Below are 72,089 nucleotides of genomic sequence, written 5' to 3' on the forward strand. Positions count from 1 at the left end.
CTCTCCAATTGGCCGACAGATCTCTGGTCCATCCAGAAGGTAAGGTGAATGATGTGATTATAACAATTGTCAAATTTACCTGCCAGTTGACTTCATCATTTTCGACTATGAGGCCGACAAAGATGTGCCTATCATTTTGTGGCGACCTTTCCTATCAACGAGTCGTGCTCAAATTGATATCTATAAAGGAGAAATCACTTTGAGTATCAACGGACAGAAGCTCAAATTTAATATAATTCGTGCCATGAAGTTTCCAGATGAAGAAGACCTGCATGATTCTGATGATGACCTGAATTTGATTGAAGAAGAAAAGTCTGATGAAGAGTATGAAGAAGAGGATGCCAGTGCATCCGTTGTTGCCTGCAATGCGATCGCAACAAAAACAAACAAGGAAGAAGAAATGATCGCAAAGCAAGAAGTAGAGCCGACAGATCAAAGAAAAACAATGCAACCTTCCTTAGTGGAGCCACCAACACTTGAATTGAAGACCCTACCAACCCATCTGAAGTACGCATTTTTGGGGCAGAATGAGAAGTTACCAGTGATCATTTCCTCTGCGCTCAACAAAGATCAAGAGAATGCGTTGATGAGCATTCTTAAGAAACATGTGCGAGCAATTGGCTGGACGCTCGCTGACATCAGAGGAATTAGCCCCGCGTACTGCATGAACCACATTCGTCTTAAAGACGACCACAAAGAAACAATTAAACATCAATGCATACTCAACCCTGCAATGAAAGAGGTCGTCAAGAAGGAGATTATCAAATGGCTAGATGCGGGCATTATCTATCCTATAGAAGATAGCACGTGGGTCAATCCCGTGCAATGTGTGCTGAAGAAGGGCGGAATGAAGGTAGTCCCAAATGAGAACAACGAATTAATACCACAAAGGACCATCACTGGATGGCGCATATGTATGGACTACTGCAAGTTGAATGCGGCCACAAAGAAAGATCATTTCCCTTTGCCATTCATCGATCAAATGCTAGATAGACTAGCAGGGAATGATTTTTACTGCTTCCTGGATGGGTATGCTGGATACAATCAAATCATGATAGCTCCTAAAGATCAAGACAAGACCACATTCACCTACCCATACGGGACATACGCTTTTCGCCCCATGCCATTTGGCCTCTGCAATGCGCCAAGCACGTTCCAAAGGTGCATGATGGCAATCTTTTTAGATTATCTCGAGAATTCAGTGGAAATATTTATGGATGACTTGTCCGTTTATGGGAACACTTATGAAGTCTGCCTAGCCAACTTAGAGAAAATTCTGAAGAGATGTGAAGAGACGAATTTGGTGCTCAACTGGGAAAAATGTCATTTCATGGTCAAGAAGGGTATAGTGTTGAGACATAAAGTCTCCTGGGATGGCTTGGAGGTAGACAAAGCAAAGATCGACACAATTGAAAAGCTTCCACCTCCAACCAGCGTGAAGATTGTGCGAAGCTTCTTGGGGCATGCTGGATTCTATAGACGATTTGTCAAGGACTTTTCTAAGATAGCACGACCACTAAGTGTGTTGATAGAGGCTGATAGAAAATTTGAGTTCGACAATAATTGCCTCAACACATTTAGAGTTTTAAAAGATGCGTTGATTATTGCACCCGTACTGATTGCGTCGGACTGGACATTGCCATTTGAAATCATATGCGATGCAAGCGGGTATGCGATGGGGGCAGCTTTAGTGAAAAAGAGAAAAAGAATTTTGCATCACATCGCATATGTGAGTAAAACTTTAAACCCTGCTTAAACAAATTATACCACAACAGAGAAAGAACTCCTGGCTGTGATTTTTACGTTGGAGAAATTCTGTGCATATCTGTTGGGAACCAAGGTACTCATCCACACCGATCACTCGGCAATCAAATACTTAATGACAAAGAAGGACGCAAAGCCGAGGTTGATCAAATGGGTTCTTCTCCTTCAAGAATTTGATATCAAAATAATTGACTGGAAGGGGACAGAGAATCAGGTTGCGGATCATTTGTCTAGACTAGAAAATCCTCAAGTTGACTGCAATGAGACTGAGGTGAGTGTCGTGTTCCCGGATGAGCAGTTATTCCACATAGAAGAATTGCCCCAGTATGCAGACATCGCTAATTATTTGGTTTGTGAGCAATTTCCTGAAGATTACACCTATCACCAATAGAAGAAGCTCAAGCACGAATGAAAACATTATTATTGGGATGAGCCAAATCAGTATAAGAGAGGTGCAGACCAAATTATTCGCTTATGCGTACCCAATACTGCTCAACAACGCATATTGTCATAATGCCACGACTCACCATATGGTGGGCACTTTGGAGGGCAGTGCACTGCAGCCAAAATTTTGCAAAGTGGATTCTTTTGGCCCACATTATTCAAGGATGCTGCTGACTACGCAATGAAGTGTGATCGGTGTCAACGCACAGACAACATTTCATGGAAAAACGCAATGCCAATGAAAACTATCTTAGAGCTGGAATTATTCAACATATGGGAGATTGATTTCATGGGACCATTCCCTCCTTTGCATGGGAAGTGTTACATTTTATTGGCTATCGATTATGTCTCCGGGTGGATAGAGGCAATAGCATGCGCCGCAAGTGATGCGGCAGTAGTCTTCCAGTTCCTGAAGAAAAATATTTTCACTCGTTTTGGCACTCCTCGTGCCATCATAAGTGATGAAGAATCCCACTTTGTCAATCATAATATCAAAAAGCTGATGCGTAAGTACAACATCCTCCACAAAGTGGCCACCGCATACCATCCATAAACGAATGGTCAGGCTGAAGTGTCCAATCGTGAAATTAAGTTGATACTTGAGAAGGTAGTAAAGCCTTCACGGAAAGATTGGGCAACGAAACTTGACGATGCGTTGTGGGCATACCAGACCGCATTTAAAACACCAATAGGTATGTCCCCCTATGCGTTGGTATTTGGCAAGGCGTGTCATTTGCCTTTGCAGTTAGAGTATAAGGCACTGTGGGCGGTCAAGAAGCTGAATTTTGATTTGAAGAAAGCAGGAGATGCACGAAAAATGCAGCTGGTCGAGCTAGAAGAATGGAGGATCAACGCATATGAGAACGTGAAGATTTATAAGGAGCACACCAAGCACTGGCATGACAAATGCATATGCAGTAAGAACTTCATCATTAAAGAAATATTTCCACATGGTGTGGTGGAGCTGATCACTGAAGATGGCAGCCGGACATTTAAGGTTATTGGACAACGAGTTAAAGCATATTGCGGAGGTGATTTTCAGCTAGAAAAAGTCTCCGTGAAGCTGAAAGACCCGGACTACCACCCTAGATGATTCTTGAACTCTTACTTCTTCGTCTCTTTTACTAGTATTTAGCTATCTAAATCTTACTAAATTTTACTTCTTTCTCAAAAAAAAAAAAAAATTAGTTTTGTTTTAAATCATTTGACCCTCTCTTTGTCTGTTTATAATGATTAAGGCACAAGATTACGGAGATGTTTCAAGAAGAAGCAAATGATCTCACTCCATCACTGCAATCCACAGAAGAGAGATCGCCGCAAAGATGGATGCGTCAATATAATGCGGGCGACAGTGCAAAATTTGGGGGTGTACTCTTCCTTATCTTTATTTCAAATTTTGCGCCATCACATCGCATGTTAGTTTTACAAGTTTTATCACCGCATCCTCTTTAATCACCACAATCATTTGACATAGATAAATTTAGTAGTTTACCACTTTCTTTTCTTTGCCAAGTATGATTTTAATGATGAAAAATATGCTTCTATTTCTTTCGTATTCATTACAGTGAACTTAGTCTTAAGATAGTCATCTCATGAAATATTTCTAGAAGTTAGAGGTTTGCTAGTTTTCTTTCAAACTTTCTTTACAATGCATTCTAGAACATCTTATGACTTATTTTAATCTTTTGGCAATAAGGACATTGCCACATTTTAAATTTAGGGGTGGGGTATTTGTTTCGACCTTGCTATTTATTTTAAAAAAAAAATTGAGAATAACAACTCCACTGTCAACGCAATGGGAAACCCATGTTGATAAGAGTTAAGTTGTGAAAGGCAATTACCCGTAGTTGGATGTCCGCATGACACACGTGGGGGCAAGCCAAAACGAAGGCAAAGCACTCAGAATATATATATATCAATATATCAATGAAGAAAATTTTTTATGCAAGGATAAAATCATTTGACAACTCGATAGAATTTTTTTTCCTTGAAATAAATCATGTGATGTTCCGGAATTTAGTAAAATCCTTTTGAAAGTTAAACTTGCAGTCCCTAGGTCTTAGAAATATTTTAAGAAGAGACTTGAATAAGGCTTAAGGAAATTCTGGTATATAGGATTTGAATGAGGTATCCTTGAGAAGTCCAGGAAAAGAACTTTGCGGTTGACTTGCTAAAGGAATCTTTATCTTAGGCTTGATGACAAGCATTGTTTAAATTTGGGGGTGAGATAACGGGCAGAAATGCACGTTATCATAGTGCTAAGTTCTTAAACAATGTTGGATTGCGTTGATGAAATATGTTACTTTGCGTCCATTAAGCATCAATTTCGTAATATTGTAGTCGCATGCGTTCAACGCGTTAGAACTATTGATTTTTGTATTTTTATGCAGAATATGCGTTAATGCAATGCAAAGATTGCGATCATAGGAATTCATTGATCGAGCGCAACTTCACCGCAAGGCTTTGCATTGATCGTGCTCGCAAACATTTGCCCAAGAAGAAGCACCGCAACTTGGTCAGCGCAACATGGTGGGCGCATCTGGGTGAAAGGCCAATTAAGAGCGATGGGACAGAAAACTGATGACAGTCGAATCTAAATTAAGTTGACAGCCGATAACGGTCACAAAGTACATTCAGCTTTATTGATGATAATTATTCGGCGCGTCAATCAGGAATTAAAGTTGTCCCATATGTACAACCGGGAGAGAGAAGCCGCCTTTCACCATGGATGCTCTATAAATACCAAGTGCATTCTTCAGAAAAGGGGTTCACCGTTTTTACAACAAGTTGTACAGTTCGCTCGTCTTTGTTCTTAGTTTTCTTTCAATTTAAGGCGGATGCAAGGGAGAAAGTTGTGCTGGTAGATTGTTCCAGTAAGCTTGGAAGAGCGCCAGAAGCTCCAAAGATAGAGAGAGGGTCGACACCTGCAGAAGCGGGAACATCTTTAGATCAAAATAGAGATTTCAGTGTAAAAAGCCTCGGTCAGCAAGGAATTGCTACCAGGCTCTCTACCTTTAACTTCCATTGGCATTTTGTACTCAACTCATTTATAAGAATGGAATTTCTTTCTCTATATCTGTTCACTCTCTGTGATTCACGCATGAGTAGCTAAATCAGTTGAATGGGTTGAGAAGCATTTAGCTAGCACTACTAGGGAATCTTCATTATTTACGATTATCTTGTTTATGTATGCTTCATTCGTCCATTAGAGATACTCGGGAGGGTATTCTAAGGACAGGATCTAGGCTTGGGAAGGTCAGGTTAGAATCTAGGCTCGGGAGAGTCAGATTAGAACGTATAATACAAGAAATAGGCACTTAGAAATGAGCACTATTTGTTATCAACGCATCGCATGCATCCTAGAGATAGGATATGATTGTATGCGGCCACCTTGCTTTCATGCATTTTGCATCATCGCATTGGACAAGAGTAGAGACTTAGGGATGAGCTCTATGGACATTTTGCATTCAACACATGCGTCCTAGATTTAAGAGCATCGCATTTACATTGGAAAATGACTTGCTGTGCATGGTAGTAACATGATCGCATAGTCTGACGCATTCCTGAGTAACGCTAGCTAAAGATCTTCTCAACCCGTTCATCGCATACTCATTGCATCTATCAATGCAACTGTCGTTTCTCAAATCCGTCGCATTTATTTTTTCTTTTTCATCAACGCAAACAACAAACAAAACACTTTATTTATTTACCCGGTTACCGCAAAATTTTCATCAAAATTACCAATGTAATCTATTTTCATAAGTCCCTGTGTTCGACCCTTGACTTACCAGGAAACTCAGAGGAATTTACATTTGAATTCCGCTGGGGAAACTTGAGTGCACAACGCAATTCCATCAATGCATATCATCCATATTTTCACTTCATAAATTCGAGCATCAAGTTTTTGGCGAAGCCCGATCGTCTACGATCACTTAACAAGTGCTTAAGTAAACGATTTACTTCGCGATCATGTAGCCAGTAACTAAGCAACGAAGCTTGTTGAGCTACACGATCGTCTAGTGTGTGTGCGTTAACCAGCTCTTGAGTATCCGATACTCTATGATCATCTACCCCATCATTTACACGACCTGACCAACACTTGGTCGTTTTCATCCTCAAAGAACAGCAACCCTTGCCTTGAAGAAGAACGACTCACTGACTCAAACTCTTTGAAATTACAGACTCGATAACAGTTAATATGCCCAAAAACGTAGGGGCCCTTACAATTAACTCCAAATGTAAAAGAATATTAAACAATCTGGAGGCTTTATCCCAAAAACTCCATTAATCTCACATCCATAAACTATTTAATGCTTAAACTGAGAGTCGACATGCTTTTACCCACCGAGAAAGTAAATGCAATTCGTTACATCACTGGATTTGGAATATCAGAACCTGGCTCTGGTACCAATTGAAGGAACTTTTATTAAAGAGTACCTCTGAGCGGAAACGGATCGTTCCAAACTTATTGTGACAGAATTTCCACATTTGCAATGTAACTGACAAGTTATGCAATAAACAACGAATTACAGGCATGCTTTTAATAATTAAACAATAAGAGAACGAATACATACCAGTTGAAGACTCTTCTTCACCAAAACTTGTTCTCCTCTAAGGAATTGCTCCTCTCGCTCTTGCTGGAACTTCCAAGCAATCGTCCACCAAAAACCTGGTCGTCTACCCACAAATGACATCCACATGAACACAACAATAGGGATCACACCACCACTTAGAACCCTCGGTATTCTCGGTGTGAAAATCCAAGAGGTGTGGGCTCTGTTGGATTTGGTAGAAGGAAAAAGTAAGAAAGATCGTATACAACGACCAAGCAAGTGGGAGAAGGTAGGGTCTACCGTATAAACGATACTTGATTGTTTAGAAGAAGGTACACGATCGTTTAGTAATCGCTTGGGCGCGCAATTGTTTAGGAAAGAGCTAGACGATCGTTTAGCAAATCCTATGCAATCGTTTAGAAAGATGCGCGCATGTATACGATCGTGTAGAAACTTTGAGCTACCGTGTAGGCTCTCGGTTTGCTATGTGATAGGAAATATACACTTAACGTGAGTGAATGACCGATCTCTTTTTCAAAATGAAAACGATCTTCATTTTATTCTTCAGTTACGAAAACTGAAAGAAACCTCTCACTATCACACGGTTACGGAGAAACCGTCTGCACAACTATCCTATAATTGTCCAATTAAAAATAATAAATATAATCATATTATATTCATTAACCTATGGTTTAATATCACATATAAACCATAGTGTTTTCTCCTCCACTAAATATAAATCATATTTATATCCATTTTCCTCCAAATAATGTATCTCATTCATAATGACAATCATATCATATATAATTAACCAGTACAATCATATCATATATAATCAAACTCCCTCTTGTCAATTTGAACACTTCAAACTGACCCAAAAACTGATTCTCAACTTGAATCCATTGAGCTACCAAGGGGACCTTATGAACCTATGGCTCGAAGCTCCAACGGTACATGAATAGCTGACTAAACTCTTTAGGCATCAGATCCACCATCCGTTAACTGCCAGGCATTTCATTAAAGATCGATAGCTGCACACTTCTCACCAGAGATATATTTCTGTGTCCATCGAATATAACCAATCAACAGTACAAAAACCCTTCACATATGCTCATAAGTACAGCTAGGCCAATTTACTGTTTTGCCCCTGTAGTTACATCTAACTCCTTAAATACCACTGATCCCTCTAATGAACAATATAACATAGTCCTAGTATGTGTGGACACCTCTCGGGCCATGAGAAGATGTGTGGCACCACATCATTCAAACCCCGAGATTAGCCCTTAAGGAAATAATTTATCTACTTACCCCTACATCGGGGATGGAGTGAATTCCATCTTGTGTAGCTGAGTTCCCAGCTCCCAAATCAGATGAATCCCCAAAGTGGTAGGTTTGAGTGGCGATCTGGCCACTCGCACCCATGCAAATCAAAGGACCGCCCTCAAAGGTAGGAGTTTCTAACTCACTCAGGATTAAGGTCATGACCTATGGTCATCCTAGTGAAGTGAAGTCTCTGTTATGAACGACGTTATATAACAAGACTATAACACTTCATGGTTTGGTCTTATACAAACTCCTTTGTATAGGATGCTCCCGGTCAGATCATCTATAGCAAGTCATAACATTTGTAACTATTCTACAAAACAGGCTGCATTCGTAGCGTTACCAAGATAAGGTTTCCCTCCTATATCCATATGCTACAGACTATTTTTGTTATCACTTAAGACGTGATCCACCTGTATTTGCTACGGCTATGTCGGCTGCCATTTGAGCTGATCCACGAAGTCAATGAAGTTAAGGAAATACTAGACCACATTGCCAAACATAATATTTGAATGAGTAGATGATACTTATGAAGCAAGAGCATATAGGAGGAGACGCTCTCAGAATGTAAACTTTGTTGATTCTAACGCATTAGCCACGCTTTCTGCATAAGTGGCTACCATGACAAACCTTTTGAAAAATATATCACTGGGGAACGCATCAAACACAAAAAAGGTAAATCAGCTGGACACATTCGTATAGCCCATGATTAGCTGTGTGGGCTGTGGAGAGCCTCATTCCTACACTGACTCCCCACAGGATCCGTAGTCAGTCTGCTTTATTAAAAACAACTCGTTCTCGAACACTTATAATCTCGGATGGAGGGACCATCCAAATTTTTCTTGGGAATGTCACCAACAGAAGCAACATCAGCTAAGGGTAAACCAGCAGCAGAAGTAGGACCGCCTCTTAGATTCTAGCCATCAGAGCAGCCTCACCAACAATCCTTCAATAGAAGAGGTCATGTGTCGAGTTCAGCTTCTCCACTTGAAAATCTCTTAAAGGAATATATCGCCCAGAATGACGCATTGTTAAAAAGCCAAGCATCATCCATTAAAAATCTGGAGATACAAGTGGGGAAAATCGCTAGTGAGCTGAAGAATCGGCCGTCAGGAGTCCTATCTAGCAATAAAAAACCCCCGGGAAATAATAACAAAAAAGAGCAATGTCACGTGGTGACATTGCGAAGTGACAGACCTCTTGTGGAAAGAATAGTGAACTCAAGAAACAACAATCCTTCAACTGAGAACACAACACACCCAAAGGCATTTAAAGATCAAGAAGAACGAACACCTGAATCTACAAGTCATTCCAACACGAGCACATCTAATGCAAGAGCACATGTGGTGCAACTGAAAGCACCATTTCCCAGATGCTTGATGAACAAGAATGATGAGCAGCAGTTCAAGCGTTTTCTTGAACTTCTAAGGCAACTGCACATTAACATCCCACTTATAGAAGCCTTGGAACAAATGTCAAGTATGTAAAATTTCTGAAGGATATTCTGACGAGGAAGAGGAGAGTTAGTGAGACAGAAGTAATTACTCTAACGTAGGAGTGTAATGCGTTAGTTAGCAACAACTTACCCAAGAAGCAGAAGGATCCGAAAAGCTTCACAGTCTCATGCTCAATCGGAGGGTTAGATGTGAGACATGCATTATGTGATCTGAAAGCCAGCATCAATCTCATGCCCCTCTCATTTTTCAAGAAATTAAGAATTGGTGAAGCATAACCCACTTCTGTAACGCTTCAACTCGTTAATAGAACAATCACATATCTGGAAGGAAAGATTGAAGATGTTCTGGTGAAAGTTGATAAATTCATATTCCCAGCAGATTTCATTATCCTTGATTATGAAGCATATAGAGATGTGCCAATCATTCTTGGACGCCCCTTTCTTTGCACTAGGAAAGTGCTCATAGACGTGCATAAGGGAGAACTAACCATGCGTATAGATAACCAGGAAATGAAATTTAATGTGTTAAGCGCATTAAAATTTTCAAATGAGGAACAATGTCAACTTAGCAACTCAATAGAATTGCCTGAAGAGGAAGAAGCAGACCAAGTTTGCGAGGTCCTTGTGTTGGGAGAAACCATGAAGAAATTTGAGCCGCTAAGTCTGAGTGAGTAGCAGACTAAGCCAACGCGTCCATCATTAGAGGAACCACCAGAACTGGAATTGAAACCTTTACCTGACCATCTTAAATATGTTTTTCTTGGATTAAATAACACTTTACCTGTAATTATTTTAGCTAATCTTTCTGAGCCTAATGAATGTTCTCTTTTGTAGATGTTACAAAGACACATACGAGCAATAGGATGGATACTGTCTGACATCCGTGGCATCAGCCCATCATATTGCATGTATAAGATTAGGCTAGAAGAGGGGAAAACTGGATCGATTGAGCCTTAACGCAGGCTAAATCCCATAATTAAAGAAGTAGTGAAGAAAGAGATTATTAAGTGGCTGGACGCAAGAGTAATATATCCTATCTCCAATAGCAACTGGGTGAGCCTAGTTCAACGTGTCCCTGAAAAAGAAGGCACTACAGTGGTAGTTAACAGCAATAACGAACTTATTCCTTCAAGAACTGTCACAGGCTAGCCTATTTGTGTGGATTATAGGAAGCTCAATGCGGCAACCAAGAAGGACCACTTCCTTCTCCCCTTCATCGACCAGATGCTTGATCGATTAGCCGGAAAGGACTTCTACTATTTTCTAGACAGATACTCTGGATACAATAAAATTCTCATCGACCCTAAAGATTAAGAGAAAACGACGTTCACATGCCCATTTGGAACATTTATGTTCAGATGCATGCCTTTCGGATTGTGCAACGCACCAAGGACATTCCAAAGATGCATTATGGCAATTTTTTCAGACTTCCTTGAACAGACCATTGAAGTTTTCATGGATGACTTCTCAATTTTTGGAGACTTTCAATCTTGCTTAGAAAACTTAGAGGTTCTCCTTGCACAATGCAACGAAACAAATCTTGTGCTAAATTTGGAAAAATTTCACTTCATGGTGACTAAAGGTGTTGTTTTCAGTCACAAGGTGTCTAAGGCCAGACTGGAAGTTGATGAAGCCAAAATTGATGTCATAGCCAAACTTCCCCTGCCTACAAATGTTAAAGCATTACGAAGTTTTTTAAGCCATGCAGGCTTCTATAGAAGGTTCGTAAAAGGATTTTATCAGATTGTAAGTCCTCTAAGTGCACTATTAGAAGTGAACCGACCCTACGTATTTAATAATGACTGCCTCGACGCATTTGAAACATTGAAGTATGCGTTAACTATAGCTTCGATATTAATAGCACCAGACTGGATGCAACTCTTCATTCTGATGTGCGATCCGAGGGATATTGCAGTTGGAACCATATTGGGGTAAAAGCCCTATCTCTTATGCATCAAAGACTCTAAAAGACTCTAGGAATATTACACAACTATTGAAAAGGAGATGTTGGCAGTAGTGTTTGGAATTGAGAAATTCAGATCTTATCTAGTTGGTGAGTTAGTAACCATTTACACATACCACTCTACCATTAAATTCCTGATGAGCAAGAACGACGCAAAACCTAAGTTAATTAGATGGGTGCTGCTCTTGCAAGAATTTGACATTGACATCAAAGACAGAAAAAGGACCGAAAATCAGGTGGCTGATCACCTATCGAGGTTAAAAACACAAGAGATACAGGACAAAGAAGCTTAAATCAGGGATGCGTTCCCTGATGAATGTTTATTCAAAGTTGAAGATAGGGAACCATGTGAAGGATCTCTTAACGAAGAGTTCCATATGCATGTTCGGATCGCTCCGATCTCACCTTGACCAAAATACACATTATACATTCAAAATATACAGTTATGTAAACAAACACTAATTATCAGCATGCTATGAACAACAAAATAACAAGGGAAATAGTGCCTTACCAGTTGAAGACGTTCTTTAAATTTCAGCACACAAAGCAGTGGAACCCTCAAAGCGATCTACCAACACCCAACAGCAGCGTCAACAAAAACAACATGAACAATCGCACGAACACGAACGTCGCGGGGACGACACCACCAGAAAAGAGCCCCAGATATTCTCGGAGTGAAAACCCAAAGCATGGTCTTTGGTGAATTTGGTAGAGGAAGAAGGAAACACGAATCGTGTAGGCAATAAGCAAGTGGGAGGAAAAAAGCGCTATCGCATAGCAGAATGCTTATCGTTTAGGAGAAGCTACACGATCGTGTAGGTTTTACTGAACGATTGTTTAGAAAATGGTATACGATCGTTTAACAAAATCAACACACTATACGATTGTTTAGAGAAGCTATGCGATCGTGTAGGAAATAGTGTGCGATTGTTTAGGCGTGAGGTGGACGATTGTTTAGGTGGAGAGGACTATCGTATAGGCTCTTGAAATTCTTAAGCGATCGTTTTCTATTTCAACAATGCACTCTTCCGAATTCTTTTGAACGATTGATCAAAATGAAAACTATTTTCATTTTAATTCATTGGTTATAATAACCGACACTGCCCCACTAACCCACATCCGAACATGAATTTTTGGATTAATTATCATATAATTAATCAACTAATTAATAATAAAAATAATTATATTGTATTTTTAACCTATAATTTGATATCACATATCTACTATAGTATTTTCTCCTCTACTTGATATAAATCATATTTATATCTAATTTCCTCCAAAATAATGTATCTCATACATTTAGCCAATTATATCATATATAATTAACCAATCCAATTATATCATATATAATCGAACTTCCTCGTGTCAATTTGAACATTTCAAATTAACCCAAACACTGGTTCTCGACTTTATCCAAGCTACCCAGGGGACCTAATGGACCTGTGGTTCAAAGCTCCAACGGTCCGTGAATAGCTGACTAAACTCTTTAGCCACGAGATCCACCATCCGTTAACTGTCAGGCATTCTACTAAAGGCCAACAGCTAAACTCTTCTTACTACAAATATATTTCTGTGTCCATCAGATATAACCAATCATGAGTACGATGACCCTTCACAGATGCTCGTAAGTATAGCTAAGCCAAATTACCGTTTTGCCCCTGTAGTTACATCTCACTCCTTAAGTACCACTGATTCCTCTAATGAATAATACAACATAGTCCAACTATGTGTAAACACCTCTCGGGCCAAGAGAAGGTATGTGACGCCACATCGTTCAAGCCCCAAAATCAGCCCATAAGGGAGCTATCTATCTACTTACCCCTGCCTCGTGGAACGAGTGAATTCCATCTTGTGTAGCTGAGTTCCAGCTCCCAAATCAGACGAGTCCCCAAAATGGTAAGTTTGAATCGACGATCTGGCCATTTTCACCCATACAAATCAAAAGACCGCCTTCAATGGCAGGAGTTCCTAACTCACTTAAGATTGAGGTCATGTTACCTATGGTCATCCTAGTGAAGTAAAGTCTCTGTCATGAACGGTGTTATATAACGAGACGTTAACACTTCGTGGTCAAGTCTTATACAAACTCTTTGTATAAGACGCCCCTGCTCGCATGTCCCCAACACGAATGATCAGGATCAGACCATCTATGACAAGTCACAACACTTGTGACCATTTCACAAAGTGGGCCGCATTCGTAGTGTTACCAGGATAAGGTTTCCTTCATATATTCATATACTACAGACCATTTTGGATATCACTCAAGACATGATCCACTTGTATGTGACTACATACATGTTTGAGTCACATATATATAACCAAGGATTTTATGTTTATTGGTTTGTGGTAAAGCAAATAAAACAAGTAACTGAGCAAAAATACAAGATGTGAAATAAATATCATATATTGTGTTCATACAAACTGTTTACAAACTACAGGACACTAGACTTTAGGACATCCACCCTAACAATCCTCCACTTGTCCTAAAGCGAAGTGGGGTGTACAATAAACTAGTACAAAACAATAAACTAGGGCATAAAAGCCTAGTACAATAAAATCTCCCACTTGCCATAGTTCAACTGTGGGCGGTCCTGTAGACCCATGCTCTATAGGTGACCCTCAAACACTGTATCCATTAGAGCCTTTGTAAACGGGTCAGCAACATTGTGCTTCGAAGCGATCTTCATGATGATCACGTCCCCTCGATGTATTATCTAGCAGATCAGATGATATTTCTGCTCTACGTGTTTACCGCATCTGTGACTGCTCGGCTTCTTGGAATTCATCACTGCCCCACTATTATCACAATAGAGGGTAATGGTCCTAGACATATTTGGAACAACTTCTAGGTCTTTCAAGAACTTCCTGAGCCAGACGGCCTCCTTAGCAGCTTCGCAAGTAGCTACGTACTCCGCCTTCATAGTGGAGTCGGCAATGCACCCCTGCGTTGTGCTTGGCTACACTACACCTCCTCCATTAAGAGTAAAGACTGACGCTAATGTGGACTTATGAGAGTCCTTATCAGTCTGAAAGTCAGAATCCGTGTATCCTATAAGGATCAAATCCCTAGAACCATACACGAGCATGTAGTCCCTCATTCTCCGAAGATACTTGAGGATGTTCTTCACTGTGGTCCAGTGACCCTGGCCTAGGTTAGACTGATACCTACTGACTATGCCCACAATGTAGCAGATGTCTGGACAAGTACAGAGCATCGCGCACATCAAACTGCCATTGGCAGATGCATATGGGACCCGTCTCATCTCCCCTACCTCTTAAGGCTTCTTAGGACACATGTTCTTAGACAAAGTGACTCCATGCCTGAACAGCAGTAGGCCCCTCTTGGAGTCCTGCATCGAGTACTTGAGCAACATCTTGTCAATGTACGATGCCTGAGACAATACTAGCACTTTGTTCTTACAATCCCGAAAGATCTGTATACCTAAACAAACTAAGCCTCTCCCAAATCTTTCATTTGGAATTGGGTCACTAGCTAGTTCTTAACTCTAGTCAGTAGACCTATATCATTCCCAATGAGTAGGATATCGTCTACTACAACACTAAAAAGACTACTGAAGCGTTGATGATCTTCTTGTAAACACAAGGTTCATCAACGTTTTGGTCAAAGCTATATGACTTGATCGCATTATCAAACCGTATGTTCCAAGATCAAGACGCCTGTTTCAGTCCATAAATGGACCGATTTAGTTTGCAAACCTTTTTCTCTTGACCTTGGGCTATGAATCCCTCAGGTTGCACCATGTAAATGGTCTCCTCAAGATTGCCATTTAGAAAGGTCGTCTTGACGTCCATTTGCCAGATCTCATAATTATAATAAGCTGCAATGGACAGGAGGATGCAGACCGAATTTACATGGCAATAGGCGAGAAAGTTGCCTCATAGTCGACTCCCTCTACCTGGGTATAATCCTTTGCCACAAGTGAGCCTTAAAGGTCTGTACCTTTCCATCAATACCCCGTTTGCGCTTGTAGATCCATTTACAACCTATAGAGCAAACCCCATCAGGCTGATCTACAAGATCCCATACTGAGTTGAAGTACATCGACTCCATCTCGAGATCCATGGCCTTGACCCATTTATCTTGGTCAACATCCTCCATTGCCTTCTTATAAGACATCGGATCCTCAACGTCGCCATCTGCTACCATAGGAAGGATTTTCATGAAACCCAGATAGCAAACGGGTGGGTTTGCAATCCTCCTACTACGTCGAGGTTCCCTCAACTCTTGAGGTGAAACTGACCTACTGGATGAACTCCCATCAACAACCCTTGCTAATGTAGCAGGCTCTTCAACAACTCTTGTTAAAGTTTTAGTAGTTTCATTGAAAAGCTCATGCAACACGAGTTTGCTTCGTGCACTGTGCTTCCTTATATGATCCTCCTCCAGGAAAGTAGCATTTGTTGAAACAAACACCCTATTTTCCGTTGGATCATAAAAGTAACCCCCTCGTGTACCTTTGAGGTAGCCTATAAAGAGGCATAACCTTGACCGTGGTTCCAACTTCTTGGGATTACTGATTAGCCTTAAGCATATGTGCAGGGCAACCCTAAATGCGAAAGTGACGTAAACTACCTTTACACCCATTCCACAACTCTAGAGGTGTTCTTACAACACTCTTGGAGGGAATGCAGTTGAGTATATATACCGCAGTTTCCACTGTGAAACCCCAAAACGAGTCTGGTAAGGAAGCGTAACTTATCATCGAGCGAACCATGTCTAACAAGGTCCTATTTCTCCTCTCCGCTACACCATTTTGCTGAGGTGTACCCAGCGCTGAGAGTTGGGAAACGATTCCATGTTCTATCAAATAGTTCTGGAATATCGAGTCCAAAAAATCTCCACCTCAATTCGATCAAACTGTTTTAATCCGTCTATCTAATGCGTTTTCAACTTCAGCCTTGTACTCTTTGAACATTTCAAAGGATTCAGAATTCTGTTGCATAAGATAAACATACCCATATCTTGAGTAATCATCAGTAAAATTGATAAAATACTCATAGCCACCTTAGGCTCGCACATTCATAGGACCACAAAGGTCAAAATGTACTAACTCAAAAGGCTCCTTGGCTCTATAACCTTTTCCAGTAAAAGGTCGTTTAGGTATCTTACCTTCAAGGCAAGATTCGCACACTGGTAAAGAATTTTCTTCTAACTCACTTAGAAGTCCATTCTTCACCAATCTCTCAATCCTATTGAGATTGATGTGCCCTAAACGTAGATGCCAAAGTTGGGCATTTTCTTTTGCAGAAATGTGTCAACGTTTTTGTCGCACCCCCTCCCTAGCCTTAGCCCCCAAGACTTGGAAGGGAGCGTGAGGGTACACCAGTTGTATTCCAAGACAACATTTAAATTTAACATTTCTCCCTCCCTTATCTATTAAAAATTTCAATATGACACTCTATCTAACTTTCACACACATAGTTCAATTTCCTATATTCTTTATTACATGATCCGAGTCGTGCCTTGAGAATTTACCAAGTCCTGGTGTGTTGGTGGTTAGTAGACTCCTTCCTTAATGCTTCGCTTTGCTACCTGGGGGGGGGATATAAGAAAATATTTGGAAGAGTGTGAGCTACTAAGCCCAGTGAGTGGTGCTTTTAAAATAATAATCACTTTGCAAAACATATTTTTGGGAAGTCAATCACATAACCACAATTCCAATATAATTTATGCATGATCATGTGTACATTCATTCAATCATCATCTTCCAGTTCCATGCTATACGTGGCATGCTTATATCATGGACACATTATCAATCATAACAACTTTTTATGGAAACTTTCCTATAACCCACTTTTATCCTTAACGCATAGCAACCATTGGCATTTTCCCTTGAATTTTTCTATCAATTAGCCTTACCTTTTATCCTTAACGCATAGCAACTCACCTTTCCTTCTTTAAAGTCCCACTTAGCCATCGCATGAGTCGGCCATCACCAATGCATAGGGTGGCCGCTCACCCTCGACACATGGCTTGCTAGGTGTGCTTGCTCAGTCTGCTAAGCATAGACGCACGACGCTGACCATCGACACATAGGCGTGCTGTCTAGGCGCTTGTGCGCTTGGCCGCATAAGCATGCTCGGCTGCGTGGGCGTGCCTCGCCGCATGGGGGTGCTTCGCCGCATGGGCATGCCTCGCCGCGTGGGCGTGCGCTTGGCATAGCGCATTGACGCATGGCTGCTTGGCAGACTCGACAGCGCTTCGACACATAAAATGGCTTGCCCGCTTGCCCATTCGACGCATAGGCAGGGCGCTCGGCATACACTATCGACGCATGGGCTACGCGCTTGACGTATGGCTTGTGCGCTTGTTCGCGACGCATGGACTACACGCCTAGCATGCTCACTCGACGCATGCTTCCTGCCCATGTCCACACGACTCATGTATGCCTTTGCGTTGGTTGTATGCAACCCTTAGCTATTTTTCATGTCTTCTTGCTTCCATCCTCCATGCATTCTTGCGTCTCACATGTTTTACGCTCTTCATAGGCATTTGGACCTTTGGTCACCTTTTTGGATAATTTTAATGTTTTCCACTCTTTGTTCCAATATCCTTCTTAGGATTTTTCTTCTCTATTTAACCTCCCACTTTAGATTTAGTGTTAGGGTCTTACAGTTTTGATTGAGTTACGACAGTTTTGAACAATTTAGTATTATGGAGGGAATTAATGGCTAACGGCCTTAGCACATATAAATTCGATTCCAAATTTGCTGTGCAAATAAAAACACCATCTTTATGAATAAACGCTTTATCCACATTAAACGAGATCGTATATTTATATTGCAATAAACACTTTACAGAAATTAGGTTCCTCTTTAGTTTGGGAACACTATATACATCATTTGAAAAAAGAAACCTATTTTGTAAGACTAACTAGAGTCCTCTCACTGCCACAGCTAAGACGACATGCCTAGTGCCTACTCGCATCGTCATCTCACCAGCCTCTAGCTGTCACCAAGATCTATCCCCTATAAAGAAGAACAAACATGGTTAGTGGCACCCGAATTAATTATCCAGGCAGAATCATCATTCTCTACTAAACAAGTTTCAAGCACAAGTAAATCACATTTACCTTTATCGGCCTTGGCTGCTTTCTTCTCTTTCAGATACCAAGGATAGTTCCTCTTCCAATATCCATCTTGGTTGCAGTGGAAACACTTTCCTTTAACGACCTGTGGACACCTCCTTGGGATAACAGGCGGTGGGTTAGCAGGTGCCTTCCCTTTTCCCTTACCACCCTTATTCTTCTTCCCCTTTGCAGAGTTAGAAGTAGAAGATGCAGACTTCATTCCTGAGGTCGAACCTCTATGGAACGTCTTGGAGGATGAAGCAACATTTGCCTCACCCTCCTTCCTCTCCTTACTTTTCAGTAAAGATTGGTATGTCTACAACTCGTCGAGGAGAGTTGTAAGGTTATATTTCACTTTGTTAAGAATCACATTACTAACAAAGTGCAGGAAGCTCTCCGGCAAAGAATGCAGGATTATGCTAACTTGGCTACCCTCATCGATGGTAGACCCATTTAACTCCACACATTAAAGTGGACCATCATGTTTAGAACATGTTCACAAACAGAGGTGTCTTCTTCCATTTTGGAGTTGAATATGTATTAAGAGCCTCATGCATAAGCTGTTCAGACGATTGTCCAAACATCCCCCACAGGGACTCCATGATCTCACGCGTTGAGACCATAGGGTCATGTTTCTTGGCCAAGACTTCAGAAATACTTGTCAAGATGTAGGCTCGGGCCTTCTCATTCACCCTTGTCCAACGCTCGTATGCCTCCCGAACATTTCGAGCGGCATTCGAAGCTAGAATAGGAGGACAAGCCACCGTGAGAGCGAACATGAGTCCTCGATGATTAGGATCGTCGTGATCATGTGTTTCCATGTTGCGAAATTATTGCAAATAAGTTTTTCGGCGCTTAGCAATGCTAACGTACCTATTGCCATTTTAAAAAAGTTGCTGAAAATACGAACAAGACTTTATTAGATTTTGCTAAACCACTTTTAAATCAATTAGTTTTGCAAAACAGTTTCAAGTACCCTAAGTTATAGACTTCTATTTTGCAATGATGCCCCAGTGAGGCAAGACAAATGCCACCGGTGGGGTGATTAGTTGCCCCTTCACTGGGATGAGACATTCCCAACCATTAGGCAGAACCAACTCTTAGAACTGAACCTAACAACCACCATTTTTGGGTCCAGAATCGTTAACCTTTAACTATTTCGCGTAAGTGTAACCCCTCGCTTTCGGTGCCAGATTCCCGCCCTAATGAGCCCACCATAGGGAAGAAGCAGATTAGGACAAGAGATTAAGTTACCTTATCCTCTTACAGGAGATCAAATAAAGTAACGCGCAAAATTGCCATCCTTTAGGGGGACATTCCCAGGATGCCTCGAGGTGATGTGCAGTAACTTTATTCAACCTAACGAGGGAGACCGAGGGATATGCTGTCGCACTTATCTCAAGTTTAGTTTGGTGAGAACTTTCTTTGCAATTCAAACTCTCATCTAGCCTTAACATTACGACCACAGTGGTTTGAATGTACAAGTTCTAAGTGTTCTTTTGCCTTGGGACCTTTTCCAGTAAAAGATCTTTTAGTCATTTTGCCTTCAAGGCATGACTCACACACATGTAAAGAATTTTTTTTTAACTCACTTAGAAATCCATTCTTGACTAGTCTTTCAATCCTATTGAGATTTATGTATCCTAATCTTAGGTACCAAATATGAGCATTTTCCTTAGGGGAAATTTTAAGTCTTTTATATGAGTTACTGCAGTTTTAAATAGTTCAGTATTTATGAGGGCTTTAGTTGCTAACGGTCTTAGCACATAAAGATTATCTTTCAGCTTAGCAGAACAAAGTTTTATACTATTCTTATAATAAGCGCTTTATTCACAGAATATTTTTGTTCAATTAAACACTCTATAGAAATTAAGTTCCTCTTTAAATCAGAAACAATAAACACATTTTCTAATAAAATATATCTATTCTGTAAAGTAAGTCGGAGTCTTCCCATTTCCATAACTGAGATGACGTGCCTAGTTCCAACTCACATTGTCATCTCCCCAATCTCTAGTTGCTTCCATGAACTAATTCCTTGAAATGAAGAAAAAACATGGTTAGTGGCGCTTGAATCTATTATCCAGGTTGAATAATCATTCCCCACTAAATAAGTCTCCAAAACAAGTAAATCATATTTATCTTGCTTGGCCTTCTTCTTTTTTGCCAAGTATTTGGGCCAATTCCTCTTCTAGTGTCCCTCATGGTTGCAATAGAAATAGATTTTCTTTGTAGCCTTGGTCTTTTTCCCCTTCTGGGCAGCAACTGGTGGTTAGCTTTCCCTTTTCCACTTTCTTATTCTTCTACTTTTTGGTGCTAGAAGACGAAGATACAGACTTGAGGTCAGACCTTTGTAGAACTTTTTAGAGGATGAAGCTGATGGAAAAATCGATATGCGCAGCGGAAATGAGAATCGATTTTACTCTAATTGCCCAAATTAAACATGCAACCCTAAATGAATTAATTAGGGTTATTTTGAAATAATACATTTGAAGTTCCCGAATCTCCTTTATCGCCACTTGAACACGAACCAGACAACCACTAGAGCTGACCTACTATCCTCTAAACTCAGAACCGAGTCGTGGGACCCAATGGATGAAGAACCCGAGAGAGAGAAAAAGAGATGGAAATAGAGATGGAAATAGAAGAGTGAAATTTGGGTTGGGTTTGGATTTTTTTTAGCCCTATTTTAGAAAACTATTTTGGCAAAAAGTCCAAAAGTCTTTAATCCAAAAACACAAGCTCATATTTATAGAAAAGAGTCATGCAAAATTGCATGAAAAAACTTCACAAAATCCCAACACCTAGAATCCACTATCTAAGTGGACTTAATGTCTCCACTATAAGCCAACACCTAGCCACTATTTTGTTAGTGGAATTATCCAACAAAAGTTTGGATTTTCCCACTAACTTTAATCAAAGGGCAAAATAGTCATTTGGTCAAAGTCAAACTTTGACTAAAAAATCAATATTTTGACTTTTTATGATTTTTTCCGTGTTGACTAATTTTGATCTCCCGAGCATGAATCCGTGTTCATTTTTCTCAAAATTCAAATCACATTTGAATATAAGGTCGGTCAAAATTTGACTTTTCAAAGTCAAAAATCAACTCTTTTACTTTTTACATCTTTGACCATTTTCATTATGTCCGAGCTTCTGAATATGAATGTATTTATATTTTTGATATTTAAATCACATTTAAATATTAAAGTTGTATCTCTAAATTAAAAAACCGACCACTATATCACATATACTTATTGGTTTCTCTCTCTTCACCTAATTTGAACAATTCGAATTATTCTATCATACTATTCTAAGTTTATTCCATATGAGCTAGTAGGGGAACCTAATGGACCTATAGATCATGGGCTCCAATGATCTGAGATTAGCTAGCTAAACTCTTTAGACGAAGCTAATCAACATTCGTTAACTAATGGGTCATTTCACTATAGTCTCGTAGTTGCACTCCCCTCACTATAGATATATTTGTGTCCATTTGATATAACCATGATTAGTAAGTTAATCCTTCATAGGTTGTTCGTAATCTCAGTTGGGTCATAAAAACCATTTTACCCTTGAGACTACATCTTATTCCTTAAGTTCTACTGATCCTCTAATGAACAATTGGTTTAAGGTCCAACCTATAAACTGAACCCCTCTCGGGCCAATGAGAGGGTGGGGCCCCTTGTTTAAGACTTGGATTCAGTACTAAAGGGAACAACCTATCTACTATTCCTATAACGGGTAGGAGTGAATTCCATCTTGCATCCTATGTTCCCAGCTATCCACCTGATCTTACCCCGAAATGGGAGGCTTATTGGGCCAGTGATAATGAACTGCCCTCACTTATGCAGATCTAAGGATAATTTCGAGTGAACAGGTAGAGTTTTCATATAATAACAGCTATCAGGCTACTATATGCATGTCGCCATTTGAAGCTTCGTATGGTAAGGGTTGCAGGTCCTCTATTTGCTGGGGTGAGGTTGGTGATCAAAAGTTGGTGGGAACTAGATGGTGCAGATGAAAAATGAAATCATGTAGAAGATTAAGGCCCGAATGCTAACAACGCAGAGTAGGCAGAAAAGTTACACCGATGTTAGGCGTAAAGATCTTGAGTTCGAGGTGAGGGATAAAGTGTTTCTGAAGGTAGCACCTATGAAAGGTGTCCTGAAATTTGGAAGGAATGGGAAGCTCAGTCCGCGTTTTGTGGGGCCATTCAAGGTTTTCGTGCGAATTGGCCCTATGGCTTATCCGATTGATACTACCACCGTCTCTCTCTGCAATACATAATGTATTCCACGTGTCAATATTGAGGAAGTACATAATGGATCCATCTCATGTGGTGGACTTTGAGCCCTTGTAGTTGAACGGGAACATAAGTTATGCATAGAAGCCTGTACAGATTATTCCAAGGAAAGTGAAGGTTTTATGCAACAAGGAGGTAGTACTAGTGAAGGTTTTATGGCAGAATCAACCGTTCGAGGAGGCATCATGGAAACAGATGAGGAAATGAAAAAAGCTTAGTACTCAGAGCTCTTTCAAGATTAGAACTTTCGAGAACGAAAGTTTCTTGAGGGTAGAGTGTGTGAAAATCGAAATTCAAGGAAATTGCATTTATTTATCTTAAAGTATTCAGGCTTATATTTCGAATTTTGGAGACTTGGAATATGTTGTTTTAGTTAAATCAATTTAAATTAATCTTGATAAAAGATTTGGATTGAATTCAAGTATTGAGAATTGAATTTAATTTTGGTTTTGGGAATGGGTGGATTCTATTTGGGTTTTAATTGGAGTATCGGTGGAAATTTAAAATTCTTTGGAAATTTTATTTGTTGGGATTGAAGTGGAAAATTTTATTTACGTATGTTTTTGGGGAAAAGAACTTTTTTATGTTTATATTTTGGTTTAGGGACAAATGGGGGAAATTAGGGTTTTAAAGATATTTTATTTATATATTAAGATTGCCTCGATTTACATATAAAATAAAGAAAAAAGAAGAAAAATAAAGAAGGAAAATTTTTTTTCTTTCTTCTTCGTTGAGTTACACGACCTACCCATTTGGAGAGTCGTTTCATAGGGCTCCGAACAACGCAAACCCCAGAAATAGAAAGCATCTTTTAGGTCCATCAACATTGTCTTTTCCTCAATAGCTTATTGTTATCAAAGATGTCGTTACTAATTGACTCTAAATGACAACAGTAATAGTAAGACCATATTGTTCATTCGATTACAGTGGTAAAATAAACAACCTCAATCGTAATTAGATTACGTTTGCAAAATGTTCAAGTAAATGTGATCAAGAATAATTTAATCACATTTACAATTTAAAACCACTATGATCGATCCATCAATGAAATTCTATTATAACAACACCAATTTTGATTACGAATTAGTAAAACAACCTAATTAATGGGTACATGCAAATGTTTCTCAACTCGCCTAAAATCTTTTGCTTCTGAAATTTTAAAAAAGGTTCTCTAGAATTAAGTTATACTACCTTTTTTTGTCAATACGTGCCCATTTTTATGCTTGAAACCTAAGGCTTCTTAATACTAGGAAAATAAAATCCCTCCAAACATCGGGGACGGTTGTTCTCTCTTCCTCCAGAAATTATGCCAATGACCAATTTTGATAATGCAATTTCAAGAAAACCAAATCAAATCCGCCGTTTCGTTTAAGAAACATATCATTCAGCTTTATTCACCATATTGGAAATGAATATTTATATGGAGGGTAGATAACTGTCTATTGGAAAGAATTACAACCAAAACTCCAAGGAACCTAAACTATAAACACTGCGCTTTTCGACAAATCATTGCCAACGTCTGGTTCTATACATGATCTAACAATGCTACTCAATCCATCCTCTTCTGCAGACTGCTATTATTCCGGGCTCCGGGCACTTAGTCTCCTCAATGAAAAGGCAGCATTTCCCAGGAGTACTATAAACCTTCGGCCGACCTCAAGCACTGCAACATCCTTTCTATGCTCAGCTCACGTCGCCCCAGACCATTCCACGTTCCATTTGAACCACTTCTGTCCAGTATTTCCAGCTCCTTTATCTCCTTATGCAATGCCTCCAAGTCCACAAGAGGGACCGTCGTTGGTCGTCCATGGGCACACTGCACATATAACATCTCACACTTGTCAGTACTAGTCATTTCCTCCTCCCACACCCTAAAGAGGGGGAAAAGGGAGAAAAAAAGATATTAAATTTTGTCACTGAAAACAGATCAAAAATTATTCACTCACTTGGAAACACAGAGAAGTCTGCTTCAGTTCCTCAACAATGAGGGAGCACTCTGAAGGTAACAAAGAGTCTCCGAACATAATTGCACCTGATCAAACAATTATCAGAGAAAAAGTTTTCAGCGAAAGATCCACATGAAAATGAAAATATACACATGGCACTAGCACGCACTTCAACTAAACTCATATTTGAGTGCCAAAGATTAATTGCAATTTACACAGCATTCCAAATTTCTTCAATATTCTCCAAGGCTTAATTGCAAGGTGGAATCCTTGCCTTTTCTTTATCTTGGTTTACCGCTTAGGGGTTATCCCAAACGTGTTGCTTTCTGGCAGCCTTTGATTGACAAATTTCAGAAGAAAATTGAACGACTAAAAGATATACCCTTTCAAGGGGAGGTCACTGTAAGACCTGGTTATTATAGAAATGTTAGTATGATTAGTAGTAAGGGATATTCTAGTAATTAAACATCAAGTTTGTTAGATTTTTTGGGTTATAATTAATAGGTGAGAGTGAGATTAGAGGGGTGAAGAATTTTGTCGTATTTTCTTTGTGAAATTTAGGGAGAGACTAACCCTCTCAAAATTAGGGAGAGACTAACCCTCTCAAAAGGTTAGGTACCTTGTTACTTTTCTTATGATAGTATAAAGTATAGCATATTTTCATATTTCCATATTTATGTGTTCTGGAGTTTTGTGTCCTTGAGTGTGTTCTTGTTAGGAAGTATCCTAAAAATCGCTTCACTTTGTGCAAGCTTGGATTTGACCAATATTCCTACTTACTGCATGTCAATTTTTTTTATGCCTTCTGTTAGTATGGAGCTTGAAAGGTTGATACGGAATTTTTTCTGGGAAGAAATGAAGTAAGATCAATCACCTGGTTATCTGGGATTTGGTGTCAAAAGCTAAAACTCATGGAGGGTATTGGAGCTTTTCATCTCAGGAACCAAGCCCTTCTCGCCAAATAGGGTTGGAGTATTTTTTTTTTTTTTTTAAGAAACAATTCAATTCATAAGTTTGGTATCCAAAATTTAGAAGCTTAGGAGAAATTTGTACTATCCAAGCAGTTCAAAGATCAAACAAAAATAAGCCAACCAAAACAAGATAAGTTCAAAGAGAAGAAAATTCTAATAGCTACCCTTGAGACATTAACGACATCGTATTTAAAAGAACATAATGCACTTTGGAGGTGAGTAATTATTAGCATTCATGGCTCCAGTGAGTTTGTTTGGCATACAAAAAGCAATAGGATGTCTAGCCTTCAGAGGCCATGGGTTACCACTTCCAGAGCTTGGAAAAAGGTGGAAAGTCTTGCTATTTACAAAGTTGGAAATGGTACTCGTGTTTCATTTTGGAAGGATCTCTGGCTTTTTAACAATAGTCGATAGCTTCCCAAGATTATTCGCCATAGCTGTTAATACAAGCAGTGCAGTTTCTTCTTATTGAGATGTCTCAACATCTTGGAATATTATTTTCACGAGACTCTCGATAGATGAAGAAGTGGTTGAGTTTCAAAATCTTCTTTTCGACCTCTCTTCCTTTTCCTTGAGAACACGTGCATGATTTTGGGCTCTTGAATCTTCAGAATTGTCGGTGAAATCCTTCTCTTCTCACTTGGCTTTTTCAACCATTATAGACAATGCCTTATTTAAAGCAATCTAGAAGTCAAAAAGTCCAAAGAAATTTATGAAGAATGTCCAACAAGTGGAAATGAATATTTATTGGGGAGGAAACAGGAGTTTGAACACAGGACATCCTGAACCAACCTACTCTAATACCATCTTAAATCACTAATTGACCCAAAAGCTTAAACTGAAGGTGAAGGTAAATTTAATCATAATATCTAGCAGAAAACCAATATACTTATTTAGATCATGTTTAAATGGTAGTCTCAATTTGGCTGAATTTTGCAGAAAAAGATGTTGTCACAGTGTCTTTTACCATCAGTGTGCTCCTTATGTTTCAAGGAAGGAAAACATCCCAACCACATCTTCTTTGAGTGTGTGTATCTGCGAAGCTGCTGGTATTTGTTATTTGATGCTTTTACATTGGGTTTTCTACGTTTCTTGGAAGGCAAATGTGCTTCAACTTCTTTGTGGCATTTGATAGAATTCAAAAGCTTATTTAATTTGGGTTAATGTTGTGAAGGATATTCTTTCTGAGCTCTGGTTAGAAACAAATCAACGTTTTTTATCAAAATTCTGCTAAAAAAGTTGAGCTCCTTATGCTCGTTTTGATTTGGCTTGTCTCAAGTCTTCTACTTAGTGTTCTCTTTCCAAGAAATTTGAAGGATTCTCAATTCAGGATATATATAGTCGCTGGAATGCTTTCATTACTACTTTCTAGGCATATTGGTGTTTTGGTTTTTTATTGTTTCCGTTTGTTTATATTTGCATTTGTCTTTGTTTCTTTTCATTCCCTTAATGCAAATAATAATAATAATAAATAAATAAATAAATTTAAAAGAAAAAAATTTCATTGATGAATGAAATTACAAAAGAGAGGGGAAAGAAGCCCCAAAATCAAAGGAGTTACAAAAGACATTTTCATTGGTCAAAAAAGTATCGAAACTATAACAACTGGATTGCTTAGATAATTTACACCAAGAGATAGCAATGCTAATCACATGATCAAAAGAGGTCGAAATGTTGGGTTTTGTTGTTGAAGAGGTTGTTGTTCCGTTCAAGCCAGACCAGCTAGAGGAAAGCTCTAACAATATTTTTCCAAAGGAGACCTTTTTTCCCCTTGAAAGGATGATCATCAATAACAAGGGAGAGGAATAGGTTGATATCCAGGGGAAAGACCATATGCCAATTAAAAGCAAGAAGAATGTGGTTCTAAAAGGTCCTTGAGAAAGCACAGAACATAAATAAATGGCTTTGGGATTCATGGTCTTTTTTGCAAAGATAGCATCGGCTGGGAGACATCGTAAGAGAGGGGTTACGACATTCAAGCTTCTCATGTGTGAAGACAGGCCTATGTGAAAGCTCCCAGAGGAAGAATTTTATCTTTTCAAGGTAGTGGCCGAACCAAATTCCATTAATTGAGTCTGTAGAAGATAACCTACTGTTGACATACCAAGAAATAGTCCAAGACTTAGTGGAAAAGATGCCAGTTGGCTCCAGCTTCCATAGCCATTTATCATCAGTTTGGAGGGGCCGATAGGTGGTGAGTGTTTGGGAGAGAGTTGCCCATTCCTCAGTTTCCTCATCATTAAGGTGTCTTCGAAGATGGAGGTTCCATCCCCCATTCGCCCCGTTCCACAATTCATTGACCATAGCATCTTTTGCAAGAGACAGGGCGTATAGATTTGGAAAAGATGTGTGCAACAGGCTATTGTTAACCCAAGCATCAAACCAGAATGAGATGGAGTTCCCACCGCCTAAAATGGCGGTAACATGTTGTTCCACAGAAGGTTGGAGTTAGTGTAATGCTTTCCAAGGACCTTTGGTAGTGGACATGGATCTATCACCAGCTTTGTTACCACACAAACAAGTTCCAAATTTAGCCATGATCACTCTTCGCCATAAAACAAATCTTTCCACCCTAAAGCGCCAAATCCATTTTGCTAGGAGCCTCTCATTTCTCAGCTTGAGGTTGGTGATCCCCAAGCCACCCATAGATTGTGGGGATGTAACTTTCTTCCAACCAACAAGATGTAAGTTCGATCCATCTTCCTTTCCTTTCCATAAAAAATCTCGAAATATTTTTTCAATAATATTTGCCACTTTACAAGGGGATAGGTAATAAATGGGAACATTGCTCAATGAGGCTTGAATAAGAGTTAACCTCCCCCCTAGAAATGTATGATGAAGACCACGCTTTAATTCTTTGCTCAATTTTCTCAATTACAAGGGCCCAAAAAGAGGCTTTCCATGTAGAGGCAGCCCGAGGTAGGTGTCAGGCCATGATCCGACCTTGCAACCGTATAAACCCACAATGTCCTGAAGCTAAGTGGGGTAAGATTGATGCCAAGAATTTCAGATTCTTGGTGATTGATGGATAGGCTAGAGCAAGACTGAAAAGTATCAATAACATCAAACAAATTTTTTGTCTATTCCGGGTTGTAGGTGGAGAATAAGATGGTGTCGTCTGCAAATTAAAGATGGGAGATGTAGCTCATTATTTCCAAGAGCAAAACCTTGAATCTTTCTACCCAATTCAACTTGAGATAACAAACAACCAAGGGTATCAATAATGATATTAAAGAGGGAAGGAGATAGCGAAGCCTCTTGCCTAATGCCCCTAGAAGCATGAATTTTTTTCCCCTAGGACGACCATTGATAATGATGGAATAATTTGCAGATGAGATACAGCCCAAAATTCATTTTCTCCAAAGGCATCCGAAACCTTTGCAAATCAGTGTCAAGGAAGCCTCAATCAACCGTGTCAAAAGCCTATTCAAAATCTAATTTAATCACAATGCCCTTCTTTCCCTTTCTAGTCCACTCATCAATAAGTTCGTTGACAATAAACAAGGCATCCAATATTTGACGTCCCTCAACAAAGGCCGACTAATATTCTGAAACCAGGGTAGGGAGAACCTTCAGTCTATCAGAGAGGACTCTATCCAAAATCTTATAAATACCGGTAGTCAAACTAATAGGCCTAAAATCACCAACTCTTTTAGCATCAGCACGCTTGGGGATGAGGCAAATATAAGTCTCGTTAAGATTGGCATTGAAGATACCTTTCTTAAAAAAATCCTGAAACACCCTCAATATGTCGGGCTTAAGGATACGCCAAGATTTTTTATAGAATTCCCCAGTGTATCCATCAAGACCCGGGGATTTATTGGTACCAAGAGCACAGACAGCCCCCTAAATTTCCTGTTCATTAAAGGGTTTAAGCTGTGAAGACTATTACATAGTGAGAGAATGGTGGCTACATGTAGGTAATACCTTGAGGTTGTTCTTTTTGGTGTACAATCTGGAGAAGAAGCCCCAAAAATTCCTCAACTATATCGGTTTCAGTAAGAAGGATCACACCAGCTGTGGAGATAATTTCAAGAATGGTGTTTTGCCTATTTTGGTCACCTTCGCTAAGCCAAATGCCTTTGCACTTTTGTCTCCAAAGAGTCTCCTCCTTGGCCACCACCGAGAGTAGTTGTGCTTTGAGACTATTCTTTTGTATTCTATGGATGGTGGGACTATCGGATGACTCCTCCATACCATCAAGAAGAGAGTGATTTCCGCTATAAACTGATTCATTTACATGTGAATACAACCAAAGGTTTCTTTGTTCCAAGCTTTGAGGATTTCTCTAAGGCCCTTCAACTTAACAATAAAGCCATGTCCCAGTCGCCCAAGCAAAGGAGTGTTCTTCCACCAATAATCAACAAGGTCACAGAAACCTTTGCGCAACATCCACATATTTTCAAGGTAGAAGGGTTGGGACCCCATTCGTCAACACCAATGGATAGCAAGATAGGGTAGTGGTCAAATGTTGGGTCTCTCCAATCTCTTGGATGTAGTGTAGGCAAATTTCTGTTGGATGCTTTCAGTTATCAAAAAACGATCTGTGAGTATGAAGACCGGGTAATGTCTATAACCAGACCAAGTGTAAGATCCATTTTGCAGAGGAATGTTCAGGAGATCAGCCCCATCGATGAAAGTATTGAAAGTTTTCATACTCACCATTTGGGGCTTATCATTTGATTTTTCATAGGACCATCGGGACACATTGAAATCACCTCCCAAAATCCAGTTTCATGTGCAAAGGCCTTGAAGATCATAAAGCTCCTACCAAAAGAGAGGTCTATCTTTTGCCCGAGAAGGGCCATATATTCCAAAGAGCCAAAAAGGAAAGCCCTCAGCCAAGGAAAACTGAATGGTAAGTGAGAAGAGACCTTTAAATAGCTCTCCAGACGTGATAGATGGGTCATTCCACATGATGATGATACCCCCAAAGGTTCTCGAGGCCTCTAACACAGACCAGCTGATATGCCTAGAGCTCCAAAGAGACTTAATGATAAAACGATCCATATCTTCGAGCTTTGTTTCCTGAAGGATAACCATTGTAGGATTGTGTTTTAAGATAAGATTTTTCACAACCACACACTTCTCCCAAGCCTTGATGCCTTTGACATTCCAAGATAGAATGAACATGTATAAGAGGTTGGCCCACCAAGATAAGCCTTAGAAATGTCCTTGTCATAATTGATAGAGGTATAAAGCCTCTTTAATTTGTTTATGCCTTTGTTTTGCTTCTAGGATCATTTGACCTTCTTTGAGGTGGATGGAATAGCAAAAATGCACAGATTATGTTCCAGAAGCCAAGGAACCACAATTCGAAGGTGGGATGCAGGGTCAAAAGAGCTTAAAACAAGATCAGCCTCCGATTCAAGGTCGCTCTCAGCCAATAAAGAGGCGCATACTAACGTGTTTTGTAAGGAGAAATTAGGAGGAGGAGAGGTGGGATGAGTGAAAGGGGAAGGTGGAGCAATGGAGAGGGGAAGAGGACTATAGCCTAAGTTGTCGTGGTCAGAGAAGGTTGGGCAAGATGTCAAAGAGTTGAATTTAGTGTCGGGTATAAGGTATGACCTATTGTTTAGAATGGTGATGGATAGTTTGTGTGGGGAGTTATGAAGGTCGGATGGAGGAGGCAAAGTGAGAGGATGGTTTACATTAGAGACTGATGGGTGAGGAAGCAAGTATGGATTCGTATCAAGATTGGCGAAAGGACTTGGATGGGCCGAGCCTGGTGGAGGGTCGATGTTGATGGCTATAGGAAGGTCTATAGGCTTATCAGGGCAAAAGTTGGGCAGATAAGAAGTAGATTGTGGGAGTGTAATGGAGGGGGGAGCAAGGGGAGGGTTGGGCTAGGGTGGAGTGAGCTTTGATTGAGGAATGGTGGGTTGGGGAAAGTGGGCTTTTGTTGGGATAAGTTTGGTAGGGCAAGGAGAAGACCAACAGGTGTGTTAATGGAATGGGGGATGGGGCTTTTAGAAAGGGTAGATGGGCCGGTTGGAGGAAGATCGGCCTGTTGGGTTAGTGAAGGAGACGAATAGATAGGTATAGGTTGAGGGATGGGAGGTGAGATAGAACGGGTAGGTGAGGGATCAGAGGGAGGTACCTGTGGAGCATGTGCAGATGCTGACACAGGGTACAGTCCAAGGAGACCTTTCTATAAGTCAAATCGTGCCTCGTTTTCCGCGTCACCCAGAGAAAGGCATCCATCCGGTGGCTGAGAGCCACGGATTCTGGCAACAAAACCCAGAAACTGGTAATATAAATAAAAAGATGAAAGATAACCCATGAATATCATCCGAAAAAGCTGAAGCCAACCTCATCCACGCAGCATCTAATTTTCCATGATCCATGGTATTTGTACAAATTATACAAGTTTAAGCATGTACCTCTGCAGGCCTTTGAATTAAGAACTCGAAGTACGGATGGTGGCGTTGTTGATGAGCCATCTGTATCAGCAAGCTTTCAATCCAAAAAAAAAAAAAAAACCCGTCTCAGCAAGCTTATATATGCAGACATAGCAACATCCCCAAAATTATTTAGGTGTTTAAGGAACAATATAACAGCTAAATAAAATTAATATCTATCTGGATGAAACATAAAATTTGTATTAAAGCGCAAGGTCCTCAGTTACCTGATGAAGAAACTCCAGAAGATCTACATCAGATAAATTAACCCCTAATATGCAGGGTACCTATTATGTTATACACATAAATGTTGATATAAAAACATAATAAGAACATATAAATTGGAATTCTAACAAAATAAATATAAATTTGTTACAAATTTCAAGCGCACAATAAATGCTTTATTACAGTTCGCATGGTTTGGTTACCCAAAGTTGAATGTAATAATCAGTTTGGTTACACAAAGTTGAATGTAATAATCATAGAAGCAAGGAAGATGATGATTAACTGCCATTAGCGTGATGGCCGTTTCCTGCTTGTGTAGGATGTTCAAATTGCTGCACAGAAAACCAAATATTAATTTGGCAAACTTGAGCGGTACTGGTAAATCAGAAAACCCCTTCTCTCTCAATTTCTCCTTTTAATCAAAATCAAAAGAAACTACCTTGGGCAGTCTTCATCTAGTTTACCTATGAAAATATATAGATTTTCCAATGGATCAAGAGCTGTTGCCCTTTCCTCACTTTAGCATGCTAAGTCGTTTTCTAGCTTAGCATAGCCAGAGATTAGGCCGAAACATATTTTTGACAGAGGAAAAGGACAATTTAGAAGGTTCTAGGGAGTCATACAGGATACCTTCGGAAGGATTTTGAATCTTGAGCATGAATACTACAGATCCAACCCCACTCTTTAACCTGATCGGCATAGTTATACAACAACTGGTAACCAATCTCTGGCAGCACCTATAGTAAACAAACAGCAGGATCAATATATCCTTTAAATCAAAGCATGATATATTAAGACCAGAAGACAACAAACATAATTTACCAGCTCGTGTTCAGCATCCAGATAGGTTGTAGTCTTTGCTTCACCAGACAACAGCTGTGTATATAAGGCTTTATTAGAAATCACAAAGAACTAGTTCATCAAACAAATCATGATCACCTTTTGACGAAGATCTTCAAGTCGAATTCTTTCATCTGCAGCATGCTGTAGCAAAGCACCATTTCAACATCATTACCCCACCCCATGCGCATAGAAGACTTGTCAATTGGTGTACACATATATTGTATACAGAGTGTAAGAGGAATCACAAGGCATGAGTGTGTTGTACCCAAGCAATGGATGGCATTACACATAGACAACCTATTTAGAAATAATAATAATAATAATAATAAAGAAAAATTTAGACTGAAATTTCCATGAAGTTTTGTGCCATGGGAGGATGGGTCTATTTCAATCAAGTTCTTTCTTTCCACTGTAATCTGTCTGGCATACTTTGTGTGGGTTATGGTGAAACGTCCCTGGGGGAGATTATGAGGCAGAGTCATGGTTGGGAAATCTGGGCTTTGGGTAGTGGATAGGGTGGGGAGGCAAGTTTGGAGAGAAGGGAGAGGAAGGGAGAGAGGTGAGCGAGGAGAGAGAGCCATGATTTTATCACGATATAATAAAGAATAAAACACTGGTTGAGAAGAAGAAGAAACTAGTTAATAGAAAAGAAGATCAAGGGTCAGTATTGTGCGCTGGCAACCAATTTTGACCCCTTAATTCTGCCAAGATTCTTGGATTAATGTCTACGTCAACAATCAGACACATCTACGATCAAACAGCACTTTCATCCAATCATTGCAAAAATCAACTTTCCTCCATCTTGAGAACTAACAATTTTTTAGTTAGAAGTTGATATAGGACCAGCCACTGATGAATTTCAGTGACCAATTATATGAATAAAGAAATAAACAAAATTGTTTTTCATATAAAACCGCCTAGCAGACCCAACAAAACTAATTAATCAAAAAAAGACAAAAATAATAAAATAATTATGAGGAAAAAAAACACCCAGAGAACAGAGAACCACCTGAAGTGAACGAACCTAAAGGGATTGAACCAACCTGATCGATAACAGCCAGTATTCCGCCAGATACAACTGGAATGAATTTCTTATCAAGCTGTAGAAGTACTTTTGCATCTTCAAGGAAATTTTTATCGATGGATTCGGGAACTAAGGAATTGCTAGCAAGAGATAGGAACCCTGAAGTGATATCAAGTATACTAACTTCATCGTCAAAAGCATGTGAATCCTCATTTATCTGAAATCAAAAAGGAAAAACTATTAAATATTTACTCGAATAAATAAACGAAGCCTCATATCAAGCTAAAGAAAACAAATTAAGTTTCAAACTTTACTGTAGTTGGACAGCAATTATGCCATTTGATCCATAAATCTGAGGACTCTTGAGTTTCCTTTGAGCATAGTTCTGGACGTGAAATAGGGTCAAAACTATCCCATTCAAATAGTATTGGAGGATATTAAAAAGTCATACTAATATGCTAACTATAAGAAGCACTGAAATATTTGTTTCAGTCTAAATGTTGAAATCTCATTTTCCAAATCCATAAGAACAAATAAAGAGTCAGTTTTGTATGCACAGTATACCTATAACACCTTCAGTGACCTTAACATCGCATTGGGACTGCTTGGAAATCTCTCCTTGTTTCTCCTCATCATTTCCCATAATAGCAGGCATCTTTATCGTAGCTGTTCTGGCAGATCTGGAAGTGAGGAAAACGTGTTTTATATTCTAATAAAAATCAACAATTTTAAATTGATAGGGGAAAGGTTTGGCTCTCTACCTGGTTCCCATCAATGAGTCATCAACAGGAAATGGCTTAACATATCGATTACTAGTACCAAAGAAATGTTTGGAATCTCTCAACTCACCTAGTTCTGTACGTACCAGGCAGTAGCTACAACATTAGTATTTCATCAGTGACATCTTACAGGTGATGACTTTTTAAATGAAAATACCTAAATGAGGTGGCCTGTCAAGGAAGACCGGTGCCTGAAGCTTTTCAACTTTCCCTTGGTCCGTGCAATAGAAATTAGTGGCACTAGACTTATTGGCTTTTCTTTCGTTCAGGCAATAGAAACTAGTGGCATGAGGCCTTTCTGCCTTTGTTTGGTCCAGGCAATAGAAACTAGTCTTTCTTTTGTAAAAAGGTGGAGCCGATTTGCCTCTTCTAGGCCTTTCAACAGAAAAATACTTCTCTTTCAAAGTTTGATGTCCAAACATAAGCTCTGAGCTTTCACAAGCCTTTTCACAATCTCTTCCAGGCAATCTCCAATTGAAAAAATACTTCTGACGGGAGTGCATATCTGGACTCACAGGAGAAGAATGTTTAACATGGTTAGATTTTTTAAGGAAGGTGCTAAGGTCCTCTCTTGCATCAAAAACATCATCAATTATCAGTGTACTATCGATACAGCTTGCTATGTAATTCTTTTTGTTGGAACTACTCAACGTGATATCACAATCAAATTTGCAGCCCTTTTCATCATCATCCACTAAATCCTTGACGGGTGTCCTATCTCTAGATCTCCAGCTCCTTTCACCCTCATCCCTAACACTAAAGCAATCAACGTCCCATTCTGAGGCTAATATGAAATTTGAAGTCACGGGACCGTTTGGGGAACTTCTGGTCTGATAACTTGACAAAAACTTCTGCACGTGCTTGTCCAAATGCCATGAGGATATACAAATTAGATTAAATAATTTTAGATAGAAATTTTATATCATGAGAAATTCATAAATTGTAAGCTCTAATAATGGTCAGAGAGCATACCTCAGCATGTGATGAGGTGCCGGCACAAAGATCAGAACCCTTGAAGTAAGCATCAAGCTTTAGAATGTCAACTTCATCATCAGGTATTTTTTGCATTTGGGTTCTTTTGATGACATCATTTTGAACATACAGTTTGTCACCAGGAATTGAAGTACTCTCAAGTTGAAAGCTACTCCATGAGGAACATCCCCTAAGTGAGGGTTTGTTACCCGTTAAGATGTATTCATCGTAGCTAAATTCATCAAAGTAGGAAGATGGTGTACTTCCGGCAGAACCAGTGATCATATTGAAACGCATTTTAGATGATTGACCTTTCAAATCTGAACAGAAGATATTGTCCTCAACAATGTCATCACATCCTTGGGGAGAATTCAGTCTTCTATCCAAAAAGGAGTCTTCAGATACAAAAAAGTTTTCAGGTACCGATTGGTAAGTGTCATTGTTTTGGACAGCTGTAGTTGAGCATTTTGCCAAGGGAGTATCCCATGATTTTGAGAAATGGTCGGCTTGGTAACTAAATTGCATCCTAGCTGCTTGGTCACCATCATCCAATTCAATTGAACTTGTGTGTGAACTCTCACGTGCCTTTTTGTCATGCAACCTATGGGACAAGATATCATCATGTTCCGTGAGCATAACTGATGGTGAAAACAAATCGGTAAGGGAAGCCTGACAGCTTTGCATTCTGCTCTTCTTCACAGATGGAATATTCTCTGAAACAAAAATTGAACCAGGTCATTTTTACACTGCAAGTTTGCACGGTATGCATATACTTTTTATGTGGAAGTGTGCTGTGCAGATAATAAATGGGGACATTTTCACCTTAACCATTTTGTTAGGGGGGGCAGTGTGGGCAACTCAAGCAGCATATATAAGACTAAATCATTTCATAAATCAAAATGTGATGAGACGAAAGTTCAACTTAAAAGTACTTGATTTTGTTGAAATCATGTTATCTTCATCCTTCCACAGCTGATCTCCAACTATGGGGGTTGTATGGACCAAAGATTTTCCTGCAAGTGCAAAATGAAACTTCAAACAGTGTTTATGAACAATCACTACGGTGACAAAGATATGGCTAACTGCATACCACAATTATATTTTTCTTTCCAAAATTGTTGAACGGCTTCTTCAATGAAGGTAAGTATTGGGGTCCAGTCCTTCGGAAATGAAAACAGAAGGAAATCAGAAGGGGTTGGTTAGAAGAATCCAAGGAAAGAATTCTATCAAACCATTAAAATGTGATAAAACAAATATTAAATAAAGGAATAGAAGAGAAAACAAATAAACTAGTGTTTGGAGAACAAGAATTACCTTAAACTGAACAATGGTCTTAGATGACTCAAATGTTAGGTCGTAGAAAGATCCTGGGCAGTCTAAATTTAAAACATAAGCAGGATTTGCTTCAGACCTGCTTCTCTTCCTTCTGTGACAGACATGATCAGTCTGCGGATCCTGGCTCATAAATCTACTGGCCAGTTGATTAAGTAATTTATGAATTTGGCCCTTGAAAATGAATCGCCTGTTAATATCTGTCCTTGCTGAGGTCTAAACAATTTCATAAAATACTGAATCCTATCCACCCACCATAGATTTAAAGAATTCACAGAATGACGTGGATACAGACGTATTGAACAGCCTGCCATAAAAACAACTTATAAAAAATAATGAAATATCAAAAAGCAGAATTAGCCTTCTTTTGTGTAATCAAGAAAATAATTATACCTTGATACTGAAGCTATCAAACGGACTGCATATATAGCCAGAAAGCTTTAAGTCCCCATCACCGATTTTTAATTCATGGAGAGACCTGGAAACCTCACTACCAAAGCCACTTCTCAAAAGTGATAAAGGAGAAGGAGAGGGATCCGTGCAAAGAAGGATACTCTCACTACATCAGAGAAATAAAACTGTGAAAAAACTAACATAAAAATTTTACATATTTCAACCTGAATTAAAGATACCTTTCACTGTCTACAAGTTTGAAGGAAACTTTAGAATGTATGAGGGCAGTTCGAATTACACATTTCTTGACTGCATGCAAGACCTTCTTGGGGCTTCGAGTTCCATTATGCAAAATGAAATTTCACATGTCCGTAAAATGCAATATAATATTTCATTTTACATAGCTAAAAAGTTAAGGTCCATTTGGGTTAAGAAAGTATTTTAAGAACTTGCATTTTGAGAACAACTATACTAAAACTATCAAAATAGAATAAATTATAATTTATGTGAAAAAAAATCATATTTTTCATTAATTAATTTTAAATATAAAAATTGAGACACTGAACATCTAAAACTGATAGTTATCATTGTATTTTTTTTTTTTTTATATTCATGAGTGTTCGGGCTAGCTTATGCACATCTCGACTAATTTCATGGGACAACCTGCCTGACCTTACAACATTTGGGTGTCACCCGTAGGATATTAAATCCAAAGTAGGTAGTCACCATGGATTGAACCCATGACCCCTCCTTAGCCCTTTGGCCTTTTTTTATGTTCCCACTACCACTAGGCCAACTCATCATGGTTGTTACCATTGTATTAACAAATATAGAAGAAATAATTTAAAAATTATATGAAAGCGATAAAATATTGTTGTTTTGACTTCAATTTCTTAAGAACATACTACCAAAGTGTGATTAGTGTGCATCACAAATTCTAAGGTGGCAAGTACTTTTTGTTCCATAAAACAGATACTTCAAACTTCCTTCCCACAAGGCCCTATATATTTCCTTTTGCCTTTTCAGCTTTCATAAACTATGACTGCAATCTATTATCTCCTTTCTCATCATAAGAACTTGCCTTATCCATAGATCAACTCTTGAATTCTCCTTTTCACTAAAAAAAAATGTTTATTATACAAAAAAAGAATATAAAAATTCTAAGAAATTAAACCTGGATTGCATATGTTTCCTTCGAACTGGTTGGTTGTAAAACAGATCTCGAACAATAACTACAGAAGAAAAAGACAAAAGAACCCTGATCCAGTAATGGCCTTCAGAAGTATTTGCAAGAATAGAATATAACAAAGGAGAAAATATTGTTTTTCCAGTTGTAATTGCAAATCGCATGAATGTTTAGAAGTATTTGGGGCATAATTAGTAAGGAGACACCATAATAAGATGCATATAGTTTCAATTATTTTTTCTGTGCTAGTCTAGTTCAACAAAAAGTGCAGTGACATCAATACACTAACCTTATCATGAAAAACATTGGGTGGCTAATCAATAATCAATACACTACACCAAGGTACAAATCATACAATCAAACACTATTTCTTACAAATATATGATGGTAATTATGTGGACACATATATACTTAGCAACTACAGATCAGATAACTGAAAGGATAATTACAAAATTTATAAAACAACCAAAATTGGATCTACATCCCATAAAATTACATTTTGTCACACCAGTATTCCATGCCATGAAGATTTACCACATCAATGGTTTTCATGAGGTTAATGGTCAGAACAGAAAAACTAAAACAAAAGGTACAATTACAAAAGCAGAGCCCAAAATCAATGACTTGAGTCCAGATACAAAAAGATGGAGCAGCAAAGGAAATATAAGAAGGAAATATACATATAATTATGTGTATGTGTATGTATCCAGATACCAAAATACCCAAATACCAAGGAGCTGATTAGATACCCTTAAGTTTTCTCTCTAATTTGCCCATCAAAAGATTATATGGCGTGTGTATGTGTGTGAGAATGTAAACAATTGCCCCTCCCCATAAAAATCTGGCTCTGCCCCTGTAGATACAAGCACTTGCAAGGTCTTAAAGCATGCTAAGCAATTTTTGGAATAAATGTGACTGAGAGATGATGAAACTGTTACAACTTACCAGTAGTGCCAACATCTTCCATATCATCGTCAATTCCAAGATACAAGCATTTACAACCCTGTAACAAACAGAATAAAAGTTAATTACTTAACAACAAAACAGGAAACTTCTCATGTATGGCTCCATAATTGAATAGTTGTAACCTTCTGTACCTTTAAGACTTTACGATATCCATTTGCCCTCCCACATGCTCTAGTTATGATCTCCACCAACGATACATCGGAAATGGAAGCCAATGCCTCTCCTCGAAAGCCAAATGTTCCGCATTTGGAATCCATGTCGACAAGATCGTGAAATTTTGATGTCACTGCATAAAGTCATTGAAAAGTACAACATAAACACCCCAAGGTAGTAAATCCAAATTCACTAAATATATGTGAGCAATGTCCAGTTCCAACGTTAGAGTTCTACTTTTCACCAGTTGTCTAAAAGATAATTACATCAAAAACATCCTTTCACCGCTTACAAGAGACAGCAGTGAAATCCAATCGCAGATTCAGCCCTTTTCTGCACCATTTCCATTAGTTGAAAAAACTAATAGGTTTTCGGTAATATCATTGGATTCCAAAATAGAACCAGGGAAATGATAATGAAGTAAAGACTCACAGTACACAAGGAAGAAAGTTGAGATTTTTACCATATCTTTCTCCTAGCAAGACTAACCCATCGCGAGTAATACCAGATCCTATAAGAATATAACAAATTCACTGTATCAGTATGAAACCTCATATAGAGAAGTAAAGTAACAAGTAGCGTACTGAGAAAATCACAAACCATCGTCCACTACTTTAACATAGGATGTCCCAATGCCCATGAAAATTGAAATCTGGAAAAGGCATAAATTGATATAATAGACTGCAAGTAAGATACATTAAGGCAGGCAAATTACAAGAGAATTATATATATATATATATATATATATGGTAGCCTACTATTTATAAATTACAAATTTAGTCACTTTTAGAGGCTGTTTGGGAGGCTGGAATATAATCATAATCACTGAGAATCTGAAGGGTATTGGAATGAGTGAGGAATCAAGGGCAGAATGGGAATGGGATCATGAAGTGTGAAAATGATGAGAAAGAGAGTTGGATCGAAAGCAGTGGAAACAAAATGAGTTTGGTATGTGTTATAAATCGGGTCCAAAATGCTCAATCCAAACATGAGTTTTGGATCACATTACATTATAAACTAATTCCATTATGGGCCCCCAAACAACCCCTTATTGTATCTGCCTAGCCTACTATTTGGTCCTCATGTCAAATCAACATTCTTTAGTTCGCTCAATATGACAGTGTTATGATACCACCCAACAAGAACAGCAAAGAACACAAAGAAATACAAAAAGCATTGAAACATAGAAATATATATTGCAATATAGAGGTAGTTACAATACACTAATAGCTTTTCGAGAGGGCTATCTCCCTCCAAATTCACACCAAAAACAATCCTCCCTTGCTCCCAACCCACTCAATCTATTTATAACCAAAAACTATAACCTTCCCAACTGATTACTAATATGCTCTTACTAATAATATACTAATATCCCTAACTAAGACCCTTACAAACTAGTAACAAAGTTAAAACTTCTTAGTACCAAAATCAAAAATTTAGGGATTAAAATAAACTAAGTTCAGTAACTAAATTTATTCTCCTTGTAAAGAGAACCAATCAACCATAAAGGAGTAGTTTTTCTCTTGTAGAAGGAAGAAATGTGCTGCTCAGTGATGGATGACTAAGAAATAAAGTACGATTTCATGGCAGGCTCTAATTCATAGTGCACTACTTGTGACTGTTTTAGGTGCAAGATTGATGTATATCTAAGTTAAATATTTTGTACACTCCCGACCGGATTAACTTGCCGTAACAGTCATAATTAGTAATAAAGCACATCACATTTCCTACTTGGGTGAGTAAGCAACCCCATGCCTCAGCACAGAACAATATCATACAATGGACATTAGACTCCATACCTTCGATGCACCAGCATCCAAGCTATTATAAACAAGCTCTTCCACAACCTTCGTGACATCATAGAGAATAATGCCAGCACGCACAGAACTACGAACAGACTTAGGCAGGGGCTTGATAGTCCCCATCTAGCATTACGGTGCATCAATAAGAAAAAACATCAAATGGGAAACAAGACGAAGAAGAAGAATAGGAGGAAAATTAGCATATAAATACAAAGATAAATAGTTCATTATTTTCACCAAAACTTGATACATTAATTGTACTGCTTTTTCAGAAAGTAGTTCCAATGGCGAGAGCAAGTGGACAAATGACGCAAAATCTGACTACAGAAACTTGAATTTCTAACTTTGTATAACTCACTTGAGATGAGACAATCTCACCCTTCCCAGACCCTTAAAAAGGCAAATCATGGTCTTGGAAGCATCTGAAGATTGAACTTCAGTTTGGAGATAAAGTAAGGCACGAATACAACAAACTAGACAACCAATTCAATGTTTTTATCAACATAAATTCATTCCGCAATTTCATAAGTCCTCATATTCGATTTACAACACCCCTTTTCATAAATTATAAACAGTTTAGCGTCAGCTCCCTACAGAGCACATGCGAAAGCGAGAATAGCCAAAGAACTGGGCATTTCCGAAAAATTGAAAGTTAACAAAAATGCCAGTGAAGACTGTAATCGCTTTGCTCTCTTGCTACGTTTAGGAAGATTCATGAAAAACAATGAGTTCTTAACGAAACTAACCTTAAAAAAACCCTACATAAAAGACTTCTGTAACAATTATTTTACTCTATTTCTGTCAAAATCTCAAAAGCTATGCTCACATGTTCGCGCAGCATCCACCGCCCGACTCTTCTTTCCAATGTGGCGGTGCAGGCACATATGCCGATGGTTCCGTACTCAGTCAAAAGCCAACCTCTTCTCGAGACGACTGTGCTCCGCCGCAGTGAATGAGAAACTGGCCGTGCCGAGTGTCGGATTCAGAGCATACCGCCGTAAATCGTAATTAAGAACTTTCCCGGTGCCAGGACGGTGCTAGCACGGACGACATGTCGGTCCGATTTTCTTTTTTTCTTTCTTTTTTTTTTTTAAGGAAAAAGTTATTCGGACGCTAAACTCGTCCAGTTCTATTCTGTTAATCCGAAACTTTCAACGTCATTCAATTGTACTTCCAATTTAGCCACACAAAAAAAAAATCACCATCTTAGCTCTCAACTTCATTGGAAAAAAAAAAAAGGAAACTGTCAACTTCATTGCTAAAAGTTTTCTCAGGTTTAATTAATTGTAAATTATATATTTGATATGAAATTGATAAAATTTTGAAAAAATATCATTATAATTAAAAAAAAAATAGTAACAAATTAGTAGAAGACAAATCAAAGGTAAAAATTGTCGCATTTATTTGAGTTCAACGAACAAGATAGGTTAAATAACAAGTTTAGTCCATGAACTTTGAAGCTCGTATCTATTTGATCTCTAAACTTTCAAAAGTGGTCCTTGAACTTTTGAATTATATATTCTATATAGGTTAAATAATTAGTGTTGGAGGAGAAATTTCGGACCAATCACAGATCGCCACGTCAGTTATTAAATTAACAATAAAATGCCAAAATCATCAAATTTTGGACCAATTAAGAGTTGACATGTGTTCCAAATGGAAATTGAAGACGAATTTTGATGATGTCACATGTTTTCGTTTGGTTGAGTAAAATTAATTTTGCCCAGTTCAACATCATAATTTGGGCGTTGGTCCAGTTACACCCAAATATAGGCTTAATTTGGGCGTAAAATGCCAAAATATGCCTGAATCCAATTAATAAGGCCCAAAGGTCAGACCCAAGTCTAATTAATAGGGCCCAAGGGTCAGGCCCAAGCCCATGAGACCCATCAAAGAGCCCTATAAATAGAAGAGTTCTTCCCATTCCAAGAGGTCAACAATTCTACATTCAGAGAGCCTAGAGAGAATTCATCAACAAGCAGAAGACTCCTGAAGCTATACTTCTAGAAGACAGAAGACCCTTGAAGACACAAAGACTCTTCCAAGACTTCTACTTCAAGAACGTTCGGTGCCTTTCTTCTTCAAGTCAAGCACATCCACTCAACCGAGAGAGAATCAGAGGATCAAGTACTAGAGATCGAACCACATCGCATCAAATCAACATCAACATCAACACCAACGCAAGTTCAACTCCACGAAATACGTTTCTCCGGAAACTTCGTATGAACAAATTAGTTTGTGGTAAAGCAAATAAAACAAACAACTGAGCAAAATCAAGATGTGAAGTAAATATCATATATTCTACAACACAGGCATTCGTACAATCTGTTTACAAACTACAGGACATGAGACTTTAAGGTATCAACCCCAACAGAGACATCCATGGTGAGGGATAAAAAAGCCTCAAAGCCTCCAATTCTATGTTATGTCCCTTTGTCGAGATGAAAGAAGGGTGAGTCATCTTTTACGAAATACTTAAAACATTTACAGGTCGATGATGTAGAAATCGTAAAGGAAAGTTTTGTCACACCTCTAACACTAATAATGAATAAGAAGTCCACAAGCTAGAGGTGGAAGTGACGGAGTTAAATATGCCTGAGAAGCGAACTAAAGACGAATTCGATCCCAAGGCTTACAAGTTGTTGGTGAAGGCGAGATATGACTTCACAACTCACATTGAGCTCAAGAGCTTGAAGATTTATTAACAACCCAGACTCTCGTCAACCCAAAAGAAGCTTTTGCAAGAGGGACACACTATACCTACGTCGAGGGCGGGACTCGGATATGAATCGTCAGAGCCAGACCACATAATAAAAAAGGCGAAGGGAAAAGTGGCCAACAACAATCATATCACTGCAGAAGAAATCGATGATATAGGGGAAAAGGAGGGCAAAGATAAAAGTGCCTCAGCCTTCAACTGTATTAGGCCGTCTACTGCACGCGCCTTGGTCTTCGAGAGATTGAGCATGACGAAAGCAGAAAGGGGAAGTTCGCATATGATTCCCAGATCTACTCAACGCTCAATCTTTCGAAGGTTGATCTGCCGAATGAATGAAATGAGGAAATCATCTATCAGCTGCCGGTGGTGGCACAACCTTCAGCCTTCGAGAGACTAGGTGCAGTTCCAAAGGAAAGCGAAGGAAAACCCTGCACTCCCATTTTTTATCGCCTGAAGCATGAGAGGCTTGAAGATCCCCTCGACGAATATGTCTCTAGTGAGACAAAGGGAAAGGGAAAAGCCTGCGGTGATGCCCCCGATACGACTATAAGAAAGAGGGGGCCGATACCCCAGGCGTTAATTTCGTGATGCCTCAACCTTAAAGACGTTGAAAGGCCATCGAACAAGAAACCATCAGGAGAGGCAAGAAGTGATGGAGAAATCCGTAGTACTGTCCCCTCAAGCATGAAGAAAATGACCTTCGTTACTTTAAACACAAGTGAGGACTCGCTCAAAGTAAAGAGGGGCGGTTGTCTTCACCGATCCTCATAATGGAAATTTAGAGCAGGAGGAAGGCGAAACTTTGTGTCACCACATCACCATCACCGAAGAATCTGAAGAAGGTATGATCGAGGAGGAAGACACTCCACAAGGTCTAGAGGACAGTGATCAATCCACGATGGATGAGCTAAAAAAAGTGAATCTGGGCACAGTAGAGGAGTCGCGTCCAACTTTCATAAATGCATCCCTCTCGGAAGAGGAAGAGGGTGAATACATGAATTTTCTCACCGAATACAGGGATGTTCTCGCTTGGTTATACAAAGAGATGCCAAAACTGGATTCGAAGGTAGCCGTCCACCATCTCGCGATCAAACAAAGGTGTTGACCCGTTAAGCAGGCTCAGTGACGCTTTTGGCCAGAACTTATCCCCCAGATTAAGGCTGAAGCCAATAAGCTTATTGAATCAGGGTCATCCACGAAGTCAAATACCCAACGTGGATAGCCAACATTGTCCCGGTTAGAATAAAGAATGGACAGCTTTGTGTCTGCGTGGACTTTCGTGACCTAAACAGCGAATGCCCGAAAGACGATTTTCATTGCCCATCACAAAGATCATGGTCGATGCGACAATGGGACATGAGGCCTTATCCTTTATGGACGGATCATCCAGGTATAACCAGATACGAATGGCCCTCGTGGACGACGAAATGACAGCATTTCGAACCCCAGAAGGGATATATTGTTACAAGGTGATGCCCTTCGGGTTGAAGAACGCCGACACTACTTATCGACGCGCCATATAGAAGGTGTTTAGCGATATATTGCACAAACACGTGGAATGCTATGTGGATGACCTTGTGGTCAAGACCAAGCGACGACAATACCACTTGAAAGATCAAAGAAACGTGTTCGATCGCCTACAAAAGTAACAATTAAAGATGAACCCCCTTAAATGCATGCTTGGCATAACTTCAGGAAAGTTTCTAGGCTCCGTTGTGAGTCATCAAGAGATAGAGATAGATCAATCCAAGATCGATGCCATGCAGAAGATGCCAAGGCCAAGGAATCTACCTGAGTTGAGAAGTTTACAAGGACGTCTGGCCTACATCCGGAGGTTTATTTCTAACCTGGCAGGGCAGTGTTAACCCTTTTAGAGACTGATGAAAAAGGGAGAAAACTTTGGATGGGATGAGGCCTGCCAAAATGCCTTCGATAGCATAAAGAGGTACTTGATCAATTCTTCTGTCTTAGGAGCCCTAGTAACGAGCAAGTCGTTGATATCGTACATTGTAGTGCAAGAAAGATCGTTAGGGGCACTACTGGCACAAGAAAGAGAGAAGGGAAAGGAACGTTTCTCTAATACTTAAGTAGGACCCTAAACGGAGCTAAGATCAACTATTCTTCTATTAAAAAGACATGTCTTACGCTCTTCTTCGCCATAGATAAGTTGAGACACTACATGCAAGCCTTCACAGTCCACTTAATTACGAAAGTCGATCCCATTAAGTACGTTCTGTCCAAGCCAATCATCTCGGGGCATATAGTCAAGTGGGCAATCATTCTTCAACAGTACGACATCATTTATGTACTGCAAAAAGCAGTCAAAGAGTAGACATTGGCCGACTTCTTGGCAAATCACCCGGTTCCATCATATTGGAGGTTAAGTGAAGACTTGCTCGATGATGAAGTTCTCTTCACAGAAACTTCAGAGTTGTGGGTCATGTTCTTTGATGGTGCAGCACGGAGAAGTGGTGTGGGGGCAGGTATCATCAAGAAAAGCACATTCTACCTTATAGCTTCACACTTGCTGAATTATGCTCAAACAATGTCGCTGAATACCAAGCGTTGATAAGTGGTCTCCAAATGGCTTTGGATAATGGGGTGGCTTGCATAGAGATTTTCGGTGACTCAAAGTTGATAATCAATCAATTCTTATGCTAGTATGATGTGAAGCAAGACGACTTGAAACCTTACTTCATTTACGCTCGCTAGTTGATGAAAAAATTCCAAAGATTGACGTTAGAGCATGTCTCGAGGACGAAAAATAAGAAAGCGGACACCTTGGCAAATGTAGCTACTGCCTTAACAGTTCTGGATAATGTGCCCCTTAATATATCGCTTTGTCGAATATGGGTTATACCTCTGGTCGGGACTGCATGTTAGGAAATGAATGTGATATCAGTATACCTAACCGATGAGGAACACTGGCGGCAACCCATCATAGATTACCTTGAGCATGGAAGGCTCCCAGACGTCCCTCGCCATAAAACCAAGATTTGAAGGAGGGCCACACATTTCATTTACTACAAAAGGGTCTTATACTGCCGATCCCTTGAAGAACTCTTCCTTCGATGCCTCGGTAAAGAGAAGTCAGTAAAGGATTTGGAGGAAGCACACTCTTGTTGATTTGTCAGTCTGTTCAACAACTCTTATTGAACCCTCAGTAGTCTCAGTCTCACTCGTTTCACTAGGGTAGCCGATAAAAAGGCAAACTTTCAAACGCAGTTCTAACTTCTTTGGGTTAATCACAAGCACATGGGTCGGACATCCCCAAATCCTGAAGTGGCGTAAACTACCTTTACAGCCTCTCCACAACTCAAAAGGCGTTTCAGAAACATTTTTTGAGGGAACGTTGTTCAGAATATAACATGCAGTCTCCACTACAAAACCCTAAAACAAGTCTGGAAGATGAGCATAACTCATCATATAATGAACCATGTCCAATAGGGTTCTGTTTCTCCTTTCTGATACACCATTTTGTTGAGGTGTACCTAGGGCCAAGAGTTGGGACATAATTCCATGTTTTATCATATAGTTATGGAATTGAAGGTCCATATACTCTCCGTCACAATTAGATCGTAGTGTTTTTATCTTCTTACCTAACAAGTTTTCAACTTCTGTCTTATACTTCTTGAACTTGTCAAGGGCTTTAGACGTACGTTGCATTAGGTAGAGATACCCGTACCTTGAATAATCATCTATGAAAGAGATGAAATATTCATACCCACCTCGAGCTCTAACACTCATTAGATCACAGAGGTCAGAATGTACAAGCTCCAAGGCTTCCTTGACTCTGTAACCTTTTTCAGTAAAAGGTCGTTTGGTCATCTTGCCTTTGAGGCATGATTCACACACCGATAAGGAGTTTTCTTCTAAACTCTTTAGAAGTCCACATTTCACCAATTGCTCAATCCTATTGAAGTTGATGTGACCTAACCTTAGATGCTAAATATGGGTGTTTTCCTTAGGAGAAACCTTTGGTCTTTTAACTATTGTCGTTGTAGTAAACATTTCAATATTTAGCAAGGCTTTTATGACTAATGGCCTTAGTACATATAAGTTATTCTCCATTGAACCAAAACCAATCTCCATACCATTCTTGAAAATAACACACTTTACTCTAAAAAAAGAAGATGGTATAGCCTTTTTCAATGAGACAATAAATCGAGATTAAGTTCCTCCTATTATGAGAAAGTACAAAAATATTATCCAGTAATAGGTAACGTTTCTTATCCAAAAATAACTTCAGTCTGCCTACATCAACAGCTGAAATAACCTCACCAATACCAACTCGAAGAGTCATCTCTCCCTGTGGCAATGTTTTCTAGGAACTAAATTCTTGGTAAGAGAAACTAACGTGATTAGTAGCACCCAAATCAATGATCCAAGCAGAATCATCATTCTCTACCAAACACGTCTCCAAGACCAATAAATCATATTTATTGTCTTTAGACTTCCTCCTCTTTTGGAGAGTAGTGGGATCAGTATTAGAAGCTAAATAAGTTCAGTGTCAGAGAACACTTCTCATCGATGAACTTAAACAGAGTCAACAATACTTGCTTTCTCTTCCTGGAGTTTAACTTGCGAATTGACACTAATAGTATTGTCATCCATCTCTCCGTGCTCGAAAAGTAAGAAATGACATTCAAACAAATCCTGCAAAAAGTCCATGATCTCACGTGCAATAACCATGTTCTTCACCCTTTTGGCCAAAACACAAGTATGCTAGCCAATATGTGAAGTCGGGCTAATGAATTAGCCTTCATTCACACCTCATATGCATTACGAACACTTCGCGGTGTATCAAGGGGTAGGACTTAAGGACACTCCTCAACCATGACAAACTCGAGGTCGTTTACCACGAAATACGTTTTACGAGACTCTTTCCACTATATGAAATCGGTCAAACAAAAGGCATTTAATGAACAATCAAACATGTTGCTGGAAAAAAAAAACACATTGACCTACGTTAAGTTTTAAGTAAATACCCGTTGGCAAAAATACAACATCCAATGCGGTTTAGCAAAACTAACATGAACCACGTGTGACATCTAGTTTCACAATGATGCTCCAATAGTTTAGGACGAAAGTCATCGAAGGGTGGTCAATTTATCCCTCCTCTAAATTGAGACATACTCAATCAGTCATTAATGCTAGAAAAACTCTTGCTCTTATAACGACTAGCCATCATTGATTTCGTCAAGAAAGCATTAACTTACTTAACAATTTTCCGTAAGTGTGACCTGCTATTTTAGGCCCTAGAGTTCTGCTCCAAGCAACCAATCCGAAGGGAAAAAATCCGATTGCAAAAACTAAAGTGAACCTATCTATTTCTGGAGTTCACCTTGATATTGACCAACTGCACAAAACCCATCCAAAGGGGGACGCTCCCAGGGCGCAATGAGGGAGTGCAAGAATGATCTCACGATGCGAACAAATAAAGGAGATCATAAAACGTGTTGATCTTCATGCGTGCATCTTATGATATGCGTTGATCTCCATGCGTCGATGATCATGCGATGAACTAAGGAATATGCGTTAATCGTGTATGCGATGATCATTCGTTCCTATCACAAGTTTTCTTGCTCTCTCACCAAGTATAACAAGATCGCAAGTTTCTCGGGGTGATCCGAGGTCGAACTCAGGGACTTGTAACTAAATGTTACGAAGTAATATGTTTGCGGCGATGAATAAAAGAATAATGAAGTTAAACGACTACACGCTACTCCTACTCCTAACTAAACAGATCGAGTAATGGAAGTATGACTATGAGAATTAGTAGAGACGCGGCAACTGTTAACGCATAATAAGATGCATGAAAAAATAGATAAAATGGTGGAGATAAGTTCATCGCATCATTAAACTTGATCGCAAGGATACAAGTTATGCGATCACACTATACACAAATATACGCATGCGATGCATATGCGAAAACCATCGAGAGAACTTATTTCTAAGTTTCTATTCTTGCTTATGCGCTCATAAGACAAGATGACCCCATACCACCATTCCTATTTCTAGGGCGCATGCGATGTGTAAATAGCAGATAGATTTTATGTCTAAGTTTCTACTCTTGCTTATGCGATCTAATCCGACTCTCTCAAGTCTAGATTCTAATTCAACTCTCTCAAGCCTAGATTCTATCTTTAGACTACTCTCTCGAGTACGTCCAAAGGATGATGCATACATAAGACAAGATGATCACATAAAACATGGTTGTGTTGAACATAAGATTATTCCTATCTCTACGAACACTGCTTACTTTGCTTAGTGAGTTCCACTACTTACCCTCTCGGGCAGTTAGTCACCGCTGATCAGCTCATAGACAAGCATTGTGATCGCTCATAGACAAGCATTGCGATCACTCATAGACAAGCATTGCGACCGCTCATAGACAAGGATTGCTACAGCCTCACACTAAGCAAAGAGGATTAACTCACTATACTCACGCAACGCATACCTCTCGGTGGTTTGCTACATGCTTCATATGTCTATGCCGCATGATTGAGTATGCAATAACTCTTGCAATCTTTACTTAGTTCATTGCAATGAAAATAAGGGATGATAAAGAAGAAGTTAATGAAGATGGAGTCGAAGGAAATAAAGAGATACATTGATTACAAAATGTATTGATGTCTTAAGCCAAAATGTAATACATTACAGAGATAAGAAGAGAAATGGAGGGCTAGATGAAAGATGGAGGGCTAGATGTAGGCAATCTCTTGCTTCCATCAGATGTGTGTCAAGGCTGCCGGTGGTGCCATGGATGGGCGATGGAGTAGTCTCTCTCGAGATCTATCTCCGATAAAGCTCCGGTCGTCACTCGGAATGGTTGAAGGAATGAAGAACTCTCAAAGAATGTCTTCTCATGCTCTCGTCTGTGATCACAAGGATCTGCCTTAAGGCAGAAGCTCGGATACCTGAATTTGGGATCTAAGGCTCTATTTATAAAGCTCAATCACCGACAGCATTAATGGTCCCGCTCTGAATCTCTACCACTAACAGTGTGGTAGGTGAAACGTCAACATCATCTTTTTAGTACTTTCAAGGTATGCGTTCATGCTTGGTTTCCGAAGTACCATCACATTCCACAAACCATGTGATCACCCTTCTATCATGGTTATTACTCTATAGCTGCAACATCCATGCAATGAACGCATGTGATCAATAGCCGCAACATCCATGTGATGAACGTATGTGAACCCTTGTGATGGTCTGGGATTCACCGCATGCGATCGATTCCTGCGATAGCTACAAAAATAGACATTTTGATGCAGAATAACACATAATATTGGGTTAGTAGGGATTTTCCATGCTGATCGACGCAAGCTCACTTTTCATATGAATTCTTAGTATAATCACCACATATTCTACTTGTTAGCCCTCATAATTCTAAATAAAAGGCTGCAATAACTTGTATTTCTACCAGCTATCAGGGACGCTCTCAAGGTGCCACGAGGGAGTGCAAGAATGATCTCATGGTGCGAACCAATGAAGGAGACTGTAAAACGTGTTAACACACACCCTTTACCCACTTACTATAAACACTCTCTCCGTCCACCTTGATATTGACTCATGCAAACACCATTCGAAGGGGGATACTCCCAGGGCACCACGAGGCCAAGCATGAATCTCACGGTGTGAACAGGGAGAAACGTGAGTGGAATCATTGACATATCATATATATCTCTTCCCCCCACTGAGTATTTTATAACCTAGAGTTTAGTTTACTTAGAAAAAACACGACTAAGAATTTTAACTAAGTGACTTTTTAGGTTTGCCCAAGAGTAACTTTTACCTTGGATAGTTGAACAACTTTTGATCATCATCCATTAAACTCTTTAACAGAGTCTTTGACCAACTATCGCATGCTTGCAGAAAATCTATCTAACTCACCTTTCCAAGAAGGTTTCCAGATAGGGTGTTCAGTTTCCTTCAGCTTAAGTACCCCAGCCTAGATAGAACCTGCCTTATACACAAGGTCCCTTATAGATAGATTTAATACAGTTTTAGTCTTTTATGCGAATTAATTTAATCCTATTAAACTAATTTAAAAAGATTAAACTAGGTTACTAATCCCATTAGAACCTTGAACTTAAGTCTATCTCCATCCAATTTTAAAACCCTTTTAAAACATGAGTTCGCCTAAGTTCGCATGCAACTCTTTCTTATCGATTTTAGTTCTAATTTCCATTATAACACTTATAACAGAAACAACCAAAACCATTCACAACACAAAACAAACTTATACGAGGCATTCATAAGCTTACAAATAGCCTAAGTGTTATGCTCCATGCATTGTTCATTCATTGCTACTTTTATATAACTCTTATACAAATGAGCAACAAATCAAGCAAAACATGCTTCCATTCACCCTTATACTATAACACTTATAATATAAAGATTATGTATGAATAAGCTTACTGCATGCATAAATATAACTCTTATATTTGAAGATGCATGTGCATGCCTTCTTGTAATTTCATCATGTCATATTATAACACTTATAATACATGATGCATGAATAATTGCACAACTTAAGGTGGGTTTCAAATCTATACGTCATACACTATGCCATATAAACAGCATATATCTCATGTACATTAATCAAAAGTTGATGAATCGGGATAATTAGCCTCAAATCCTTAAAACCAAAAGCTAACGATCACAAAAGCAAAGAGTCTATGATTCAAACAGGTGAACCGGGTCTTGAATCGTCTAATCAAAGTTCGCGTCTCCACTAATCGTGTACCAAACACTAAGCGATCGTCTACACGAAAGAGAAAACACTTTACTCAATCGTTTACCAATGCTTCCAGAGCTAAATGATCTTTTAGCAATGATCGTGTACCTTTTACTATGCGATGAAGCATGCGATATGCAATTATGCAGCACGCAATGCACAACGCAAATCTTAAACGATCGTCTAAACGACAACGATGCAGTGAAGCACAATCGTCTAAATGATCGCTGAGCGAGCGCCAGTGTATCATATACTGCGTGATCATGTGGTCAGTAACTATGCGATGAGGCAAGCTAACTAAATGATCGTTTAGTGCACGCGTCTTTTATTAAATGATGAGTATCATATGCTTCCACTCGATCGTTTACCTCCAGTGTCCACGCGATCGGGCAACCAACGCTAAGTGATGGAGTAAACGCTTTACCCTATCGTTTAGCATTAGCTAAACGTTGTTTAGTAAATACTACACGATCACATAGAAAAATCTACACGATCGTTTAGCCAACGATCATTTACCTTCAGCTACATGATACAACCAACTCTTGGTCTTCTTTTTCTCTGAGAATCGCATCTCCATGCTTTGAAAATTCATCGAATGACTCAACAAACTCAAACACTTTGAATTACAGACTCGATTGCATGTTAATTATACCCAAAAACATAAGGGCCCTTACAAATCAACACTTTGTAATCAAAAGAAAACTTTAAACAGAGGCAATTAACCCGTAAACATTCATCAACACCATTCACAAATGCATTTAACACTTAAAGGCAAATGCAGAAAACCCATCACGACTGTAAAAGAAGTTCAAAACATAAGTGAAATTTGGAATATCAGAACAACCTATCTTTGATACCAATTGAAGGAAATCTGATATGAGGATTTCCATGAGCAGCGGAATGATCGTTCCAAATTCCATTTGAAATTGAACACTAATAATTACAGTCAAGAAACAGAAACTTACAGGTCATGTACAATACGAAATTATAGCATGCTTACATAAGAGATCAAGGGATAATAAATACGTACCTTTGAAGACTCATGCTTCAAACTCCCTTGATCACGAACGCTCGTTCAGTATTCAAGACAGCAACACACAAACGCTCGAACACAATGACCGCAACATTGCACGATCAACAGCAACCACGAACTCAACGATCTCCAAGATCACGAACCCAACGAACGACCTCCAAAACCTCAAACTTAGTCGAGTTCATTAAGACACCACCACAATGGCTACCTTGGTATTCTCGGTGTGAGAATCCAGAAGTGTAAGCTCTATGTGGACTTAGTTAGAGGAAGATCGTTTAGCTACGACCAGCTGAGTAAACTATCGTATAGTGTCACTCCACGATCGTTTAGTCTCTCTTTCAGCTATCGTTTAGTGAATCCAATTCACTTGACAGCAATCTGTGAGATACTTCTGAGAATAGCAACTCTAGCAAATCTACTAAATTTAGGAAAACATTTTTCCTTTTTATCTCACGGTTACCATAAAACCACCAATAACCTCCCACTCAATTGGTTATTAGAGAAAAAGATATAATTATCCAATAATTAATATTATTATAAATATATATGATAACCAACTTACCATATTATATTTATAACCTATAGTTTTAATATTTCATCTCATGAAACATATAAACCATAGTTCTTTTTCTATTTTATGATACTTAATATAAATCTCATTTACACTAATCCTCTACTTGATGTATCTCATACATCACACCGATCATATCATATATAATCGAATTTTCTCTTGTCAATTTGAACATTTCAAATCAACACCAAGAACTGATTCTCAACTTGAATCCATTGAGCTACCAAGGGGACCTTATGGACCTGTAGCTTGAAGCTCCAACGGTACGTGAATAACTAACTAAATTCTTTAGTCACAGGATCCACCATACATTAACTTTCGGGCACTCTACTAAAGACTGACAACTGCACTCTCCTTACTACAAATATATTTTGTGTCCATATTAACCAATCAACAGTGCGAAAACCCTTCACAGATTGCGTGTAAGTATAACTGGGTCAATAACCTTTATGCCCCTGTAGTTACATCTAACTTCTTAAGTACCATTGATCTCTCTAATAAACATAAGTCATAGTCCTACTATGACTGAGTCCACTCTTCCAAAGAGAAGCTGTGGCTACTATGTTCAAGATCTGGAATCAACCCTTAAGGAAGCAATCTATCTACTTATCCCTTTAATGAACATAAGTCATAGTCCTACTATGAGTGAATTTTATCTTGTGTAACTGAGTCCCCACCTCCCAAATCATAAAAATCCGCAAAAAGAAAGGCATGTTGAGTTGGTAATCTAGCCACTCTCACCCATACTAATCAAAGGAGCAGGTTGTATCCGTAGTGTCATCGGGATCAGGTATCCCTCTTTAATCCTTATACTACATACCTATTTAGGTTATCACTTAAGGCATGATCCACTTGTATATCTCATATACATGCTTAAGTTTACATACAATAACCATGGAACTTTGTTTATTGGATATGAATAAATGCCAAATAAAATAACGTTTATTTTATTCATAACAATGTGTACAGTTTACAAACTACAAGACTCTGGGAGAATTAGGACACCAATCCCAACAATCTCCCACTTGTCCTAATGCCTCGGGAGATTAATGTACAATACATGAAAAATACAAGTACAATATACAATAAACTAGGGCATACACTATGCCCTAGTATCATCTCCCACTTGCCCTAGACAAGATGCCGCATGTCCTGCAGACCCAGACTCTCCAGGAGACCCTCGAACACTTTAGCCGTAAGAGCCTTTATAAATGGATCAGCAACATTGTGCTCCGACGTGATCTTCGTGACTATCATATTACCGCGATGCACAATCTCTCTGATCAAATGACATTTTTTGTTTGATATGCTTGCCTCTACGATGACTCCGAGGTTACTTCAAATTTGCCATAGTCCCGCTGTTATCACAATAGAGAGTGATCGGAAAATCCATCTTTGGAACAACTTCTAAATCTATAAGGAATTTCTTCAACCAAACAGCCTTCTTAGTTATTTCACAAGCGGCTATATATTCGACTTCCATAGTGGAGTACACGATGCTTCCTTGCTTGATTCTTCTCCACACTAGAACCCCTCCATTCAGAGTGAACACTAAACCCAATGTCGATTTACGAGAATATTTATCAGTCTGAAAGTCAGGGTCTATGTATCTTGTAAGGATCAAATCCTTATCTCCATACACGACCATGTAGTCCTTTGTTCTCCGAAGATACTTAAGGATTATTTTGACCACCGTCTAATGATTTAATCCTAGATTGGACTAATAACGACTGAAAATCCCTACTACATAATAAATGTCAGGTCTGATACATATTGCATACATTAAGCTTCAAACAGTTGAAACATAGGGAATCCATCTCATCTCCTCAACCTCTTGTGATGTCTTAGGATATTGATCCTTAGACAATATAATTCCATGCCTGAAAGGTAACAAACCCCTCTTAGAATCCTACATCCTGTACCTAATCAACATTTTATTGATGTATGATGCTTGAGACAAGGCTAACCTCTTGTTCTTACGATCTCGAGTGATCTGGATCCCTAGACCATACTGTGCCTCACCCAAATATTTCATTTGGAACTGGGCAGCTAGCCACTTTTTAATGTCAGTCAAAAACCCTTCATCATTCCCAATGAGTAGGATATCATCTACATACAGTACTAGGAAAGCTATGAGTTTTGATGATTTTCTTGTAAGCACAAGGCTCATCAACGTTCTGATCAAAGCCAAACAATTTGACCGCACTATCAAATCTAATGTTCCATAATTTAGACGCTTGTTTCAGCCCATAAATGGACCTATTAAGCTTACAAACTCTTTGCTCTTGATCTGGAATTATGGACCCCTCTGGTTGAGCCATGTAGATGGTCGCCTCAAAATTACCATTAAGAAAGGCAGTCTCTACGTCCATTTTCCATATCTCATAATCATAAAATGTGGCTATAGATAGGAGTATCCTGATAGACTTTAGCATGACAACAGGTGAGAAAGTTTCCTCATAGTCCACTCCCTCCACCTGGGTATAACCCTTTGCCACGAGTCTAGCCTTAAAGATTTGCACATTTCCATCTACACCTCGCTTTCGCTTGTAAATCCACTTACACCTTATAGGTTTTACCCCATCAGGTTGATCCACAAGCTCCTAGACTTGATTGAAGTACATAGACTCCATCTCCTGGTTCATGGCCTTAATCCACTCATCCTTGTCAACATTCCATTACTTGCTTATAAGATAATGGATCCTCGACCCCATCATTAGAAATGACGTTCTAGGCTTCAATCAAACCCATGTAGCGATCCAGAAGATTCACCGATGCATTGTCAAACTCAAATGTAGAGGATTTGCCAATACTTTAAGCTCATATGCTGAAGACTCGTCAATGTTTCGTCAAACTCAAGTGCGAAGGGTTTGCCAATACTTCAAGTTCAAGTTCAGAGGCTCTGTCAATACTTCTCCATCTTCAAGTTGAAAAGCTCAGTCGATGCTCCTCCATCTTCAAGTTCAGGCTTCGTCGATGTTCTTTCATCTTCAAGTTCGTAGGCTTCACTTCTTCCTTTTCAAAGTCAGGTTTGGATGCTTCACTTCTGCTTCAAAATATTGGTGCAGCTTCCTTCCTTCTCCAAAATGTTGATGCAGCTTCGCTCTCTATCAAAAAATGTTGGCATGGCTTCGGTTCATATGCGAAATCAAGTTTGGTCCGCCTGGCTGCGCCTCATATGTGAGATCAAGTCTGGTCCACCTGGCTCTATCTCATATGCGATCAAGTTTGGTATGTCTAGCACCGCCTCATATGTTAGATCAAGTCCGACCCTCTTGCCTCTGCCCCAACTACACAGTCAAATCTGGCTTGCCTTGCTTCGCTTCATCTGCGCGATCAAGTCTAATCTACCAGGTTCCGCGTTTGGTCTGCCAAGCTTTGCCTTATGTGTAAGATCAGACCGCTAACTAAGATCGAAGCCAATAACTGGAGGAGATCAGAGCCGTTAGAGCACTAAGTTGGAAACCGACGGAATGCTCAAGTCAAAGACTGAGGCTGGAACCAAAGGAACCCTCAGGCCGCGTACTAAGATCGAAGCCAATAAGGGGCGAAGATCAGAGCCGTTAGAGCACTGAGATGGAAACCGAAAGAATGCTCAAGTCAAAGACTGAGGCTGGAACCAAAGGAACCCTCAGGCCGCGTACTAAGATCGAAGCCAATAAGGGGCGGAGATCAGAGCCGTTAGAGCACTAAGTTGGAAACCGACAGAATGCTCAAGTCAAAGGCTGAGGCTGGAAACGACGGAGTTCTCAGGCCGCGTACTAAGATCGAAGCCAATAAGGGGTGGAGATCAAAGCCGTTAGAGCATTGAGTTGAAAACCGACAGAATACGCAAGTCAAAGACTAAGTCTGGAACCAATGGAGTCCTCAGGCCACGTACTAAGATTGAAGCCAATAAGGGGCGGAGATTAGAGGCGTTAGAGCACTAAGTTAGAAACCGGCGGAATGCCCAGGTCAAAGACTAAAGCTGGAATCGATGGAATCCTCAGGCCGTGTACTAAGATCGAAGCCAATAAGGGGCGGAGATCAGAGGCATTAGAGCACTGAGTTGGAAACTGACGGAATGCTAAAGTCAAAGACTGAGGTTAAGACCGATGAAATCCTCAGGCCGCATACTAAGATCAAAGCCAATAAGAGGAAAAGATCAGAGTCGTTAGAGCACTGAGTTGGAAACCGACGGAATGCTCAAGTCAAAGACTGGGGCAGGGACCGATGGAACCTTTAGGCCACATACTAAGATCGAAGCTAGTAAGGGGCGAAGATCAGAGCCATTAGAGCACTGAGTTAGAAACCGACGGAATGCTCAAGTCAAAGACTGAGGCTAGAACTGGAGAAACCCCTCAGGCCACGTACTAAGATCGAAGCCAATAAGGTGCCAAAGTCCTCAGGGACTTAATGCGGAGTCTTCAAGTCATGGACTGATATTGGGCTTGCAGAAAGGATATTGAAATCGACCCCTCAGGCCACCTGGCGTTTTGTTCATAACTGAAAAAAAAACCACCACTTAGAAAAAAAGATGTTGCTCCTTCGAATTGCAAGCTAAAAATGACTTGGGTCCTGATAAATAAAAATAAAGGCAAGTTAGTAAACAGATCATTACCATTTGAAATTTTAAATAATAAGGAAAAAAAAAAAGAAGAACGAAATTTTTTTCTGGAAAAAAAGAAAAAGAAAAAAGAGAAAAAAAAAGGAAAACAAACAAACAAAAAAAGAAGCTTGAATTTTTTTTTGTTTGTTTTAAAAAAAACAAAGAAAAAAGAAAAGAAGAAAAAAAAATTGGAAAGTTAGGTTTGATTTTTAAAAAATGAAAATAAAGAAGAAAAAAAACAAAAAGAAACAAACAAAGAAAAGAAAAAAAATAAACGAAAAAAAGAAAACAAAAGAAAAGAAAAAAGACAAAGAGAAGTTTTACCCAGAAAAATATATAAAAAAAGAAAAAGAAAAAGAAAAAGAAAGCGGAGAGCTTCTGTTGAATAAAAAAAGAAAAATAAAAATAAAAAGAAAATGGAGAGCTTCTGTTGAAAAAAGGAAAAAGAAAAAAAGGGATGGGCAGTGAAGAGGAGAGGGGCTTGCGGCTTGGGATAACGGCTCGGCTTGTCTGAACAGTGCGACCGGCGGTTCGACTCGTTTGAACGGTGTGACTAACGGCTTAAACTCATGGCTAGTGGATCGGGATCATGACTCAGCTCTTCTGAACAGCGCAGTTGGCGGCTCGGGATCGCGACTCAGCTCATCTGAACAGAGCGGTTGACAGCTTGGGATCACGACTCATCTCATCTGAACTAAGCGACTCAACGGCTCCGGTGGTGGCTCAGCGTGATGACGGGCAGAAATGCACGTCATTATCGGCCTTTTATTTAGAATTATGAGGGCTGTTAAGTAAAATTTGTGGCGAATATGTTAGGAATTCATGAGAAAACGAGTTTGCGTCGATCGGCATTAAGAATCTCAGCTAACCCACTATTATACGTTATTCTGCGTTCAATTGTTTATTTTTGTAGCAATCGCAGAAATCGATCGCATACGAGAGATTCAGGTTATCGCGGAGACGATCGCATGCGTGATCGCATACGCTGGATGTATGGATGTTACGCCCATCTACCGCATGCGTCCATCGCATGGTCGTTGCGGCCATCAACCACATGCGTCCATCGCATAGAAGTTGCATCCGTCAAGCGAATGTGGCCATCGTGGAGAAGTTGCGGCTACATAATGATAACCATAATAGAGGGATGAACGCAAGGTAGATGGAATGAAAACATGAACACATACCTCGAGAGAATTAAAAAATGATGTTGACATTTCACCTACCACGTCGTTAGTAGCATAGATTCAAAAAAAGACCATCGCGCCGCGAATATTAGAATCAAATAAGGTCCATTAATGTTGTCGGTGATCAAGCTCTATAAATAGAAGTCGATGAGAAAAATTTCAAATCATCTAAGGTTTTTCTCCTAAGGCTCCCTACCTTAGGGCGGATCCTTGTGATCCAGACGAAAGCGTGAGAAGATAGCTTGAGAGTTATTCATTTCCTTCAATCATTCCGAGTGACGACCGAAGCCTTCGCTGGAGTTAGAGCTCGAGAGAGTCTACTCCACTGCCCATCCATGGCACCATCAGCAGCCTTAACATACATCTGCTGGAAGCAAGACATTGCTTCCAGTTGGCCTTTCCATTTCTCTTCTTTCCTTGTATTGTATTACATTATGCTTTAAGGAATTAATACATTTTATGACCAATGCATTTCTAAATTTCTTTCGACTCCATCTCCATCTTCATTACTTAACATCTTTTACTTTGATTGCATCACTTAGTGAGACTGTTAGAGTATTGCATATTTAATCATGCGGCATAGGAATATGAAGTATGTAGCAAACCACCGGGAGGTGCGCGTTACGTGAGTGTTATGAGAAAACTTTATTTGCTTAGTGTGAAGTTGTAGCAACGCTTGTCTATAAGCAGATGTAATGCTTGTCTATGAGTAGAATTAGCAGCAACTAATTGCCCGAGAGGATAAGTGGTTGGTCGCATTAAGCAATGTAAGCAAGTGCTCACTAGAGATAGGAATAATCTTACATCAGCCAGGTTTATGCGATTACCTTATATTATGAGCGCATCATTCATCACTTAGGCATACTTGGGAGAGTAATCTAAAAACCATATCTAAGACTCGAGAGAACGGATCGGACCACCTAAGCAAGAATGGGGAACTTAGAGATAAGCTTCGTTTGCTATTACACAGTGTATGCACCCTACAGATAGGATTTTGTATGTGTCCAGAAGTAGGATACGGTGGTATGTGGTCATCTTGTTTATGTGTGGGAGCACATGAGCAGAAATAGAGACTTAGAAATAAGGCCTCTCGACACTATCGTATATACATCGCATGCGTCCTAGAATTAGGCACAAGTGTGTGTAGCATGATCGCAAAGCTTGCGTTGGCTGGGGCTGCCCTTGCGATCAAACTTAGTGTTGCAGTGAAGACATCATCACATTTTATCTATTTTTCCATGAATTTACTACGAGTCAATAGTTGTCGTGTCTCTACCTCTCATTCATACTTCCACTACTTTTTCTGTTAGTTAGGAGTAGAAGTAGTGCTTAGCTTATCACCCCTATCATTCTTTTATTTATCCGCCGCAAACACATCACCGCATACCCTTTAGCTACAAGTCCCTGAGTTCGACCTCGGATCATCTGAGAAACTTGCATTCTCATTATACTTGGCGAGAGCGCAAGAAAACTTGTGACAAGAACGCATGGTCATTGCATATGAGATCAACGCATACATTTCATTCCGACGCATGACAACCGACACATGAGAACCAACGCCTAACCTAAGACATGCATCGCATAATTGCGTTCACCTTAATTTTAGTCATCAAGCTTTTGGGCGGCTTGGGATTAAAAAAAGGGGAAAAAAAAGAAGAAGAAAAAAAAAAAGGAGGAAGAAAGGGGTAGAAGTTTTTTTTTTTTTCCCTCTACCTTGTAGATTTATGGGATGAGAATGCATGAGGCCTTGAGTCCTATTTATAAGGACTTCACTAAATCTAGAATCAAATAGGAAATCCAATATTTGATTAAATCTAGATTCTGTTTGGTTTAAAATTTTATTTCAACCCCTTTTTTAAAAAAAAATTTCTACCCCTCCTTTTTCTAAAACTATTGGCCATATACCAACCCCTTTTTCATTAATTAAGTTTTACCTCCCGTTCTAAATTCAAAATTTCTAAGTTTTATCTCCAAATCAAATTAAATTGTGGATGAAACTTGATTTTTTTTTTGTTTTAAATTCAAATTAATTAAGTTTTATCTCCAAATCTAACTAAATTGGTGGTGAAACTTGAATTCTCATCCTAAATTCAAAATTTTTTAGTTTTATCTCCAAATCAAGTTAAATTGGGGATGGAACTTGAATATTTATTTTAAATCCAAATTTTTTTATCCCTAAAATAAAATTAAATTGGGGACCAAAGCTCGAAGTTTGTTTTTGTAAATTTGGACATATCCCAAATTTCTTTCTTAGAGCCAAATTCTTAAGTTTTAACCTCCAAATCAAATTAAATTAGGGATGAAACTTGAACTCAAAATTTGTAAGTTTCGTCTCTAAATCAAATTAATTTGGGATGAAACCTAAATTTTTTTTTTGAAAAAAAAAAGAGAAAAGAAATTTAAGAATTCCTATGTTTTATCTCTCCAAATCAAATTAAGTTTGAGATAAAAGAGGAGATTTTTCTTAAATTTTGACCGTCTTCTATTATTACTGAGATAAAGGAGCAGAAGTTTACAGAGTTATCACAGTATGCTCTGCTGATTATTGCTGAGGAAAGAGATAGATGCAGGAAATTTGAACAAGGTTTGAGGAAAGAAATTAGAACTCCGGTGACGTCTACGCTAATTGGCTAGATTTTAACCAGTTAGTAGAAACAACAATACGAGTCGAGCGGAGTTTGGCAGATGTTGAGCAGTTGCCAAGAGGCAGTGAGGCCATAGTAGGGCCTAGAGACAGGGGATTTCGATCTCCAGTTGTAACCCAGACTAGTGGAAGCCATTTTAGGTGACCCATTTGGCAGGGATCCAAGAAAAAGAAAACGAGACCCTCGACCAGTGCAGTTAGCCGATCAAAGATGCCACGAGCTGGTGAGTCGGTAGCCAGCACAGAAAAGAGACCGACATGCCCTAGTGGTGGCAAGAGGCATTTTTGGGCATGCTATAGTGGCAGAGGTGCATGTTTCCAATGCGGACAAATAGGGCATTTCAAGAGGGATTGTCCCTAGATGAATAGGGACGTTCCAATAGCACAACAGCCAGCCTCCCAGACAGTTAACCAACCAAAGAGTGCTGGAAATCGGGGCGAAGGGTCGAGTGGTGCCAAGCAGAAGAATGTCGTAGGTCGACCCCAGCAGCAAGGACGAGCGTATGTCGTGACACACCAGAAGGCAGCGAAGTCTCCAGATGTTGTGATCGGTAATGTCATGTTATGTGGACAGTCTGCTTATGTTTTATTTGATCCTGGTGCCACACATTCATTTATATCTAGCATGTATGCACCTAGTATAGATAGGTTGGTTGAACCTATGCCTGAAGAGTTATTTATCTCTACCCCTTTGGGAGATGTGATAGTAGTAGATAGATGTTATAATCATTGTGAGGTACTGATTAATGGTCAGAACTTCTATGCTGATTTACTTCCTTTAGAATTATTAGAGTTTGATGCTATCCTGGGGATGGATATTCTAAGTAAGTATCATGCTTCAGTAGAATGTTACAAGAAGGAGGTGGTGCTTAGAAAATCAAATGGCCAGGATGCAATGCTAAAAAGAAGCAAATGATTAGTCGCAGGGAATTTGATATCGACAGTGAAAGCTTGAAAGCTGTTAAGCAAGGGAAGTAAAGCCTATTTGGCTCATATAGTGGTTGTTCAAGGGAAAAGGCTGAACCAAGAAGATGTTCCAGTGGTAAATGAGTTTTGGGATATATTCCCTGAAGAACTATCGAGATTACCACCTGAAAGGGAGGTGGAGTTTACTATTGACTTACTTCCAGGAACAACTCTTATATCGCAGGCACCGTATAGAATGGCGCCGACTGAGTTGAAAGAATTAAAGGTTCAGCTGCAAGAGTTAATTGACAAAGGATACATTCGGCCTAGTGTATCGCCTTGGGGAGCTCCGGTATTGTTTGTGAGGAAGAAAGACGGTACACTTAGATTGTGTATCGACTATAGGCAGCTGAATAAGGTAACGATTAAGAACAAATATCCGTTACTCACGCATTGATGATTTGTTTGATTAGCTAAGAGGAGCCATGGTGTTTTCAAAGATAGACCTGAGATCGGGTTATCATCAACTGAGAGTGAGGGAAGCTGACATTCCTAAAACTGCATTTAGAACAAGATATGGACATTATGAGTTTTTAGTAATGCCATTGGATTAACAAATGCCCCTGCAGTATTCATGGATCTTATGAACAGGATATTTCATCCCTGCTTGGACCAGTTCGTGATAGTATTCATTGATGATATATTGGTGTATTCTGGTAGTAGGGAGGATCGTACAACCCATCTGAGGATAGTATTGAAGACATTGTGAGATAGGCAGTTGTATGTTAAATTCAATAAATGTGATTTTTGGTTAGATCGGGTGGTATTTCTTGGGAATGTTGTTTCAGCAGAGGGCATTAGTGTAGATGCTCAGAAGACGGAAGCAATAGTTAATTAGGAACGACCCATGACTGTTTCAGAGATACGCAGTTTTCTGGGTTTGGCAGGTTCTTATCGGAGATTTGTGGAGGGTTTCTCTAAGATAGCCCTTCCATTGACGAACCTGACCAAGAAAGGCGTGAGGTTTGAATGGTCGTTGGAGTGTGAACATAGTTTCCAGAAGCTGAAATGGAGACTAGTATCAACACCAATGCTTACCTTGCCTATTCCAGGTAAGGAATTTTAGATTTATTGTGACGCATCTCGACAAGGATTGGGATGTGTGTTAATGCAGGATGGGAAGGTGATTGCATATGCCTCTCGTCAACTTATGAAACACGAGGGCATTTATCCCAGCATGATCTGGAGTTGGCAGTAGTTTTTTTGGCTTTGAAGTTGTGGAGACATTACTTATTTGGAGAGCGCTGCAGGATATTTACAGATCACAAAAGATTAAAATATATCTTTGATAAAAAAGAGTTGAATTTAAGACCACGAAGATGGATTGAATTGATTAAAGATTACGACTGTTCCATCGAGTACCATCCTGGTAAGGCTAATGTTGTGGCAGATGCACTAAGTAGGAAATCCTCGGGACCCAAGGCCATTATTGGTTCAATAAGAGGAATGCTATTATAGAAGTTCAAGAATTCCAGAACCGCCTTATCAGTGGAATTGTCAGGAGGAATGATAGCTACTTTTTAGATAAGGCCGACCGTAGTAGAAAACCTTAAGTGGGATTAGTTGGAAGACCCTGATTTTCAGAAGATTGCTAATGATGTAAGTAAAGGCATCATGGTTGACTTTCAACTGGGAACAGACAGTGTACTAGAAAAGGAGGGGAGAATGTGTGTGCCTAACAAGCTACAGCTTAAACAAGCCATTCTAGAGGAAGCACATAGTTCTGCTTATGCCATGTATCTAGGTAGCACCAAGATGTATAGAACTTTGAAGAAATTTTACAAGTGGCCTGGGATGAAGAGAGACATAGCAGAATATGTGGACCGATCATAGTCTGCCAACAAGTAAAACCTGAGAGACAAAGTCCAGCAGAATTACTCAATCCACTTCCAGTGCCTGAGTGGAAATGAGAGCATGTGACAATGGACTTTCTATTTGGATTGCCTAAGACACCCTCAGGATTTAATGGCATTTGGGTAATAGTCGATAGACTAACCAAGATGGCCAAGTTCATACCATTAAAAGTTACTTTTACACTAGACCGTCTAGCTAAGATTTATGTGGATAGGATAATCAGTCAATATGGAGCCCTAGTGTCAATAGTGTCGGATCAGGACTCGAGGTTTACTTCAAAATTTTGGCCTAGTTTACAAAAGGCTATGGGCACTAAATTGCACTTCAGTATGGCTTTTCATCCGCAAACACATGGACAGTCGGAAAGAACTATACAGACACTGGAAGATATGTTAAAAGCTTGTGTATTATAATTCAAAGGAAGTTGGGATACGCACCTACCGTTGATTGAATTTGCCTACAACAATAGCTACCATTCTAGTATCGAAATGGCTCCCTATGAAGCATTGTATGACCAACCTTGTAGGACCCTAGTATGCTGGAATGAAGTTGGAGAACGACAATTATTGGGTCCATAATTAGTTCAACAAACAACAAATAATGTGAAACTTATCAAGGATAATCTTAAGACGGCTCGCGATAGACAGAAGAGCTATGCCGATAAGCGAAGAAGAGAACTAGAATTTGAAGTCAGAGAACGGGTATTTCTTTGGCTATCCCCATGGAAAGGAATTCTTCAGTTTGGGAGAAAAGGGAAGTTAAGTCCACGATACATCGGACCATATGAAATTGTGGAACGGGTTGGTCTAGCAGCTTATAGGCTGTAGTTGCCGATGGAGCTAGCTCGTACATGACGTATTTCATGTGTTAATGCTAAGGAAATACGTGTCTGATCCCATGCACATACTAGCAACACAACCGGTACAACTCAAAGAAGATTTATCTTCGGAGGAGGAGGCCATCGAGATCTTAGACAGGAAAGACTAGGTACTCAGAAATAAGACGATTCCTTTGGTGAAGGTGCTATGGCATAATCATGGAATCGAGGAAGCTACCTGGGAACCTGAAGAGCAAATGAGGAAGAGATATCCTCAACTTTTCAAATGACATATCAGGTAAATTTTGAGGACGAAATTTCTTTTAAGGGGTGAATGATTGTAAACCCTGAACTCTAGATTTCCTAGATAAGCATGTTTAGCCAAAGGAATGTCATATTATATATTTATTAGGTAGCAATACATGTTTGTCTGTAGAAGTTATGATGGAAGGGAAGGAAAAACATACTAAATGAGGGGTGACGTGGCAGTTAATCCTTGAACTTTGAAGGCGGTGGGAAGTTTTTGGAAGAAAAACTTCAAAAGCATGGTTTCAACAATTGACGTGAGCAAATTTTAGTATAATCAGTGCCATTAGAAAACTGAAAGAAGCTAGTTTACGAGTTGTCTTGCTGGAGGAAGTTTGCACAAGGAGAAGAACAAAAGTGAAGAAAGAACAAAGGAGGCAGAATCTTGGGTTAATCAGGGCCTAAGGTGAAGATTGAAAGTTCCAGGCCAAACTAGAAGGAATTCTTTGCTAACATTTTAAGGTAAGAAAGTTAACTCAATTCTAAACAAGTTTGTAGAAGGAAGTTTCTTGAAAAGAGCTCTGAATTTCGAGTTATGAATTTTTAAATTTGTAACAGAGAAACGGTGCATAAGCAGACAGCTGCTTGGGTTGAACAAACAACAAGTTCACCGTGGGAGTTATAGCGAGATGTGGGGATGAGGATCTCGCCTATAGAGGAAATCTCGCTGGTATCGCTCTAAAGAATATCGCCAATTCGCTCTAGAAGGAAATCTCGCTAGGATTTGGGGTGAGTATCGCTAGGGTCAAATTTGCCAGGAAAAGCCTGATCTCGCTCTAGAGGATCTCGCTAGCATCGCTCAGGGGGATCTTGCTGACCTCGCTCAGGGGGATCTCGCCAGTAAAGCTGTCTGTGTTGATGAAAGTTCTTTCAATAAATGAATTAATTGAGGTATTTTACTAAGAATTCTAAGTAGTTTAATGGGGAATTATATCTTTTCAGGCCAAGAAGAGCTAGGGGAAGCGTACAAACCATTAAGAGCCTGACGAGCGGTGAGTGACTAAGTAAACTTAAGGTTTCCAATACTCACACATATATGATCAAGTAAAGCACAGTGCATTAATGATGAAATTATACTTCCTCAAGCAACAAATGGCGGGAGAATAACTTAACGCATGTTTCCGGCTTGTATGTATGTAACACAGGCCAAGGTATGTCGTGTAACCATTACAAAAGCTATGTTCTGATTTTGATATATGCTTCCTAGAGAAAGGCTATAGAAGAATGAGTTCTTGTGTAAATGAGTGGCAATGGAACAGTTCTTGTGTAAATACTAGGCAATGGAACTTAATTTGATGTTACAAAATACACATTTGATACCCAAGGACATTTGAGAAGGTATCTAACCAATTTGGTACCGAAGGACATTTAAGAAGGTACCTGGCCAATTTGATATTGAAGGACATTTGAGAAGGTATCTGGCCAATTTGATACCGAAGGAAGTTTGAGAAGGTATCTTAGTAGCTCGATACTGAAGGACAAATTTGAGAAGGTATCTGAGCAGAAGTACCTAAGATATGATGGTACTTAGTATGGCTACCTAAGATATGATGGTACTTAGTATGGCCACATGCACGTAGGTAGTTCTGAATGAAAGGTTGAAATATGGGTCTCTTGGTCGGTAATAAACGTTGAAAGCTAGAGCATTTAGGCTCGTTCTCAACTAGGAAATAATGATGTTTGATGATATCTAAGAATGGTGTAAAGCTACATTTAGTGACAATTGCTTGAAACACTCATTATATATTTACATGTTTATAGTAATGTAATGCATAATGTTATACGATGTTAGAGTCATTCACTGGGCTTTAAGCTCACGAAACCTCTGTGTTTTCCCTTCTCAGGTAGCGATCAGTTTCCTCAAGGTTGATTCCTGCTGCTGCTTGCCACTTAAAGACTCGGCTTATTAAGAATACTTAGGTTGATGACCTGTTTATGTACACATGTTTGGAGAGGGACTAGGGCTTCTTTAGGAACGTTTGGGCCATCTGTGAATATTTTTCTATAAAAGTAATGTCTTGACTGTATGCATGTATTTATGTAATCTTTGTAGAACCTTAAGGGAGGTTTGTTGAATGCGTATATTAATAATGTTTTTAGTATGTTGGTATTTAGATTAGAAGGCTTGGGTGGTGGGTGCTGGCAGTAGGGCTAGTAACTACCACAGTCATATCCTCTTCCAGATTAAAAGGGTAATCTGGGAGGGAGTGTGGCAAGTTCCCAACTCACTCAAGATTAAGATCATGTTGCCTATGGTCATCCTAGTGAAATGAAAATTTCTTTCATGAACAACGTTATATAACAAGACTAACATTTCGTGGTCCGGTCTTATACAAAATGTTTTGTATAGGATATCCTCGCTCGCATGTCTCCACATGAATACCCAGGATAAGACCATCTGTAGCACTTTACAACACTTGTAACATCTACACAGTGGGTTGCATCCGTAGTGCCACCAGGATAAGGTTTCCCTCCTTTATCCATATACTACAGACCATTTAGGTTATCATTTAAGACATGATTCCCTTGTATGTCTCCACATACATGATTAAGTTACAATGAAGGGATCTTTGTTTATTGGTTTGTGGTTAATGCAAATAAAATATCTCATATTTCATAGACAAAAGTGAAGAAAATATCACATATTATTACATCAAAAGCGTTTGTTCATACAAGTGTTTACAAACTATAGAACCCAACGAGAATTTAGGGCATCAATCCCAAAAATCTCCCACTTGTCCTAAAGCGAGTGGGTGTACAAGATAACAACAAGTACAAAACAATAAACCAGGGCACTAAGGCCCAGTACAAAAATCTTCTATTTACCCTAGTCAAGCCGCAGGTGTTCCCGTAGACCCATGCTCTGAAGGTGACCCTAAAAACTGTAGCCGTGAGAGCCTTCACAAACAGGTCAATAGAGTTGTTCTCTGAAGCGATTTTCATGACTATCACGTCCCCTTGATGCACTATCTCGCGAATGAGATGATACTTCCGCTCTATATGTTTGACACGTATATGACTACTAGGCTCCCTAGAGTTTGCCACAACACCACTAGCTATTATCACAATAAAGGGTAATGGGCCTAGACATGTCTGAAACAACTTCCAAACTAGTCAGGTACTTCCCGAGTCGAACAGCCTCCATAGCAGCTTCACAAGCCACTACATACTCGGCCTCCATGGTGGAGTCAATGATGCATCCCTGAATAGTGCTTTGCCATACTATAACTTCTCCCTTAAGAGTGAACACTGAGCCTAAAGTGGATTTCCGAGAATCCTTATCAGTCTGAAAGTCAAAGTTTGTGTATCCAGTAGGGATCAAATCCTTAGATCCATAACGAGCATGTAGTTCCTCGTTCTCTAAAGATACTTGAGGATGTTTTTTACGGTGGTCCAGTGATCTTGTCTTGGATTAGACTGATATATACTAATTATCCCCACAACGTAGCAGATGTCTAGTCTAGTATACAACATCGCATACATCAAACTGCCAATGACAGATGCATAGAGGACCCGTCTCATCTCCTCAATCTCTTGAGGTGTCTTAGGACACTGTTCCTTAGATAATGTAATTCCATGCCAAAAAGACTGTAGGTCCCTTTTGGAGTTCTGCACCAAATACTTGAGCAACATATTGTCAATGTACGATGCTTGAGATAGCGCTAGCACTTTGTTCTTTCGATCCCGAAAGATTTGAATACCAAGAACAAATTGAGCCTGTCCTAAATCTTTCATTTGAAATTGGGTGGCAAGCCAGTTCTTAACTGATATCAGTAAATCTACATCATTCCCAATGAGTAGGATATCGTCTACATACAACACTAGGAAAACTATTAAACTGTTGATGATTTTCTTGTAGACACAAGGCTCATCAACGTTTTGGTCAAAGCCGTACAATTTAATTGCAGAATCAAATCGAATGTTCCAAGATCGAGACGCTTGTTTCAGCCCATAAATGGATTGATTCAGTTTGCAAACTTTTTACTCTTGACGTTGGGCTATGAATCCTTCGGGCTGCACCATATAAATGGTCTCCTCAAGATTACCATTCAGAAAGGCAGCTTGACATTCATTTGTCATTGATAACGGGAAGAAATGCACGTTATTACAGAACTAAGTTATTAAACAATACAGGTTTGTGTTGATAAAATATATAAGATTGCGTCCAAAAAGCATTAAGTTTGTAACATTGCTGTCACATGCGTTCATCACATAAAAACAGTTAACCATTGTATTTTTGTGCAGAATATGTGTTGACGCAAAGCGTAAATTGCGATCACACGAAAGCAACGATCAAGTGTAGCGATACCGCAAGGCTTTGCGGTGATTTGTGCTAAAAAATATCTACTCAAGAAGGATTTCCGCATAGAGCCGCCGCAACTTGGTGGGCGCATCTGGGTGAAAAGCATAATTAATCACGATGGGATAGAAAGTTGATGACGGACGAGTCCGAATTAAGTTGACAAGCCGCTAACGATCTACTATAGCACGTACATAGCTTTTCGGTGACAAATATTCGGCGCATCAGTCAGAGAATTAAAACCATCTCATCTGTGCAATTATAAGAGAGAAGCCGCCGTTCACCCCAAAGTTCTATAAATATCGAAGGCAACCTTCAGCAAAGGAGTTCGAAAAGTTAGAGAATTTCCCTTAGATAGAATAGTCTTGTTCATAGTTTTCCTTTTTATTTAGAAAGTGGAGTGAGAGAAGGGAAGAGGTGCCGGAAGGTCGCTCAGGGTAACTCGAGAGAGAACCTGGAGGCATGGAAAAGTCG

The 72,089-nt window shown here is 39.4% G+C and overlaps 1 protein-coding gene across 4 annotated transcripts; it reads right to left on the bottom strand.

Moving 5' to 3' along the window:
- Positions 1 to 24,259: 24,259 nt before the first annotated feature.
- Positions 24,260 to 43,015, bottom strand: MLH3 (MUTL protein homolog 3). Of its 4 annotated transcripts, XM_039047717.2 has the most exons (28): positions 42,717 to 43,015; positions 41,888 to 42,013; positions 40,689 to 40,740; positions 40,552 to 40,599; positions 40,067 to 40,221; positions 39,915 to 39,972; positions 38,958 to 39,015; positions 38,023 to 38,115; positions 37,784 to 37,949; positions 37,682 to 37,697; positions 37,373 to 37,590; positions 37,149 to 37,218; positions 36,991 to 37,071; positions 36,059 to 36,771; positions 35,244 to 35,946; positions 35,069 to 35,162; positions 34,872 to 34,987; positions 34,622 to 34,692; positions 34,327 to 34,524; positions 33,380 to 33,424; positions 33,263 to 33,316; positions 33,071 to 33,177; positions 32,724 to 32,772; positions 32,443 to 32,502; positions 32,198 to 32,270; positions 31,915 to 32,041; positions 24,844 to 24,929; positions 24,260 to 24,713 (listed from the first exon to the last, which is right to left on the bottom strand). In XM_039047717.2, exons 1-27 carry the CDS (start codon positions 42,729 to 42,731, stop codon positions 24,875 to 24,877), a joined length of 3,621 nt encoding a protein of 1,206 aa, XP_038903645.1. In that variant the 5' UTR covers positions 42,732 to 43,015; the 3' UTR covers positions 24,260 to 24,713; positions 24,844 to 24,874. The 4 variants fall into 4 exon arrangements, with proteins under 4 accessions (XP_038903645.1, XP_038903643.1, XP_038903642.1 ...); XM_039047715.2 differs by lacking the exon at positions 31,915 to 32,041 and having other exon boundaries at positions 35,244 to 35,937; XM_039047714.2 differs by lacking the exon at positions 31,915 to 32,041.
- Between the last annotated feature and the right edge of the window lie 29,074 nt (positions 43,016 to 72,089).

The sequence above is a fragment of the Benincasa hispida genome, chromosome 11 (genome assembly GCF_027475165.1).
Source record: "Benincasa hispida cultivar pf3 chromosome 11, pf3_genome.v1.1, whole genome shotgun sequence".
NCBI lineage: Eukaryota > Viridiplantae > Streptophyta > Magnoliopsida > Cucurbitales > Cucurbitaceae > Benincasa > Benincasa hispida.

What these genes read in the sequence shown, in the direction of transcription:
- MLH3 (XM_039047714.2), bottom strand. An exon ending in GGAAGATGTTGGCACTACTG is followed by an intron (nt 39,016 to 39,914) that starts GTAAGTTGTAAC and finishes TTTCTTCTGTAG; the next exon opens with TTATTGTTCGAGATCTGTTT. An exon ending in AGACTTCTCTGTGTTTCCAA is followed by an intron (nt 24,714 to 24,843) that starts GTGAGTGAATAA and finishes TTATATGTGCAG; the next exon opens with TGTGCCCATGGACGACCAAC.